This window comes from Alexandromys fortis, unplaced genomic scaffold, assembly GCF_014885135.2.
Source record: "Alexandromys fortis isolate MF-2015 unplaced genomic scaffold, M_Fortis_MF-2015_v1.1 scaffold_22, whole genome shotgun sequence".
Lineage (NCBI taxonomy): Eukaryota > Metazoa > Chordata > Mammalia > Rodentia > Cricetidae > Alexandromys > Alexandromys fortis.
The window spans coordinates 11,211,552-11,279,337 of NW_026067900.1; the positions used below are offsets into that span (position 1 = coordinate 11,211,552).

Consider the following 67,786-nt stretch of genomic DNA (forward strand, 5'->3'; position numbering starts at 1 on the left):
TGAACACACCATGGGATGTGCCTGGTAGAGTCCGAGGTGACAACGGAATATTCTAATGTAACTTTTACCAGGAAGTACATTTAACAAGCCCAGCCTTTGAATTGCCTGATATCATGATAGGGAAATTCATAGAAATGGGGATATCTCCCTCACTGGGTTATGGACGGTAAAGTCACACAGTTGGCCTGGGAATGACGTTTTCAGTCAAGGGAGGAGAACAGCGGGGAAGATCTGACCTGACCTTTGAGCAAAGAAGAGTTGCAGTGTTAAAGGAGGTCAAGAGCAATAAATACAGCCTGGCACTGGTGGCGCACGCCTTTAACCCCAGCACTTGGGAGACAAAGGCCGGCAGATCTCTATGAGTTTGAGGCCAGCCTGGTCTACAAGAGCTAGTTCCAGGACAGATTCCAAAGCTACACAGAAAAACACTGTCTCGTAAAACAAACAAACAAAAAATGAGAGAGAGAGAGGGAGAGAGGGAGAGAGGGAGAGGGAGAGAGAGAGAGAGAGAGAGAGAGAGAGAGAGAGAGAGAGAGAGAGAGAGAGAGAGAGAGAGAGAGAGAGAGAGAGAGAGATACTTCAAAGAGAAGGTACAAGACCATGTCAAATGTCAGGGGAAGTCAGAGAAGTCGGAAAGCAGGGTCTAGACGTGAAGGGGTTTTGTTGGCTTTCTTTTCTTGAAACAAGGCTCGCTGTGTAGCCCAGGCTAGCCTTAAGTTTACATTCTTACTGCCTCTGCCTCCTGAGCATCAGATTATGTATGTGGTAATAGGTTCTTGAAAGGACAAATCCCTTCCCCATATGTCATCAGCTGTCACACTAGTAGCAGCTCCTTTCGTTCTTGGAGGGTCCCTGTTGGGCTGAGTCGTGTGATTTAAAGAGAAGTCCAACTTGATTGGTTATTTGGCAGTCTGCTGAGTAAATAAAATAGAATGGAGGGATCCCGGGCTACTTTTATTCTGCCCTTTGTAATACTGAGGATTGAAGCCAGGCCTTCACACGCCTTAGATGAGTTCGCTACCACTGAGTTACAACTGCAGATCTCCTCGGACTTTTTGAGACGAGGTCTCACTAAGTTATTAGGATGACCTTGAGCTTGCAATCCCCCTGCCTCAGCATCCTGAGTAGTTGGTACTGTGCCACAGACCTGGGTAACTTTGGAAAGGCATATTTACTCTTTGGTTTATATATTTGGCTTTGTTTCAGAAAGGGTAAAGATCAAATCAAAGATGCCATCTGTCCTACTAACCTGCTACTAATAAAGGTGATACTGTCCTGTGACACTCTTGGGTACTGGGCAAAATCCCACACATCCCACCCATGGGTGATTCAGCTGCTACTACCTCCCTTCCCCCCCCCATTCTTTTCCTCTCCCTTCACCTATTCCTCTTCCTCCTCTTGCTGCAAGCCAGTGTTTCAGAGAACAGTTAGCCATTGGGAAGCGAAGGTCGACCTGAAGCAATTAGAGTGCATGTCAGGAGCTTTCTGTCTTAATTCTATTACTTAATAGATTATGCAATTTTTGTTGTTCTTGGGTATGATTATGACATTTTTATGTAATGTGTAGATAAACGGAGGCCTTACACGGTAGCCTCCTAATACTATTAATGTTTTATATATATGAAGTATAAGTTCTAATTTTTTTAAATGCCATTTAGGCAATTAACATAAATCCTTAGGAGTTTAGATTTATGTATTATATAATTTAGTTATTTAGTCCTTGCCTGGGCCTGCACGCGTGTGTTAAATGGCTCAGCATCTTATTTGGGTGGGAAGCCAAATGACAGTTGTAAATCATGGTTTATGTGCTAATATGAACCTTTTCTTTCTCTAAGGAAAGGCATAAACACCAAGGCGCGAAACAGAAGGAACTGTTTCTGAAGGAGAAGGTTTTGAAGGTTGAAGGAACTAGAAAAGGTGTCATTTTAAGGGTGGAGATTATTTTAGTAATGGCAGCTGCTTCATGTATTTGAGACGTTAAACACACTTTGGGAAAATCAGACAAAGCATCCAAGTGATTATCTGGCTAGAACAGACAGGAGGGGCTTCATTGAGCTCTGCGTTAAGCTGCTGCTTTCCTGAGGAGAAATCACTTCCTGATTCGTTTCCTCAGAGAAGTGGAAAGAAACAGGGCTGGAGGCTCCTTCTGACATTGGGCTTCTCAAGGGCAGGCCACTGTGTACCTCAGACCTGGCGACGATCCTGCTGGTGAAGAGGCAAGCACTGGTAACTGACGGAGGTGGCTAGAGATAAGGATTAATGCAATCCTCTTGGAGACTTTGCCAAACAGCTGTGTTGCTTTTGCAACCACCCCTCCAGCACCCAGATATTTCGAATGGATTGGCATGCTTCCTTATCTTGGCCTGTTGAAACATATACCCATTGCCACACTTAGCTACCAAAAATACAAGGTAGACAGTTAAATGTCTATTTTAAATAAACAATAAATAGATGTCTAGTGTAATTATATCCTGTACAATATTGGGAGCATAGTTATACTATAAATTTTGTTGTTTATCTGAAATGTGTATCTCTGTATTTTATCTAAGAACTCTAAGCTTTCTCTAAAATAGGGGAAATTCATTTAGTTCAACTGAAAATTTTGCCTCCATTGGTCATCAGGGTAACAGAAGCTGTTCAAAGATGATGCCATACAGCTCTGGCCTGAGGGAACTCATAGCCTGAAGTCTAGATAAGTCTAGAAAAGTAGGTATCAAAGTGTCTTGATGACCTTCTGGGAGAAAGTTCTGTAGAAAACAGACTATTTTTTTCAAGTTAGAGACTCAAGAGACATCCTATGAGCTGTGTTTGGTGGGTGTCCTGGTTGGTTTCTTGTCAATTTGAAACAAGTTAGAGTTATCTGGGAAGAGGATCCTCAGTTGATGATCACCTCCATAGATGGCCTGTAGGCAAGTCTGTAGGTCTGTAGGGCATGTTCTTGATTAATGATATGGGAGGGCCCATCCCACCATGGGCAATGTCACCAATGGGTTGTACAAGAAAGAGAGCTAAGCAAGCCATGGGAAGCAAGCCAGTAAGCAGCACTCCTCCATAGCGTTGGCTTCCGTTCTTGCCTCCAGGTTCCTGCCCTGTATAAGTTTCTGCCTTGGCTTCAATACTCTCAGGAATGGACTGTGAAGATATGCAAGTCAAATAAACCCCTTCCATCCCCCAAGCTGTTTTTCCTCCTGGTTTTTATCACATCAGTAGAAAGCAAGCTAAGATAGTGGGTCACGGTCAGCCATGCATGGGGAAAGAGAGTTGGAAGAGCCAACGAAGGAGCAGGCTGGCTTCTTGGGAAAGGCAACTTTCAGAGAGTTATGGACTTGCAAAGCGGTGAAACCAGACTCTGGACAGAAGAAACCAAGAGAACTGAAGTGCACGGGGTGAGGAGGAGACAGAAAGACAAGCGGGAGCAGGCAGGAGCAGGAAACTGTAGGGTACTGCTAAAGAGAAGGAAATGGAAATGTTCCGGTAAGGCTACATTGGATTCGGTCTTAAATGAGGCTCCAACAAGCTTTTCCTTTCTTATCTTTTTTTTTTTAAATATAATTTTTTATTGAAAAAAAAAAAGATTTCCGCCTCCTCCCCGCCTCCCATTTCCCTCCCCGTCTCCCTTTTCCCCCCTCCTCCCTCTCCTCTCCCCCTCCCCCCCAGTCCTCTCCCCCTCCCTCTCCAGTCTGAGGGGCAGTCAGGGTTCCCTGCCCTGTGGAAAGTCCAAAGTCCTCCCCGCTCCATCTTGGTCTAGGAAGGTGGACATCCAAACTGGCTAGGCTCCCACAAAGCCAGAACATGAAGTAGGATCAAAACCCAGTGGCATTGTCCTTGGCTTCTCAGCAGCCCTCATTGTCCGCCATATTCAGAGAGTCCGGTTTTATCCCATGGTTTTTCAGTCGTAGTCCAGCTGGCCTTGGTGAGCTCACAATAGATCAGCCCCACTGTCTCCGTGGGTGGGTGCACCCCTCGTGGTCCTGACTTCTTTGCTCATATTTTCCCTCCTTCTGCTCCTCCTTGGGACATTGGGAGCTCAGTCCAGTGCTCCAGTGTGGGTCTCTGTCTCTATCTCCATCCATCTCCAGATGAAGGTTCTATGGTGATATGCAAGATATTAATCAGTATGGCTATAGGATAGGGTCATTTCAGGTTCTCTGTCCTCAGCTGCCCCAGGAACTAACTGGGGACATCGCCCTGGGCACCTGGGAGCACCAAATCTCTTGCCAACCCTAAGATGGCTCCCTTAATTAAGATGTGTGCTTCCCTGCTCCCCTATCCGACCTTCCTTTATCCCAAACATCCCGTTTCCCAAGTTCCCCCCAACCTCCCCTTCTCACTTTTCTCTCCCCATCTCCCCTTACTTCCCTCCCCCCCTCCCCCAAGATCCCATTTTTTGCCCGGCAATCTTGTCTACTTCCCATAATCAGGAGGATAGCTATATGTTTTTCTTTGGGATCACCTTCTTATTTAGCTTCTTTAGGAGATCAAATTATAGACTCACTGACCTTTATTTATCTCTAGAAACCAATTATGAGTGAGTACATCCCAAGTTCATCTTTTTGGGTCTGGGTTACCTCACTCAGGATAGTGTGTTCTATTTCCATCCATTTGCATGCAAAATTCGAGAAGTCATTGTTTTTTACCGCTGAGTAGTATTCTAATGTGTATATTTTCCACACTTTCTTCATCCATTCTTCCATTGAAGGACATCTAGGTTGTTTCACCTACTCAGAGTAAAGGGATGGAAGAGTCATTGCCAAATTCCTTTCTTATCTTTGAGGCCAACATCAGGGGCTTCTTAAGTATTTGCTTCTGTGCTCCTTCCCAGTTTCCTCCAGGCAGACAACTAGGAGCCAGAGTGCGCTGGTCCGAGGTGACATCAAGAGGCGACATGCACTTGGCAGGCTATGCCACAGTTCACTGGTCTCCACCGAAGGCTCACCTCACTGATACCATAGGCAGTGAGGAGGATCGAGCTGAGCCCGTAGGAGATTAAAGGAGCCTGCAGGGCGCTCCTGCCAGCTTCTTTCTTGGTGTCGCCTCCATTCATCCTTCCTTTAGGATGCCCTGGGATTTCTCCTGGTGATGTTGTTCTCCACAGGGGTCAGGAGCTAGCTAGAAAGAAGATTTGAACCCACATCTAACTCAGAGCGAGGAGGATTGATGAGAGAAGGAATGGGGTTCTGAGAGAGGCTAAGCATGAAGATGAGATGAAGGAAAAGCAAAGACTAAGTCACTGAAGCCCCAGCAGCCCTAGCGCTGCCACAAGACACTCCGCGGGAAGCACAAAGGTTGACCTGATAGAAGACTAGGTGGCCTACCATTTGAAGACGGGCAGACCACTATGGAGGTTTTCATGAGAAATGCCGCTCACAGACTCAGGTGTTCGAACATTTGGTTCTGGTTGGTGGCACTGTTTGGGGAGGTTTGGAAACTTCAGAAAGTGGAGTCTTGCCGGAGGAAGCACAGCACTGGGTGTCTACTTGGAGAGTCTGTAGCCTTGGATCACATCCGGTCTGCTCTCTCTGCCTCCTGTCATAAAACTTGGGCTTGGGAAAAGTTACTGCAGCATTTAAAAAGTCGCTCCATCCCACGCTTCTCATATGACTGAGAAACATTAAAAGCTTGGCCAGGTTTCCTGTCATGTTTAACTATAGTTTCTCAGAATGAACCAGAGCGGCTCATCATTAGCAATCACAAGCCTGTTGCCATTCCTCATCACAATCAGGAAGCCACTTCCTCTGTCCCCTAGATGATGCTGAGGGAGATAGCTCCCTTGGCCCCTGCACAGATTGTCTTTGTGGAAGACAGATATTTTGCAGATCTTACTGAGCGAGCATTTGCTCACCGGGTGCTGCATTTAAGTCTGTGCCCAGGAGGACTATTTAGTTCCAGATAGTAGTGGGGAGACATTGAGCACAAATACTGCTTTCAAGCTTTAACCTTTCAAATAGAATGTTGGCTGGACACACTCAAGGCTCTCTTTGCTTCTCATAAGGCTGTGTTTATGGAGAGCATCACCCTGAATTGCAAAGGTGGGGGGATGTGATGGGATTTGTCATCAAGGAGAAGCCCACATTTGGGAGACTATATAAGGGATGAACTGGAATATAATTTGGGAACACTTTGTAGACACGAGAAAAGTGATTATGGAAATAATTTCAGATAGCCGTAGTTCTGAGGTTACTGTGGTGCCAATAAATGGTGTGATAACGGAGATGCTCAGGGTCTGCTATGCTGATGTCTGTAGGAACTATAGAACTGTAGAACTGGCCTGAGGACTCCTGCAGACAGCAGTGCACTGTGGGACCGAGTGCAGAGTGGATAGTGGGTGCAGAACTAGAAAGACTGGTGAAGAGATGATTGCCGCCTGGGAACCTGCCATATAGTCACAAGAAATTAACATCTATATTTTTAAAAAAAAAATAATTTGTGAACATGGAAATCCTCGGTCTAGATTAATGTAACTAAGTACAGTGTAGGAATTAGGTTTTCAGTATTTCTTGGCTGTGTTCATGGTCAATACCAAACTTAGTCAGGATATACTACATAAGTGGCATATGATATATAAAGTAATTCTCATCCACTGATGAGCTAAACTAGGGTTTGAGATAGATAGCAATTTGAATTAGACCATACTTCACAAGTTCAGATATTTGAATATTTGGTCCCAGCTTGTGGTGCTGTCGGAAGAAGTTTAGTAGGTACACCATTGCTGGAGAAAGCACATCACTGGATGCGGGCTTTGAGAGTTCAAGGCCTAATGCCATCTTCAGTTAGCACGTTCTCTCTCTCTCTCTCTCTCTCTCTCTCTCTCTCTCTCTCTCTCTCCTTCATTGTATTTGTAGGTGTGAATTTTCAGTTTCCTGCTCCATTTGACATGCCTTCCAATTGCTGTCATTCCTCCCTGCCGTGATGGACTCTTATCCCCTGGAACCATTAGCCAAAACCAACCAGTTTGTCCATACATTGCTTTTGGTTTTGGTGTTTGATCACATCAACAGATGAAAAGCTAATAAAGAAGTTGGTCCCAGAGATAAAGCTGTTGTGAGAATGCTGATTGTTGTAAGCCACACTTTGGGGTGAGATTTGTTGTAGCCCAACCACGACGGGTTTGTACATTCCAGGGTAGAGGCGTGTGGATTAGAAATATTAGACAGAGATACAAAACAAATACAGAGACACAGGATAGTACCGGGAGGGCAACTCAGTGAATACTGAATTCGCCGGCATTTAGTTTCCAGTGTGTATATACCCCAATCCAAGAGAGGAGAGGGGGAGAAGGCAAAGATTGCTTTAACACGACACAAAGGACAACCAGAACAGTTACTTCCTTCAATACTTGAGACACCAAGCCATTATTTCCTGAGTTAAACATTCTGATGTTTTAGACAGGATACACAGTGAACATACCATAGGCCAAGTATCCTGTTGGCAACCACTTCCTATGTCAAACCTCCTATTTTTAAATGAAGGAGCAGGAAACGGCTTGAATTCTCTGAACTTTGGTCAGGGTGGAGTGGATCCACCTCTATGGGCCATCTTAATGTTCAAAACACCAAGTAACCATACCCTACGTCAGGATACCTTGTTTGTAGCCACACCTGTTGTAAACAACTTTAAAAGATTAAAAATAAGGTCAAACTCTCTGACCTTTAGTCAAGGTGGAACAGGACTCACATCTGTGGACCCCCACAGACTGATCCTGTCAGGGTTTTCTGGAGGAGTGGGGAAGACATTGGCACTTTGGCCTAGAAAAGGGGTTGAATGCTGTCAGGAGAGTTTAGAGAGTTCTATAAGACTTTAGTGCTGAGAAAAGTGCAGATGGTGGATTCAGAGAGAAGCAAAGACTTTAAGAAAGATTGGATTAGAGACCAATGTTGTGATATTTTGGCAAAGAATTGGTTGCTTTCTGCCCACGACCTAAGAACTTGCCCAAGGTTAAACTAGCAAGTAGTAGGCTAATTTCTTTGACAAGAGAAATTCAAGGCAGCACAATATCAAAACTTTAGAATAGTTATTACTAATCATTCTTATTCAGGTCTACAATTTAAAAAAGAACAAATAGAAAGGAAAGAAATGCAAATTTTCAGATTGGGGAAAAAATAGCAAGAGCAAGTTTTGTTGAAATAGGTGCGGCGACGGGGCTGCGTCCCCAACACCCCGGCCGCTTGGCTAGCTCATGCCCGAAATAACAACACACAAACTGTATTCATTTAAAGAACTGCTTGGCCCATACTCTCGAACCCTTACAGGCTAATTCTCGCCCCTGGACTAGCCCATTTCTAATAATGCGTGTAAGCACCCCGAGGTGCGCTTACCGGAAAGATTCTAGCCTAAGTCCATCGTGGGTTGCAGCTGCCTGGGAGAGCTGAGCATGGCATCTCTGCTCCAGCAGAGCTGTCGGGTCTCTCCGGGAGCAGAGCAGAGTCTGACCTCACTTCCTCTTCCGCCCAGAATTCTATTCTGTTTCCTCCTCCCATCTATGCTCTAAGCTAAGGGCCAGCCAAGCAGTTTCTTTTATTGCTCAGCCAATGAAATCAACAGATTGATATATGACACTCCCACATCAAAGTTTAATGTTAAAGCTAAAGCAGGCACTAGAAGAGAGGCTGCCATTGCCCAGATTAGTGTCAAGGAAAAGCCTGTTCTGCACTGGAATAAAGGGAGGGTGTCCTCAGGGTGGGAACACACCCAGCTAAGCTTTCAACTTGTGAAAGAGAGCCTAAGGTGGTTTCTGATCCTAGAAAGTGTCTGGAAACAAGTGTGGGTGCTCATGGTTTAAGGGGACCAGGCCCCATGCCCCGCTGGCAGCCAAACTTGACAGTGTTATCTATGTGGATCTGATGTAAGAGTGAAGTGGTCATGGGCTCATCCTCCACTGTTGCAGAGATCCTCGAAGGCCAAGGACTGTGTGGTAGGGAATCCCTGCACAAAGTCCCTGAGAGGCCATTGCAAGAAGCTGTGAAAGTGAAGCCTGGGTTGCCACAGAGACCCCTAAGATTCTAGAGATGCCAGAGCTATGAGATACCTGCCAAGGAGAGCTGTATACAGGGAGTGGAACCAGTCCAAGAAAGAGGTACGTTGTAGACAGTAACGCTGAGGGTATGTTATCACAGCAACAGAAAGGTCACTAATACAGGGTAAGAATGAAATTAAGGGGCTGCAGAACTGGCTCAGTTGGTAAGATACTGGCTGCTCTTCCAGAGGACCTAGACTTGATTCCCAGCATGCACAGGGTGGCTCACAATCACAGGGTAGTCCCAGGGGATCTAGTGCTCTCTTCTGGACTCCAAGGGTACCAAGAAGGCCTGTGGTACACAGACATACACTCATACATGTAAAATAAAAATTAATAATTTTTTAAAAAAAGAATGGAATGAAGAAGAAGTTGGGATGAAGTTATCTGGTTTCAATTTTTGGAAAGGACTTGAAGAAGGGAAAACAAGAAGTCTTTTGCCATCATAGATGAGAGCAGAGGTAGTGTTCCCATCAACCAAAAGGCTAAACCAACCTAACCATTCATCAATGGATGAATGAAGGAAATGTGGTATTCATAGGCTCCATTGTATAATGGTTACCATGCTAGATTGGAAATGTGGTCGGTCCATATAATGGAATGCTATTCAGCTATAACAGGAATGAAATACATGCTCCAACACCAGTGAACCTTGAAAACATTGTTCCAAATTAAAGAGTCCAATCACAAAAGGCTACATAACACATGATCCATTGATAGGAAACATAGAAGAAGGAAGTGGAAAGATGATCCTCAGTGGCTGGAGGAGGAGGGAACAGAGAGTTGTTTGCAGCATGAGCAGTTTGCCGGGCCTAATTTGGAGGGGCAAAATAGTTTTGGAATTTTATAGAACTGGCTGCACAAAACTCTGAATAAACTAAAGCCACTGAATTGCTCACTTAAGGTATGAACATTATGACTATCCTCAGACAAAAGGTATGTGCTAGGAAAATTGTAAGTGTGATATATCCCAGTTCTTACTTATTGAAAGGCCAGTGTTTCCTCAAACTGCATCAACTTGGCAATGTAGACCGAGTGATGACTTATGCTAAGGCAACAAATGAATGAAGTCTAATAAAGCACTTTTGATAACTTGTAAATTTTTTATGAGACGTGAAAGCATGGTTGTATTTATTTGTAGATTGAAATTGGTTTGATTGCAAATGAAAAAGGACTTGAAATCAGAATTATTAAGTTCTGGGTTGTATGTTCTCAGGGAGATGTTCATAGCCCTCATGGTTCCCTATCCTAAAAGGTTTCTGCTTCCCTCACTCTGGTTGTTTAAATGAGAACGGCTCCCATAGGCTTATATATTTGAATGTTTAGACCCTAGGTGTTGAACCTGTTTGGGGATTGGGAGGTGTGGCCTTGTGAAAGGAGGTGTGCCACTGGCAGGGGGCTTTGAGGTTTCAAAAGTCCATGGCAGGCCCAGCCGCTCACATTCTCACTCTCAGTTACTGCTCCAGTGCCATGCCTGACAGCCTGCTGCCACATTTCCCATCAGGATATTCATGGACCAACTCTGAAACCATAAACAAGCCTCCAGTTAAATGATTTCTCTCATAAGCTGCCTTGGTCATGGTATCTGTTCACAGCAATAGAACAGTAACTAAGACACTCAGCATGCTGACCCTCTCTAAATGTCCTGTAGGTCTGTTGCAATATGGGAGTCAGAGGTGGAGAAGCCAGCTTCATCTTGCTCAGCACCCACCAGTTTTCCCTTTCTTTTAATTTATTCAACTCCTGCTTAAGATACATATGTATATGTATGTGTACATGCTTGTGGTGTGGGAGGTCCTTCTGTCTATGTGTTACTTTTATTGGTTAATGAATAAAGAAACTGTCTTGGCCTGTGATAGGGCAAAAGTACAGAGCTAGGTGAGGAAAACTAAAGTGAATGCTGGGAGAAAGGAGGCAAGGTCAGAGAGAAGCCATGTAGTCCCACTGGAGCCAGAAGGAACTTTACCCACTAAGCCACTCCCACAAGTTCCTACTCCACAGAAACGCTATCGGATCTTCTGGGCCTAGCAGCTGAAGGCTGATGTTGTCCTGAGACCTCTGCCCTCAATGATCAGGGAGGACCCCGAGGTAGCTAGCTGTCTAGGTAACCAGGAAGTAAGTGTTTGCCATTTTTAACAGCTGACTCAGGTAACATGTATCCTTCTCGGAACTCTGATGGAACTCTGACGCTCTTTGACAACTAGGCTATTGATAGCTTTCTCAGTTTCACAGCAGGAACCAAGGCTTCAGCTGCCTTCTCAGTTCTCTGTGTAGAAATCAGATCCCAGGACTCTAGAGCTAATACTAAGTCTAGACCCAATTTACCTCCTTATCAGACTCAAAAAAAGAGAAACTTTCAAAGCAGACTTCAGTGTAACTTCTACCATTCCTTTATTTAAAGGAACTAGCTTTGCAGTGACCGCTCTCAGTGGTCAGCCCCCTGCGGCCTCCTGGAAAATCACAGACAGCCGGTGCTTTAAGGCTGGCTTATGTGAAGCTGGGAAAACTTGAGTGGGACGAGGAGAGAGTGATCTGAGATGTATAAAAGGATGAGACATGGGGCTGGAGAGATGGCTCAGAGGTTAAGAGCATTGCCTGCTCTTCCAAAGGTCCTGAGTTCAATTCCCAGCAACCACATGGTGGCTCACAACCATCTGTAATGAGGTCTGGTGCCCTCTTCTGGCCTGCACCACAGACAGAATATTGTATACAAAATAAATAAATAAATAAATAAATATTAAAAAAAAAAAAAGGATGAGACATGTTCCGAATTCCTCTCTCTCGCCATGTTACTGCCCATAACTTTAACATAACAGATAGGATTCTGATAAGCTATTGATCTAGCTCTAGCAGAGTACTGAACACAATACTCCACCATTATATTATCATAGCCGCAAGCTCAGGATTTTCAACTCCTTTGAGTTGCTTCTTAATGTGTCTAAAATTTATATCTTTTTATAAACTCAAAAACCTCTTGTGAGCGCCAGAGAGCTGACTTGGAGCCTGAACAGGATATATGCTCCAGATAAGTACTGACGATCAACAGCCAAAGCCTCCCCCACCTTTCCCTGGTCTTGGAACTCCCCTCCCTCAAGTACCAGGACCTAAGGGAAAAAAATTCTCCTAAACTTAACTTTATCTTCTACTCTGCTGACATCTTGCCAGGTCCAAGTGGCACCGGATGGTCTCACAGAGCCTGGACAGCAAACTGAAACAGTCAGCTACTCCTGGACTTGGCTAGCACCCCAGCTTTCTCAAATCCCCCAAAGATTCTGACGCTCCAAGGTCAGCAGGAAGCAGTTTTGAGAACACAATGCCCACATTCCTACCTCACCTGCTATCTCCTTTTAACTTCTCACCTTTTTATGCTCAAGGAAAGGGAGGAATGTTAGCATTCAGGCTGGCCTGCCCCTTGGGGACCTGATAGGATGTGTCATCCCTGTGCAAATGCGCTGGTCAGTCCTCAGACAGTTACACTGGCCTGCTCAGAGTCCCAACAATGTCATCTGCTATGTTTAAGTAGAGTCCCTGGACACATGTGCTAAGTCCCTTCATAAAAGGTCAGCTTGGCCTCCTGCCTCCCCTCTCTCTTCTCTCCTCAACTCTTGTCTCCAGAGGCCACACTCTGCGTCTCTACCTCCCTCTCCCCCAATAAACTCTCCACGTGAGCTCTATAGCCTGGCATGGGTCTCTCTCTCTCCCGCCATTTTTAAATTATAACACTGACTGCCTTATTAATAGAGTTAAGCTATAGTAGCCAAGTTCCCATGAAGGAGACTAACACTCTGAGGGGCAGTCTGTAACCAAAGTGGAATGTGTGTGGAAGGCTGAGCTTGGAGAAGGAGGAAGTCTCCGGGATAACATCCAAGCCAGAACAACGAATTACTTTCCTGATTTGTGAATTTATTTACATGAAATAATTCGAAAGGCATGAGTTGCTCCCCACTTACTTGAGATTACGGTTGTCACAGAAACACTCTTCTGTTAGATCACTAGGCTGTTAACATCTGAGCATTTTTCTTTTGAATGTATTTCTCTAGGAGGGGAAGGAGGTTTCAGCTTAACACATGGATTCTGCTGTAGACAGAGAAAAAAGTATTTGACATTCTGCCCCTGATTAAGCATCTTGCTTTTGTTTCAAGCCGCAAACACAGGAATAAAAAAGAACACTTAGCCAGAAACCGAGTCCTGCTGGGCTAGTGGGAGTATGAGCACACAGTGTCAAGCTACTGACTCTCTACCCAGTCTCCTCCCTTCCCACAGCATTCCTTTGTAGGGAGACGCGGGGTTCAGTGGAAACCAAAGCACAGTCTGCCCTTGGTCTACTTAGGGGGCAGCATTGTTGACACACACTCCCACTGTGTGAGTCAGCGGAGGGAGGGGCGGGAGCCTGAGGGAGCAGCAGGTCAGTGTTTGTGAGAACTCAGAATAGCTGAGCACCGCTCAGTATTTTTAGATGGGTGTAGTTAATACCAAGAGTACAAGTTCCTCAAAAAAAAAAAAAAAAAAACTAAAACAGAAACAAACAAACAAACAAAAAAAGAGTACAAATTCAGGTACTTCTTCTGTCGAGAAGGAGACAGATGGGGACAACAGAAGGTAGAGACCTAAGTCAAAGTAGGTGACAGACTTAAAAGGAAGACATGAAATTTCTGAAGCCGCTAAATAGATAAATCTATTTTATCCAAATGACTTGTTTTGCGGCACTGCAGGTGGTAGTGTGTGTGTGTGTGTGTGTGTGTGTGTGTGTGTGTTGTGCGTGCGCCACAGCACACGTGTAGACGTCAGAGAACAACTTTTGGAAGTTGTTTCTCACCTTCCAGGTCTGCTTCTGCTGCTGTGTGTATTCCCAGCTAGTGTCCCTGGCTCCCAGCTCTCTGTAGGAGTGCTGGAACGGCAGGCATTTGCCACTGAGTTGCTTTTGTTGCTATTATTAATTTAATGTGTGTCTGTGTATGTCTGTTTGTCCTCACCCACATGTGAATGTCAGAGACAACTTACAGAAATCAGTTTGGTTCTCTCCTTCCTTCTACCACGTGGGATCCTGGGATCAAACTCAAGTTGGCATGCTTGCCTGGAAAGGGAGCCATCCTGCCAGCCCCATAAACTAGATTCGGGATCTTAGAAGCTCTACTAGGCTCTCACACGTGTACACACACACAGGCTTTCACGTGCATGTGTATAGATACACATATACACACTAAATAATATTTGTTAAATTCTCCCCCCCCAATACAGTGTTCTATAGGACAGGTAGAAGACAAGGGTCAATACATAAAATGCTTGCCCAGAGTGAGGGCTGGAGTTTGGGAGCCCAGCAGCCACACAGGAACCAGGCTGGCATGACAGCCACCAGTGGTCCCAGAGTTCAGGAGGCAGAGACAGAGGGTGATCTGGGCCAGCTAGCCAAACAGGTAGCTCTTGGTTCACTAGGAAACCCTGACTCTACAAAGGTAGGTGGAGAACAATTAAGGAAGGCATCCACCTCTGGTCTTCATGCATATACCTTCACATATGCACACGGACACGCCCGCCCCATACCCCACACATACCATGCACAAATGCACACACTAGAAAAGAAAGTCTTCCACAAGCAATGCTGAAGGAGTAGGGGCAGAGCACACTGGCGAAATGGGTTCCTGATCAAGTGAACTAAAACATCACACGAACTGTTGCAACTCAATGTGTAAGAAACCAACTCAATTAAAAGTGGGCAAAGGATTAAGCAGACCCCTCAGCAAAGCTTTACTGGTGGAAAATGAGAGGATGGAAAGGGTGTTTTGAATCTTAGTTATTAGAGAACTGCACAGTAGAAGAATGAGAAGACACCTCTCTCTCTCTCTCTCTCTCTCTCTCTCTCTCTCTCTCTCTCTCTCTCTCTCTCTCTCTCTCTCTCTCTCTCTCTCTCTTTCTCTCTCTCTGCAGTTTAGAGCCAAAACATGGACAACAAGCACCACTGGCAAGAATGGAGAGCGAGAACTCTGACTCACTGTCTTGGGAAGGCAAAAATGATACAGGCCCTTTGGAAGGCATCTCGACTGTTTCTTACAAAGCTAAAGATAACCTGGCCATATGATTCCACAACTACATTTCTTGGTATTTATTCAAATGGATCGAAAACTTATTTCTACTCCCCCCCGCCCCCACACGCACACACACATTGTCCAAAGGTATTTCAGCAGTTTTGCTGACAAAACTTGGCAGCAAAGGAAATGTCCTTCAGCCTGTGAGAGAACAGACAATGCTACATCCAGATGCTAAAAAGAAACAAGTTATCAAGCCATGAGAAGATGAGAAGGGGACTTGGATCTGCATGTAGAGGAAGGGAATCTGACAACCCCGGGCTGGCAAGGATGTGGAAAAAAAGGAAACGTATTTGGTGCTGGAGGGAGTAAGAACCAGGGCAACCACTGTGCAAATCAGTGTGAAGGTTCCTCAGAAAACTAAAAATAGAAATATCACCTGGCCCAGCCATACTGCTCTTGAACACACCGTATTAGAACATTATTACACAAACTTTTACAACTCAGAATACTTACAAAACTGTCACATGACCAGCTTTACCAGTGACTCCTTGAATCATCATGGCACAGAAATGCTTGCTCATCCATTTTTACAGCTGCGCTGCTCACAGGAGATGAAAATGAAACCAGCCTGGAGATCCAGCCACAGAAGAATAGAGAATGTGACCCACATACACAGTGATGCTTCCTGCAGCCACAAAGAAACCAAAATAATGACATTTGCAGGACAAAGGGTTGCAACTGGAAATAACTTTGTTAAACGAACTAAACCAGACTCAAGAGACACAAATGCGGCATGTTTCCTGTCACATGACGAACCTAGTTTTACAACCGTGCCCGAGCTCGTGTATATGGGACACATAGAGCTAGAATGAGATTGTGAGGCGGAAGGGAGCCATCCTAAAGGCATAGAAAGTGCCATGGAACACTTGTGACAAAGTAGAATGTAGACTCCGAAGGAAGGGAACTAGCCAGAGTGAAGATGGGGTTGAAGAGAGGACAGTGAAGGAGGAGAAAGAGTGAGGGAAACAAGCGGAATGTCAGGTGTATATGAGGACACTGTGATGAAAGGCATTGCTTCGTTTTCAAACCCAAAAAGTTAATAAGAAAGAAAATGGAGTGGGGGGGGGCAATCTGAAAGGTTCAAAAATGGTTGTAAGACCGGTGGCTGCCAAGAGTTCAAAGGGATGGGAGGGAGAAGCAGGAAGAAGACATATATTAACGACGTTATCTGTATTTTGAAGTATGTGTAAGAGCTAGCAAGCAGTACGCTTAAGTGATTGGCCAAGCAGTGCTTTACTTAGTAAAGTTTTGTGTAATTATTTTGGGTCTCAGCAGCCAGGAACAAACAATCAGCCTCCACTAACAGGGTAGTGAGGTGCTAATGTCCACGCCCAAGGCCACTGAAGAACTCCACTCAGAACAATCACTAGACTCTGGGCCTCCCTTGCTCTCCCCTGAAAGACTTTCTCTTTAGAGCCCACTGATGCTCTTAACTAAGAGTACTGACCAATTTCAGCAAAGAAACATGTCAGAGAACTTATAGTAGTTTGTAGTTTGTTTGCCTTTATGCTGTTGGGGAAAAAAAAGATCCAGCCCCTCAATTCTTTCAATGTTTTCAGCTTTTTAGTTAGATGCTTACTTTACCGATATCCCTGGTACTGCTCTGAGCTTATGCTCTTTCATAATTTTTTTTTCTGTGATTTTAGTGGGGCCTCAAGAAAGGCAATGAATGTTTGTGCTTAATTCAAAACTAATATGAAATCATTTCCATGTGTTTACTCCAAAGAATTGTATTTTAACAATGTACTTAAACAGGGTTATCTATAAATGATAGATAAATAGAGTTAGAGGTGACTTCCCTTCTGTGGAGAAATGTATCTCAGTTTTTTTTTTAATTGTTTTTGCTTTGTTTTTAGATGTGTCTCACTTTGTAGATAATGCCAGCCTAGAATTCATAGCAACACTCCTGACCCAGCTACCTCATTATCTTCAGGTAGTTCATCTGATGTTTATATGGCAATGTTTTAGGGAATGTTAGCATGAACTATATCTTTTCAGAAACAGTGATCTCAAGAGTTCAGTTCCAGAAGACGGACAGAACCTTGGGCTGCACCAGGAATCACCCAGCTGGCAATCGGCATTTCCTGGAGGGTTGAGAGTGACAACTACCGAAGGTGGCCAGGCAATGGTGTCGCATACCTTTAATCCTAACATTTGGGAGGCAGAGGCAGGTGGATCTCTGTGAGTTTGAAGCCAGCCTAATTTACAGAGTGAGTTCCAAGACAGCCAGAGAAACCCTGTCTCACAAAAAAAAAAAAAAAAAAAAAAAAGTGAGAAAACCGATCGAGGCATTACCAGCAATGGCATACTAAACCGATTACAGATCCCGAAAGGAATTTATAAACAGGTCAAGGGCATTGTTCTACCAAGGACAGTCCCAGACAAACAGGAAGAGGAAATAGAGGAAGTTCATTGGATAGGTTGGGAGTAACATGAGAAAAGACATGTCAACAGTGTGGAATTCACTCTGAAGGAAGCAACCGTTCACAGGGAAGGCTATTAGTCTTCTTTTCTATTGTTTTTCAATATTTGTTGGGTTTTTGGTTTTGTTTTCCTTATTGAAGAACATTAGTACATACTCCTTGTCAATTAATTTAGCAACAGAGATTGTTATAAGAAGCAAAATTATTGCTTCCTCAGTGATTCTTTGAGCATTTGGGAAAGTGGACGTTCTTGAGATCATCAGTGCCTTCTGCCTAGGGAAAGATGCCCAGTGTCTGGTTGCACCTGGAAGTGCGGCCTGGCAGGGAGGCAGTTTCTTCCCAGCTCCAATTCCGAGTCTGCTGCTGTGGGCAAGTTCATAGTACAACACCTTGATGGCTCCCGTGTCTTTGTAACAGTAGAGTTCCTTTGTGTCCTCCAGGAGCAAGAGGAGTAATTAAGGGGCCAAAATCCTTCTTCTCTTACCCCAAAGTGAAACAGTTAGGTGTTGAGCACTTAGGGATCCCAAGCTGCCCTCGTGTGGTGAGATCAAGTCCACCTAGAGGATTGCTCGTGAGCTTGTGGCTGAATAGACTAAGACCTTAGCTCAGATAAAACCAATCACCACTGTTTCCAGTAACTGTTTGCATACGGTAAGACGTGGGGTATTTTTCTTCCACCTTTTAGCCACCGCATATTCACTGCTGCACTTTCATAAGCAAGTATCATAATTATAAATATAATACTGTTACTTGCCTTTTTAAAATTGGCATATCAAGTAATGGGTATAATTACTATACTTTCATATATACTTTGTTTTTGCTACTTCTTCCCCATCTCCACTCCCAGCCTCGTCTTCTCTTCCCAGGTGCCACCATCACCACCCATCTCCTGTTTGCTTTTAACATAATAGTTTTTAAGAGCATAAATCATTTTGCGTTGCAATATTTCTAATTTTTCAGCATTCTGTGATTTAGTCTAGTCAGGAAATATCAATACACAGTATGTTATTGATGCTTTGTCAACATGTAGGTCATCATTATGTGTGAAAATAAATCCATTAATATATATGCCATTTTTGAGTGGAACTTTTATCAAATAAATTAACTTTGTCTTGGGCATTGACAAACTGCTTTCCTCAGATTTCAGCTTCTGAAGCACCACGCAATAATCGCCTATTCACAAAGAACACCAGTCCTTTTCTTTAAGATAGGCTTTTGCTCACAGCCTCGAGGGCAGAGCACTATTTATAGCTGTCCATGCAAACTGGTCATGAAAGAATGGTATTGTCGGTTAGTTTAATCGGTTCCCTGCAGAATTCAGTCATGAACTTACACCTGAACTTTGAAATATTACTTTATCATTTATGTGGAATGGTATTTTTTTTCCACCATTTGGTGGAATATCTGTGGATTCTAATGTAGACTTTGTTCAAGAGTAAAACCTAAATGAAAAACACAGAGCCGAAACAAAACACTCCGATAAAGTTTCTACCAAGTGTTGGATCCAGAGGAATTAAGAAATAGACCTGTTATCACTCATGATGGACTGATGAAGAAGTCATATGGAAAAGATCAATCATAACAATAGCTTCATTAAACCCTGAAAGGCCACTTTTGGTGGGGACAAGGAGATGCTTAGCCATTGGTATCCATAACTAAGTCAAAAGACATCATCTGTTAACACAGGTTTCCACACTCGATGTCATAATGAAGAAAAACGCAGATAGCTTGTAAAGCCCAGGATGAAAAGAATAGTGGGGAGTGACGTTGTCCACGTGAAGTCACGAGTGCACTTCGCCCTCCGCCTGGATCCTGAAGTTTCTTTCACATTCTTCTTGAGGACCCAAAATACTCTGAAGCCCAATACCTCATGCAGCCTGTTCCCTCCTGCTGCCCAATGGGGAAAAGACTAAGAAAATGCCCTCCATCCTCCATGCCTTCCCTCAGGCCTCACTTCTGCGGACCAGAGACAAAATTCTGGATAACTTCCTGGGAGAGTCCTCCTCTTGTCTTCAGCACTGTCCGTGTGGTCCCGTTGAAGATTTTCTACCATCTCTTTGAGAAAAGGAAGACAAACTCCACACGACCATTTCAACACTCCAGGCGAAACTTGGTTCTGTCTTGCCTGCATGCGTTTGCATCTGCTCTGCCGTCCTCACCACTCTGGCGTGCTCTGTCTCACATCTCTCCGTGGACAGACCCGACATGTTTCAGTAGTCATGGGATCCAGTCACTGTGCCGACTTCTTGAACGCTAAGGAACTCTAGAAAGCAACCCCGGTAAGGTTTTCTGGAACTTCCAGCCGTAAGAGTGGGGAGATACATTTAAAAAAGAAAAAGAAAATCACCCAGTGCTAAATTTTACACTGTGGTAAACACTGTGTCCAAAATGTTGAAAACCAAATGTATAATAAAGATACTCATTAATCTCTGCCCAAACAGGGACTGTGTTCCAGGGAAGTCAAAACCTATAGGCAAGAGGAAGAAAAAGGAACGTTCTAGATAAAAGGAAGTGCATGCATTGGTTCCATGACAACACACTCAGTGAATGACCTAGAAGCCCGGGCACAGCAGCCCAGCACTATGCCTGACTCCCAGGTGATGCACTCAGGCCTGGAGCCAACAGCCATGACATGTTCCAGTTTTCTCTCTTCCAAGAAGCCTGGGAGCCTTTACCACACAGAAACTTCAGGCCGCAGCCAGTCAGGATTGGGGGAACACACTGTACCTTGTACTGACCCAACATGTCCTTCATACAGCTCCAGGGACTCAAGTGTGGCATCAGCAAGGGTCCTGGATGTACATTGTGGTGCAGTATCCCAGGCAGACTGGGGGGGGGGGTCGATTTTTACTCATAAGCAAAAGAAGAGAGAATAACAAACACTGTTTCTAGAGCTGCAATGGATTAACTCTCTGAAGGTGATACAGGACAAGACCTTTCATAAAGAAGAGTATCTGACCTGTTGCGACTCCTTAGGGAACAATAGTCCATTGTCTTGTGTACCACACTTACATTGTCCATTCATCAGCTCATGGGCAGTGTCTGTTTCCTGGTTTACTGTGAACAGGGTGGCAATGAGCATGGATGAGCGAGTAGAAAGAGAGAGCCCTTTTGATATATCCTTAAGTGTGGTTCGCTGGATCTTAGGTTTATTTTCAGCTTTTTGAGGAACCTCCACACTGGACAGGGTGGGTAATGGGGGAGGGAGAGACTGGTTCTAGAGCTCTCTCTCTAACCAGGGTTCTCCCTCGATAGGTCTTTCTACCAGCTTAGCAACTATTGCTTCAGTAGCCAGTTACCTCTTCTCCAAACCAAAGATAAAATCATCTTTGATGCAGTTAGGATGCATTCATTAAATAATCACGTCAGAAATATCCTTCATAGCAGCTCATGCACAATACCACAGCCTTAAAAGGAACAAGTGGCTATTATTTTAAGTTCACATATAAAATGAGGCTTAAATGGTTTAAATACCTTGATAAATGTACAAGCAAATATGCTGGTAAGGAACATCAGTAATGGCTCAGTGGCTCATTCCTCATGTTAAAACCTGGGATAAACAAATCATGTTGGCAAGAATTCTGGCCTACCTGGTCATGGAGAACCCCAGGACCCTCGCCATCTCATAGCATACTGCCCTCATTTGCAGGGTCAAAATTGACTTTTGTGGAAGAGAAAGAGCAGAAAGAGCCTGGAGAAAGCAGGCTTACCACTGTTGGAAGGTTTTAGCACGACGGGAATATCTAACTTCTCTGATTCCACATTCCTGTTACGAAGGGATTCTGCAAAATGGAGCACCTGTATGTGAACCCATTACTATGGAAAAGGCAGAGAAAAGACTGGACAGTTTGATACAAGTAATATTAGAACGCTGTCCCTATGGTCTAAGATACCAGCAGCTCTCATCTGAGCTATTCACCTAACCCTGTGGGTCTCCAAGCAAATCTCAGTAGAGCATCCCTAGTGTAACATTCAAAGTAAGTCTGTATAATGAGAGCCCAGCTGTTTATGCTTTGGTTCCAATCCCTGCCACGGCCTCTCTCCTCATCCAGACCCAAGCTGAAATCTTGCCATTGCTGAAGAGCCCCGCCTGGTCCTGTTTTAATGGCTTCCAAGACCCCATTTTTCTCGTCCCCCTACTGCCCACCCTTCCCCAGCCACACTGAGCATTCTGCTCTTTCTTTGGGAGGCTAAGCAAGTCTCCCACCTGCAGCTTTTGTATTTGATTTGACATAAAGAAAGCAGCTAAAAGAACCTCCAAAAAGTACTGCAGGCAGAGCAACAGCTTACCTCCGGCCCACACACATTTCAACCCCGGGTGTTTGCAGATGACAACATCAGATCCCAATGTGAGAAGGTTGAACATTCATGGCTTAGCATGAAAGGGAGGAGAACAAGTAAATGACCAAAAGATACTGGTGAGGGGCAGAATAAGGGGAGCACAGTGAGGGAGGCAGTGGGTGATGAGGATTTAGAGATAAGCAGGGACCATTCTTTTACTACAAGGCGTTGTAAGACAATGCAAGGACCCTGGATTGCAGAGTTCAATGCCCAGAAGCCACTGGAACTTTTCAGAGTTTTGTCTTATTTCAATTGTAAAGGTTATATAGACAGTGAACTATAGACCACTAGCCCAGAGGCAAGAAAATAAATTAAGATGTCTTGCTCTATCCCACTCAAACATCCCCACTTGCTCCAATGCCTTTCACTTGTCTTCTCGTTGTTCTCAGATGTCACCTAGTCCACGAATAAATTCTTCAGTGAATGCAGTATGTTTTATCATATTTTAATATGTCCAGCAAGCATTTAGTGAACACTCGAAGCAGTATTTTCAAGGTACTAGGCTATATTTGACACAAATGTTACTGAGGCATTTTCCCTATATTGAAGAAGTGTTAGTAGTTTATTGAAGATGTTCCACCTATAAAGAAGACCCAACAAAGAAGTGCTAAGCTCCGTGAGTTACCATAAAATTCTGTGAGAAGTTCAAAGGAATGAATAACTCCCACATGTAAAAAATCAAGTATGTATATTTTGTGATGATCTGTCTTGATTGTTAACTTGATTAGGTCTAGGTCGGGGGCCAAGTATGAGACATGCCTCTGGATGGGTTTATGAGGACATTTCTAGGAAAAACCTCCCTAGAATGGCTGGCACCTTCTCTCAAAAGCCCAGCTATAAGGAGATCTGATAATGACTGCCAGCCCTTTAGAAATGCTGAGAACCATAACTGGCCATTCCTAACACAAGGCTCAATGCCTCTACAGTCTCATTCTGATACAAGGGTGCTGTCGTGATGTTTTACTCTTCTGGCTTTTGGGGGTGCCCACCACCAGCTCCCAAATAAATCACACACGGAGGCTTATTCTTAGTTATGAACGCCCAGCCTTAGCTTGGCTTGTTTTTTTGCCAGGTTCTCTTAACTTAGATTATTCTTAATGACCTTTTGCCTCTGGGCTTTTTCCTCTTCTGTAAATGTTCCTTTCACTCTTCCTCTGTGGCTGGCTGTGTAGCTGCATGGCTGGCCCCTGACACCCTCCTTCCCTCATTCTCTTGTTGTGCCTTCTCATCCTTGTTCCTCCTTCTATTTATACTCTCTGCCTGCCAGCCCCTCCTATCCTTGCTCCTACCTCACTATTGGCTGTTCAGTTCTTTATTAGGACCATTAGGTGTTTTAGACAGGCAAAGAATCGCGGCTTCATAGAGTTAAACAAATGCAACATAAACAAAAGTCACACACCTTAAAATAATATTCCCCAACACAAGGGCCTGGAGGATTCTTGGAGAGCCTTCAGTGTTCAGAAGTCTTCCCAAAAAGTCCTTTACACCCCTATTGCTTTATAACTCTCAATAATAATACTAAGCACCTTCTTGCTAGGGTCTGACCCAGCTCAGCGCCCTGAGATAGTGGAATGGAGCTTTAGCATCTCAAGAGTGAATTGCATATCTGAATCAGGGAGAACAGATGCCAGCACTGGGACTGAGACAGGTGGAAGAGCACCAGAGGGTTCTAGAATAGATAGCAGATAAAACTTTACCAGGTAATCCAAGCTGAGATAAAAGGCAGATAGGAGAGTAACAGACAATCCACTTTTTATTCCAAGTCTCCATTGTTCTATATTTTACTTCTAGGCTGATCACAGTCTAGAGCCATGTGCGGGATGATGTGACTCCTCCAATCTAGGGGTGTGTGCCGGGTTGGTATGACTCCACCAGTCCAGAGCTGTGGGCCAGGATAGTGTGAATCACTCTTCAGGGATTCAGTCTTACTATGAATTTACATTTAAGATTTAGATGCAAAGTGTGAAATTGAAATGAAACTTGTTCAGCCTTAAGAAAAGCTGTTTCATCCATGGAGATTTTGTATTAAGAGACTTCTAATAGTTTTTCTTTCTTCTCTAGCAATCTGTTTGTTTTTATCAATCTAATTTCCCTTCCTGACTATTTTTTGCATTGACGTCTGTGATAGTCAGCATCTTCTGGGAACAAAATGAATAGGAAGATAATATTGTAAAGGAGATTTATTAGATTGGCTTGCATGACTCAGTAAGTATGGGCATCCATCTTTCCTGATTCAGATATGCTGCAATTCACCTTATGATAGTGGATAGAGAGAAATATAATAAAGCCGATTCAACTTACCTCAGAAAACTGAGTCAGGTCAGTGGTGAATATATAATGTGGAACTTTGCTGTGGACATTTGTTTGTTTGTTTGTTCAAAAACAGGACTTCTCTGTGTAACTGCCCTGACTGGCTTTGGAACTCACTTTGTAGACCAGGCTGGCCTCAAACTCACATAGGTCCACCTGCCTCTGCCTCCCAAGTGCTTCTGAGTCGAGCTAAAGGATGAAATCATGTTCTCCAACCTTCATGGGACTGGCTCAGGATGAAGTTCTGGCTGATAACCTAGGACCGACTGTTGATGAGCCTTTATTGACTGTGCATCAGGCAGAATAGGGTTCACAGACCTTTCACAACACACAGTCTGTTATTAGCATCTTCTATCTCGCTCATCTACATTGTTTCATAATTAATAGGACTGATTTCTTTGGCTGCTCTCACAGATCTGAGCCCTCAGCAAATGAGCCGTTCACCAGGACAGCTACCAGAGCCCTAGCCAAGACCTGTGGGCTGATGAGTGACCTCTAGACAGGGCCACCTCAGGGCAGGTTAAAGGGTGATCTTGGTTCGAACAAATACCACTTTCATCTGGCATCTGGGACACTAAGTTCTGAGGGGAAAGAGGAACAATGACCTGTTTCACCTCTGGCAATTGGAGCCAAGTAAGCAAGGGCAAATAGAATTGTACTCCTCTCTCTGCCCCTTCTGCCAGTTTTGGGTTTGCGTCCGTTCTCTGCGTTCAACGTCCATCACACTTCCATTGCTGCTGCTGCTGTTCTTACCTTCCCTAGCGTTCTGCCTTTGGTGTTGACTTCTTAACTTCTACCAGAGCACTACATGCGTAGCAGCATGGGGAACAGAAATATATGCTTCACAGTTCTGGAAGCTGGAAGATCAAGATGAAGATGCAGAAACCTGCTGAGGGCTACTTCCATTCCAAGAGGGTGCTTTGGACTGCATCCTTCTGCAGTGGTCTCACTTGTCAGAAAGTGGAGGAGTAAGAGGACAACCCTTTCTCTGTCGGACTCTCACAATCCACAACCTTGAGCCCAGTAGCAAGAGGACAACCCTTTCTCTGTTGGACTCTCACAATCCACAACCTTGAGCCCAGAAGCCTTACTACCTTTCCCAAGGTTCCAGCTTCCAGCTTTGTTGCACTTGGAACTTGGTCTCTGCTCATGGATTTGAACACACTTTTTAGGTCACAGCAGACACCAACGACATCCTACCAGTTTGACACCAAATTCTAATTCAGAGTGTGGATGTAGATAGCAGCGTAATTTTGAGAAGGCAGATCTGAGTTTCAGTTTCAAGACTAAGATGAGAGGAAGTTCAGAACCTAAGTCACTGAGTTGTCATGAGACGGTAAAAGAAGGTTAGTGGTCATTATAGCGATTACTAAAGGAAGTGTGTGAAAGAGACCCCTGGGAAGGAAAGTTCCTGGAGTTCTATGTGTAGTAAAGAGGTGTGGGGTGGGTCTCTGTGAGCATGCTAAGGGAGTACAAAGTTTTGGGGGAGGGCAAGCAGGTCCACAGACATGTCCCACTAGACAAGAAAGAATCTTCACATAATCCAGTGAGTGTCCAGTTTCCACACAGCAGTTTCTGCTTTCAACTGGTTAGAACCAGTTAGCTAAAGCACGGCCTGGGCTTTCAGTGTTTCCTACACAGGTGCTGACTGAAGCAGGGAAGGATTCCTTTCAGAGGATGGAATTATTCATTCCTGACTGGCATCTAGAATATTGGTACCTGATATACCCCTAGAAAATATTAACTTTTAATATTTGTTAATAAATATTCCTCATCCTGTGCTCTCACACCATCTCAGAGATTTTGTTCTTAAATTCTTCTTCTTCTTCTCTCTCTCTCTCTCTCTCTCTCTCTCTCTCTCTCTCTCTTTCTCCTCTCTCCTCCCTCCCTCCTAGATAGTTCTTTTCAGAATTCTAGAACTTCCATATACAAAGGCTTGTCTTTGATTTAGTAAAGTCAAAGATGGAACATAGATGTATAATTATTTTTTTAAAAAAATCAGTCAGCTATCTAAAATATGACATTAAAGCTGTATCAACATCCCCTACCCACAAAAATCTCAAGGTGATAAAAATGTCAGTAAAAATAGTGCTTCTATGCTGTGGGACAATGGTCTTATACCCTGTAAAGATTTGTCACATGTGCTGGTTTAATAAAACGCTGATTAGTCAGTAGCCAGGCAGGAAATATAGGCAGGGAGATAAGAACAGGAGAATTCTGGGAAGAGGAAAGGCTCAGTCTGTAGTCGTCACCCAGACTCAGAGGACACAAGATGAGAATGCCTCATTGATAAAAGGGACCAAGCCACATGGCTAACACAGATAAGAATTATGGGCTAATGTAAGATGTAAGAATTAGTTATCTTTGGGACTGAATGGCTGTGGGACAGGGTGGTACAGAAACCTCTGTCAACACATCTACAGCCATGTTTCAATGGTTTGGGTGAGGCTTAGCTATGAGGACTGGAAATGTGGTCCTCAGGGTGGCCATGTGAGAGGTGGCAGAACCTTCTTAACAGGCAGGGCGGGTGTATGAGAGGTGGTCACACACTGAAGGTGTGACTCTCAGAGAACATCAATGCTGGTGTCACGTAATGAGTTCTCGTGAATGTGACTTATCATAAAAATACCCAGACAGGTCTTCTCCTATGTACTGACTTAAATGGCTTACTGTCTCATCGTGTCATCCTTCCCTCCCATATGACCTGCACGGCAATGCTGACACCATGTAATCTGGCTCATCAGCCCCACTAAAAGCCAAACAAGCATGGCTATCTGATCCTGGACTTGCAGGCTCTAAATCTGTGTACTAAAGAAAAGTCTTTTCTTCATAAAGTACCCAGATTTGCCCAACTTGTTATAGCAACAGGAAACAAACTTTTACATGCTCTGTAAGATATCATGAGAGAATTCCTTAAGAAATGCATCTTTTCTTACAGGTACTAAATAGAGATCTGTTGACAGAAGTTTCTGTCCCACCTGGTCCTGCAGTCATTCAGACCCAAGGAAATACAGAGGCCTACATTAATTATAACCTGATTGACCTATTAGCTCAGGCTTCTTATTAACTATTTTTTTAATTGATATTTATTGAGCTCTACATTTTTCTCTGCTTCCCTCCCTACCTCTCCCCTTCAACCCTCCCCCAAGGTACCCATGTTCCCAATTAACTCAGGAGATCTTGTCTTTTTCTACTTTCTACTTCCTCTGTAGATTAGATCTATGTAAGTCTCTCTTAGTGTCCTCATTGTTGTCTAAGTTCTCTGGGATTGTGGTTTGTAGGCTGGCTTTCTTTGCTTTATGTTTAAAAACCACCTATGAGTGAATACATGTGATAATTGCCTTTATGTGTCTGGGTTACCTCACTCAAAACAATGTTCTCTAGCTCCATCCATTTTCCTGCAAAATTCAAGCTGTTGTTATTTTTTCTGCTGTGTAGTATACTCCATTGTATAAATGTACCACATTTTTCTTATCCATTCTTCAGTCGAGAGACATTTAGGTTGTTTCCAGGTTCTGGCTATGACAAACAAAGCTGCTATGAAATAGTTGAGCACATGTCTTTGTGGCATGATTGAGAATCCTTTGGATATATACCCAAAAGTGGTATTACTGGGTCTTGAGGAAGGTTGTTTCCTAATTTTCTGAGAAATTGCCACACTGACATCCAAAGGGGTTGTACCAGCTTGCATTCCCACCAGCAATGCAAACGTGTTCCCTTTACCCCACAACCTCTCCAGCATAAGTTGTCATCAGTGTTTTTGATTTTTGCCATTCTTACAGGTGTAAGATGGACTCTCAGAGTTATTTTGATTTGCATTTCTCTGATGATTAAAGTTGTTGAACATTTCCTTAAGTGTCTTTCATCCATTTTAGATTCCTCTCTTGTGAGTTTGTAGTGATGAGGTGAGGAAGCCTGCTTTTTGTCCTGCCCAGCTTCCAGCTACCTGGCTAGCTTATGTCCCGAAATAATGACATGGAAACTGTATTCTTTTAAACACTGCTTGGCCCATTAGCTCTAGCCTCTTACTAGCTAACTCTCACATCTTGATTAACCCATTTCTATTAATGTGTGTAGCACCACAAGGTGGCTTACCCGGAAGATTCTAACCTGCTTCCATCTCAGAGAGGAGAGCTATGGCGTCTGCCTCACTACCTTCTACCCATTATCCTGTTCTGTTTTCCCTGCCTACCTAATTTTCTGTCCTATCAAAAAGCCAAGGCAGTTTCTTTATTAACCAATGAAAGTAACACATAGACAGATGATCCTCCTCCATCAAGAATTCTCTGTTCAGGTCTGTACTCCATTTTTTTAATTGGATTATGTGATCATTTGGTGTCCAATTTCTTGAGTTCTTTGTATATTTTGGAGATCAGACCTCTGATTGATGTGGGGTTAGTGAAAAATCTTTTCCCATTCTATAGGCTGTCGTTTTGTCTTGTTGACTGTGTCCTTTGCTTTACAGAAGCTTTTCAGATTCAGGAGGTCCCATTTATTAATTGTTTCTCTCAGTGTCTGTGCTGCTGGGGTTATATTTAGGAAGTGGTTCCCTGTGCCAATGTGTTCAAGTGTACTTCCCACTTTCTCTTTTATAAGGTTCAGTGTGGCTGACTTTATGTTGAGGTCTTTGGTCCATTTGGACTTGAGTTTTGTGCATGGTGATAGATATGGGTCTATTTTCATTTTTCTACATGTTGATATCCAGTTATGCCAGTACCATTTGTTAAATATGCTTTCTTTTTCCATTTGATATTTTTTGCTTCTTTATCAAAGATCAGGTGTTCGAAGATGTGTCAATTGATATCCAGGTCTTCTATTTGGTTCCATTGGTCCTCCTCTCTGTTCTTATGCAATACCAGGTTGTTTTCTGTACTGTAGCTCTGTAGTATAGTTTGAAGTCAGGGATTGTGATGCCTCCAGAAGTTCTTTTATTGTACAGGATTGTTTTGGCTATCCTGGGTTTTTTGCTTTTGCAAATGAAGTTGAGTACCATTCTTTTGAGGTCTTTGAAGAATTTTGCTGGGATTTTGATGGGCATTGCACTGAATCTGTAGATTGCTTCAGTAAGATTGTCATTTTTCCTATATTAATTCTGCCTACCCAAGAGCATGGGATGTCTTTCCACTTTCTGGTGTCTTTTTCAATTTCTTTCTTCAAAGATTTAAAGTTTTTGTCATACAAGTCTTCCACATGTTTGGTTAGAATTATTCCTAGATATTTTATGCTATTTGTGGCTATTGTGAAGGGTGTTGTTTCTCTGATTTCTTCCCCAGCCTTTTTTATCATCTGTGTACAGGAGAGCTACTGATTTTTTTTTAGTTAATCTTGTATCCTGCTATATTGCTGAAAGTGTTTATGAGCTGTAGAAATTTCTTTGTAGAATTTTTGGGATCATTTACATAAACTATCATATCATCAGCAAACAGTGAGAGTTTGACTTCTTCTTTTCCAATTTGTATCCCTCCTTTTTGTTGTCTTATTGCTCTAGCTAGGACTTCAAGAACTATATTGAATAGATATGGAGAGAGTAGACAACCTTGTCTCATTTCTGATTTCAGTGTAATTGCTGGGAGTTTCTCTCCATTTAGTTTGATGTTGGCTGTTGGCTTGCTGTATATTGCCTTAATTATGTTTAGGTATGTTCTTTGTATCCCTGTTATCTCCAAGACCTTAATCATGAAGGAATGTTGTATTTTGTCAAGGCCTTTTCAGTATCTAATGAGATGATCATGTGGTTTTTATTTTTCAGCTTGTTTATATGGTGAATTACATTAAAGGATTTTCATATATTGAACCATCACTGCACCTCTGAGTTAAAACCAACTTGATCATGGTGGATGACGGTTCTGATGTGTTCTTGGATTAGATTTGCCAGTATTTAATTTAATATTTTTGTATTAATGTTCACGAGTGAGATTGGTCTGCAATTCTCTTTCTTAGTATTGTCTTTCTGTGGTTTGGGTATCAGGGTAGTTGTAGCCTCATTAATAGTGTTTGGCAATGTTCCTCTGTTTCTATTGTGTGGAATAATTTGAAGAGTATTGGTATTAGTTCTTCTTTGAAAGTCTTGTAGAATTCTGAGCTGAAACCATCTGGTCCTGGGCTTTTTTTGGTTGGGAGACTTTTGATGACTGTTTCTATTTCTTTGGCAGTTATAGGTCTGTTTAATTTGCTTATCTGGTCTTGATTTAATTTTGGTAAGTGATATTTATCCAGAAAATTGTCCGTTTCCTTTAAGTTTTTCAATTTTGTGGAGTACAGGTTTTCGAAATATGACCTGATGATTCTCCCTATTTCCTCCATGTCTGATGTTATGTCCCCCTTTTCATTTCAGGTTTTGTTAATTTGAATATTTTCTCTCTGCCTTTTGGTTAGTTTGGATAAAGGTTTGTCTATTTTGTTGATTTTCTCAAAGAGCCAGCTCTTTGTCTCATTGATTCTTTGTATTGTTTTCTTTGATCCTATTTTGTTGAGTTCAGCTTTCACTTTGATTATTTCCTGCTGTCTAGTTCTTTTAGGTGAGTTTGCTTCTTTTTGTTCTAAGATTTTCAAATGTTCTGTTAATTCACCAGTATGGGATTTCCCCAGCTTCTTTATGTAGGCATTTAATGCTATGAACTTTCCTCTTAACACTGCTTTCATTATGTTCCATAAATTTGGGTATGCTGTGTGGTCATTTTTATTGCATTTTAGGAAGTCTTTAATTTCTCCCTTTATTTTTTCCTTGACCCATTGATGATTCAAGTGAGCATTGTTTAATTTCCATGTGTTTGTGGGTTTTCTGGAATTAGTATTGCTGTTGACTTCTAGTTTTAAACCATGGTGATCTGATAAGATACATTGTGTTGTTGTAATTTTTTTGTATTTGTTGAGGTTTGTTTTGTTACCGAGTATGTGGTCAATTTTTGAGATGGTTCCATGAGGTGCTGGGAAGAAGGTATATTCTTTTCTGTATGGGTGGAATATTCTATAGATGTCTGTTAAGTTCATTTGAGTCATAACATCTGTTAGTTCTCTTATGTCTCTGTTCATTTTTTTGTCTGATTGACCAGTCCGGTGGTGAGAGGGGAGTGTGGAAGTCTCACACTATTAGAGTGTGGGTTTTAATGTATGATTTAAGCTTTAGAAGTGTTTCTTTTACATATGAGGGTGCCCTTGTATTTGGGGCATAGATATTCAGTATTGATATTTCCTCTTGATGGATTTTTCCTGTGACTAATATGAAATGACCTTTTTGTATCTTTTGACTGATTTTAGCTTGAAGTCTATTGTTAGATATTAGGATAGTTACACCACTTATTTCTTAGGTCCATTTGATTGGTATATTTTTTCCTAATCCTTTACTCTGAGATGATGTCTGTCTTTAAAGTTGAGATGTGTTTCTTGTATGCAGAAGAAAGGAGGATTCTGTTTTCGTATCCTAACTTGTGCCTTTTTATAGGTGAGTCGAGTCCATTTACATTAAGGGATATTAATAACCAGCAATTGCTATCTCCTGTTATTTTAGTTTTCATCATTGGTGATGTTAATTTGTGCATTTTTTTTCTTCTTTGGGATTTGCTGTTATGAGTTCATCAATTATCCGTGTTTTTGTTGGTGTAGCCATCTTCCTTGGGTTGGAGTTTTCCTTCTAGTATTTTGTGTAGGGCTGGGTTTGTGCTAGGTATTGGTGAAATCTAGATTTGTCATGGAATATCTTGTTTTGTCCTTCTGTGGTGATTGACAGTTTTGCTGGGTATAGTAGTCTAGGTTGGCATCTGTGATCTCTTAATGTCTGCATAATGCTTGACCAGAACCTTCTGGCTTTCATTGTCTTCAATGAGAAGTCAAGTGTAATTCTGATAGGTCTACCTTTATATGTTACTTGGCCTTTTTCCTTTGCAGCTCTTAATATTCTTTCTTTACTCTGTATGTTTAGTGTTTTGATTATTATGTGATGAGAGGACTTTTTTATCCAGTCTATTTGGTGTTATGTAAGCTTCTTGTATCATCATAGGCATATCTTTCCTTATGTAGGGAATGTTTTCTTCTATGATTTTGTTTAATAAATTTTCTGTGCCTTTGAGTTAAACTTCTTATACTTCTTCTATACCTATTATTCTAAGATGTGGCCTTTTCATGGTGTCCCATATTTCCTGGATATTTGGGGTTATGCTTTTGTTAGATTTAATGATCTTTAACTGATGAGTTTATTTCCTCTATTGTATCTTCAGTGCTTGAGATTCTCTCTTCCATCTCTTGTATCCTGCTGTTCATGTTTGCATTTATGGTTCCTGATCTTTTTCTCATAATTTCTGTTTCTATAATTCCTTTGGCTTGTGTTTTCTTTATTGTTTCTATTTCAGTATTCAAGTACTGAATAGTTTTTTTTTATATGCTTGATTTCTTTTTCTTGGTTTTCTTTAAGTGACTTGCTGATATCTTTCAATTTTTGTTTGTCTTTTCATCAGTTTCTTTAAGGGAATTTCTCATTTCATCTTTAAGAATTTCAAACATTCTCTTCAAGTTATTTTTTAGGTCATTTTCTTCTGGTTCATCCATATTTGGTTGTTCAGGTCTTGTTGTTGTAGAGTCTTTAGGTTTTACTGGTTTTGTGTTGCTCTTTGTGGTGTAGCATGTGATCTTACCTTTTCTACTCACCTTCTCCTCTAATAGATGTGGTTGGGGCTGTCTGAGATTCTGTTGAATAATCTTCTAGGTAGGTGCCAGTGAATCCAAAGTTCAGGTGGTTGTTCTTCTTGGTACAGTCAGTGTCACAGTTCTAGTTACCCCATTGGTTACTTGGTGTTCCTGGAGATAGCTCAGTGCTCCTGTGCTTTGCTCTGCTCCCTTGAAGTTCACTGTCTCAGGCCTACTTTGGCTTAGGTTGCTGGCTTTGCTCTGTTTCTATAAATCTTGGTCTGGATCCCCTCCTGCAGAAGTCCCTAGCTTGTAGTTGTTTTTGTTGTGGTGGAGATCACTGACTCTGGATCTGGTCACTGGCTCAATCTTGGTCTGCCAGTTTTCTGGGACTGGGTTGGCTTCCAGGACTCCTTATTAACTCTTATAACTTATATTAGCCCATAATTCTTGTCAGTGTTAGCAACGTGGCTTGGTACCTTTTTCAGCGAGGCAGTCACATCTTGCTTGCTCTATATCTGGGTGATGACTGCAGACTGAATTTTTTCTCTTCCCAGAATCTCCTGTTCTCATTGCCCCGCCTCTACTTCTTGCCTGGTTGCCCTGCCTATATTTCCTACATGGCTAGTGGCCAAGCAACATTTTGTAAAACAAGTACAATAAACAAATCTTTACAGGGTAAAACCATTGTCCCACAGCAGAGAACAGCCTCTCCAACTATATTACAAAATTCAGGACTCACAGACAAAAAGATTACTAAGTTTGATTATACAAAAGTCAAATATTTCTGCAAATAATAAGTCTTAGGATCCTGCGTCGATGAGGTATTTCCATATTGTTAACAAGAATGTAATAGATATGGACTTGGTGGGGAGTTATTACCAAAATCTTAGCTGCCCTCACCCTCTCAGCCAGCAAAATCTTCTTCTAGAAACTTATTCTGAATAGTACATAGATACAACTCCAAAATGATACAGATATAAGATCATGCATTTGCTGATAAATAAAACAAACAATAGGCATAAATGTGACCTCCATCAATAGGAGTTAAATCAATGTAGCACATCTATGATTCCTGTGTTTTTTCCAGTGTCTTTTGGCCGTTCTCCAATGATTTCATGTTTTTTTCATCATTACTGTACCTGTTACAGTGTTTGGAGCATTACAAACTGTCTGTATTAGATACCAGCTCAGTTGATAAATGTGGTTCTGATGTGTCCACCCACAAGCCATTCCTCTCATCTTGTGTGTGGGGGCGGGTGGGGTGGGTGGGTGAGCCTGCCTAGCCCTTGAGACACCAAAAAGTACTAAAATTAGATGGTGCTGGTTAGTTTTTTTGCCACGTTGACATGAACTAAAGACACCAGGGAAAAAGAGAACCTCAGTCGAGGAGTTGCTTCTCTCAGACTGGCCTGTGGGTGTGTCTGAGGTGCATTTCCTTGATTGCTAGTTGTTGGAGGAAGGTCTAGCTTACGGTAGGCAGTGGCACCCTTGGACAGATGGCCCCAGGTTATATAAGAAATCAAGCTGACCATGACCCAGGAATAAGCCAATCAGCAGCGTTCCTCTGCGGTCAGCTTCAGTTTCTGATCCCAGATACATGGCATTAGTACTTGTCCTGGTTTCCCTTGATGATGGACCATGACGTGGAAGTGGAAGTCAAATATACCCTTTGGTCCCCAGGTTGCTCTGGGTCATGATGTTTATCACAGCAACAGAAAGCCAACTAGGGCACAGGACAATCAATAAGCCTTCAGCAGCCTGTGTGGGTTCAAATGAAAGACAGAGCTATATGTATTCCTCTGTAAAAGAAAAGGCTAGACATGATCACGGTGAATGAAGCAAGGGCGTCAAAAGCTGAAGGAACCTGAAAGCGAGATGCTCCCACCAGTTAGCCAAGGAGTGAATGTACAATGAGACTATCAAAGGAAGTTAAAACTTCTCTTGCAGTGGACACATAAACGGAAAAGGACAAATAGCTTCTGTATGTGGAGGAAGTTGCAGTACTCAAACCAGCCATGAGAATCCTGAAAGCCAATGTCCAGGCCAGAGTAAGCCCTTAACTGTTGTTATCTCTATGAAGCCGGCAGAGCAGAGGCTGCTACAGAAGCGAGGTTACATCAGAAGGCTGAAGAATGAAGTTGTCTCTGTAACATGAAGGCTACAATGGGTGAAACAGCACCTATTTGTGTGGGAGCTGCAGTAAGCTGCCTGAGGTGACTGCATGACATCAGCGGTCTTTTGTGAAGACGAAACAGTGTCATGTTGGAAGATGATGCCTTCTGGAACTTTCTTAGCTGCTGAGAAACCCATGCTTAACTTCAAAGATTGTTGAAAGATAGGTTGGCTTCTTCATCAATGGCTGGTGCTGTCAGGGACTTTAAGTTGATACCAAGGCTCATTCAGAAAATCCTAAGGCTGTGGGAATTACTCTAAATCTACTTGGCCAATGCCCTGCTAGCAGAACAACAAAGTCTGGAGGCAGCTCATCTGTTCACAACATGGCTCACTGGGTATTTTAAGCCTCCTGCTGAGTTATATTCAGAGAAAAAGATTGTCGCTGTCATTGATAGTACACTTGCTCGGCCGTGATCTGGGGTATATGTACCTTGAGGTCAGTGCTGTTTTCACGATTGCTCACCACCATCCATTCTGCAGCATGTAGAGCAGGGAATGATCTGACTATTTACTAGCTCCTTAAGACTACTCCTGCCGTAGATGTTGATACACAAAGCAGCCCTGGAGAAAGGAAACGGAAAAGCTATAGGAAAGGGCTCCCAATTCTGGATGCCAGCAAGAATATGAGTTAGGACAGGAGTCAACATTAATTACCATATTCATGAAAAACTGAGAGAAGATGATTTCAGCCTCTGAGTGGTTGAAGGTGTCAGTGGAGGAGAAAACAGCAGAAATAGTATGAGAATGGGAATTAGAGATGAAGCATGACCACATGGCTGAACGGAGGTCACCTGTGTGGAAGTCACCTGAACAGAGGTCACCTGGACAGAGGTCACCTGAGTGGAAGGTCACGTGAATGGAGGTCACCTGAACAACAGGTCACCTAAACACAGGTCACCTGAACGAAGGTCACCTGAGCAGAGGTCACCTGAACGGAGGTCACCTGAGTGGAGGTCACCTGAATGGAGGTCACCTGAGTGGAGGTCACCTGAGTGGAGGTCACCTGAGTGGAGGTCACCTGAGTGGAAGTCACATGAAAGGAGGTCATCAGATACTAAAATTTTAGGAAGGGTGATAACGCTTCTTGCAGAGGAACAAATTCTAGATAGAAAGTTCCACTCATCAAGGTGATGCAGGCTTGAAACAATGTTGAAATGGCCGTATCAACTTACAGCACCATATCATTTTAGTGGACAAAGCAATGGTGGGAAACAGGGTACTGTTAAATAATATTTTAAATGAGTCTTTTATGAAGGAAGAGACCAGTTAGTGCCACACACTTGGCTGTTACAGAAACTTGCCACACAGCCCTTACAACCTGCAGCCACCACACTGCTCAGGCAGCAGCCACAGGTAGAGAGGCAAGACCCTTCACCAGCACAGACAGAAAAACTAGCTGAGAACGAAGATGCTCACAGACATTTTTTAGGAGTATTTTAAATAAAATATGAACTTTTAGACATATTATAGCATATTTAATATGCAACAGTAGTCTATAAAAATGACTGAGGAACCAAAAACGTCTCCCTCACTTTATTGGGAAGTTTGCAATTATTGTTGCTATGGTCTGGAATTGAGCTTACATTATCTCTGACGTATGCTGTGCTTCTAAAATCAGGTTCCCGGCTTCTGAGCAATTGTATTATAAGACATGGCTGAAGAGAAAAGATTACTCAGAATACCCATGAGCAAATGTTCACTTACCCAAGGTAAGATTTTTTAAATAGTCTCTATAAATGAAGACATGCAGCCTGTCCAGGATTAAACACTTAAAATATAAATAATTTCTTTTGAAAATGTCTATCTGAGGAAACAAGGCTCCCATGTTCTTTTGCACTCTGATACACTATTTAGAATGAGCAAACTCTGATGTTGGCCAGTGAGATGGCTCAGTGGGTCAAGATGCCTGTCCTGGAGCCTCAAAACTTGAATTCAGTCCATGGAGGAAAGAAATGGACTCCCACAAGACATGGGCCACCAGGTGCCCTCTGCAGGAGCGCTGCGGTGTGCAATTGTGAGCACATTCACATGCAAGGAAATAAATGTAAGTAGTATCTTTAAAAGGAAGAGGGAAAGAGACTGGAGAGATGGCCCAGTTGTTAAAAGCAATTGCTGCCCTTCCAGAGGACCTGGGTTCAATTCCTAGCAGCAACATTTGACTGCTCAAAACCTCCTGTAACTTCAGTTCCGGGGTATCCAACACCCTCTCCTGGATCCCATGGATACACACCCAAATAAATCTCCTTTTTAGAAAAGAAGTATTGATTTAGCACACTGGGAAGGACATGGTCCAAAGGAGAGTCACCATGATGACCAGATGTCGGTAAGGAAAGTGACTTCCTGTCCCGATGTCGGTTCTCCAGCTCAGCCATGATGAGATCACCTCCCTTTTTGTGGGACAGTCTCAGTTTGCTCTACTTTCTCCTAAGCCAACTTGTACCTCCCAAATTATGTATGAATTTGGGATTGAAGATTATAGATCTCTTGATCCTCGGTTGTTCTCTTGATCTGCAGCAATAGTTCTCAACCTTCCTAGTGCTGCGATACATACCTTTAATACATACAGCTCCTCATGCTGTGGTGACCCCCAACCAGAAAATTATTTAGCTTTTACTTCATAACTGTAATTTTGCTGTTTGCTATGAACCATGATAGAAATATCTGTTGTGCAGAATATCTGCTATGTGACCCCCCCTCCAAGGTGTCATGGCCCACAGGTTGAGAACTACTGCTCTAGCATTTATTTTTTGCTATAAAGACCATAAATTATAAATTTTTATATTTATACATATAAATATAAATATATACATACCATCTTAAAGCTGCTCACTGAGGCCCCCTTCTAGCATCAGCATCTTACTATGGCAGGTGCTAAGGCAAGTTCTTATAGAGCTTTTCCATGGTGGAGGAGTCTCAGGAAGCAGGTGTGACAGGAAAGATCAATGAATGACAGACAGCTGCAAGAGTCGATTTTGTGGGGGAGAACTGTGAGATTCTGCGGAGGAAGAGGATTGAGTGGGAGGGAGGAAGAGTCGTCTTTAGTTTTATCAGGCCAGAGAGAGGAGAAAATGAGTGCAAAGCCAAGGAGATTCACGGTGTTTGCCGTAGAGAAAAGCACAAAATGGGCTTCAGCAATCAGATTGCCTTAAAAAAAAAAAAAAAAAAAGTCATGTACCCAAGCAAACACCAGTGCAGGGTGAGCATAAAGCTCTGAATCCAGGGTGAGGTATCTGACAACGCCAGTCACTCAGGCACACCTGTTGCACAAGCCACAGCCGCTGCACAAACACCGCACTAAGGATGTACACTTACACACTCTGTGAACCCTTCTAGAAGGGACCAGACTACTGGAGCTTTGTGAAGTCACCAATACCCTGAATCATCTTGAAGGTGACTTTTTACCTATGAGGTCTACTTGCAGTATTTGTTTTGCATGCAAGATTCTTACTTTTAATGACTGCACACACACAAAGCCCTTCTGAAGCAACAGTAAGTTGCATAAACTTAGGACATCCTTTCCTGAAGGAGCTTCCCCTACCACCTACTAAATGTGCGTTTGCAAACGCGGTTCAGTAGATTGCTTTAGAACATGGCATCATTAGCAGTTGCTTCATGCCTGCCTCCGAGCCTCCAGGAAAATCCCAAGAGCAGCTTTGAAAGCAGTAAGTCACTGAGACGGTGAGTGATCAGAAACTGGGACAATGCCTGTTTTTATTGTCCCCAGTCTTACCCCCAAGGCATACTTGGTAGGACTCTAAACATTTCTGTGAAAAGAAAATATTTCTCACTCTCCTCAGATACTTCAATATTCTTCTGCTCCATGAAAAACAAAATATTTCCATTGCTTATATACTATATTTTGATTGGCTAGGCATATTTTCATACTAGGGTATTGATGGTTTTGCTTCGTTTTTCCCTCATTGGCTTACTGAACTCAGCTTCACATAATCTTCCGCACAAGGGCCTCCAAATTGCGGTGCTGGGTTTGACCTATGTCTACAATCCAAGTCTTCCTCCCAACTTTGAGTGAACATCTCTTTTTGCTGTTCTCATTCACTGGGTTTCTTTCTGGGGTCCATGAAGCAAGATAACATCAAAGCCTTTCCACAGATCATTGTCTAGCTTTTCTTTTGTTTTGTTTTTGAGACAGGGTTTCTCTGTGCAACACTGGCTGCCCTGGAACTTGCTCTGTAGACCCGGATGGCCGTGAACTTACAGAGATCCGCCAGCCTCTGCCTCCCAAGTGCTGGGATTAAAGGTGTGCGCCACCACTACCTGGCTCCATCCTACAGTTTCTAAGACTCTGGAAAGGACCCTGAGTTTTTACTCTTTTCTTCAACTGAGCTCTTATTACATTCTTGTATTCGAGGAACTGGGCACTTAGAGGAATGTTGAAGAGACGATGAACTCAGGCACTGAAGGGTTAATGAGCATACCCTGTTTGCCTGCTAACAAATGAGCCCGCCTTGCACACTGACAGACTAAGAGCCTGGGTGCAGAGACAAAGTCTTTGTTAATGAGAAGATAAATAGAAACGTCAGTCTGAGCAATGACTGTCGACACGGGGTGACACGATGAACCAGAGGTTACCTGGGCAGACACCATAGAGAAGATTCCAAGATTAGCAAAGACTGGCTCACATGGCGGGGGGGCTGCTAGGGCTTTCCCATCCTTCCCTCCAAGGGGAGATTCCTCCAGAGAGAGAAGAGGGTCATATCCTGGGAAGGGAGCTCTTTCTAAGCGCCATTATCTCTGGCTTTCATAGCCATTAGCTCTCCAAATATCCTTGACCAAAGCATCTGAAAACTGTAGGAAGGCTGCGGAGAACTGCTTCTACCGGCCATTACTAGGGACACAAAGCAGCTGCCTCCTGAAGCAATTGCCAGAAATAAACCCCAGGAACCAAAGTCCTCCCTCCTAGCCCAGGCTATTTCTAGATACGCTGAATACCTGTGAGGCCTCTTTCGTCCCACTGTCTTAGGGAGCCATTAAGTTCCCAAGCCTGGTGGGCCAGAAATGGCCTGGTAAAGAGGAAGAAACCTGTGGAAAGACAGAATCAAGAGGTCGGAGTTAGATGTGCATTGTCAAGCAGTGATGGAGAGTGGTTTAGAACCCCTGGGACTGGCCCGAGTGACTCCATGCTTTCTTAGAGAGTATACATAGTGTTGGGCACAAGCAGGGAGGAAGCCCGTCAAGGTGCATCTCAGCTCCTTTCCCCAGAGTCTGGAAATTGCTCAGAGTCCTTAGATTCAGCCACGGGAATGGGTTTACTGTGTACTGATCCTGAATTATTCAGGCTATCCAACTGATCCTGAATCATCCAAATTTTCACAGTCTCGTTCTGGATTCTGCAGGCAGACTGCTCCCAAAGAAGTGACAATTCCCATGACTGTTCCCAGGTAAGACACTTTGCTGGTGAATTTCCCCTTTCCGGTGGGAAAGGATGGGCTTGACATGAGAAAGGCTTTAATTCACAACCGGGGTGCAGACCAAAGGCTTGAAAGCACTGATGGGGTTAGAGCCTTGAAACTGGCGATCAGCAACAAATCACCAAATGTTCCGAAAACTCTAAACCGTCTTGTCTGGAAAGGGAGCATTACCTCTCTCTGCAGCTCGGGGTCTCCCCTCATGTCCACAGCTAGGCAGACAAACAGCCAAGACGGCCTCCTCAGACTTCCATTTGCAGAGGAAAAGGACTCTTCCAACTCTTTGTAGTATTTTGGGAACATTAAGCTGAGTGAAACTGGGGGTCATCCAAGAGGTTAATATCCAAATTCTTAAGCGAACTGCACTAATCCATTCTACAAGAGCAGTGACTGTCATCTAATGTCTGAAAATGAGGACACTAGGAAAGAGCTGTTGAGACGAGAACCCCTCACTCGGAAGCCGAGGCTCTGGCTGCTTATGGGGAGGAAAGTGGAGAAGAGCCTTTACACATCTGGCACTCAAATTCGTGACACATGTACACACATGGTAGGATCGTTCCTCTACTTTTAGAATGCAGTCTTCTGTAGATTAAGTTTTAAGTTCTAGGCTATTATCTACCTTTCTCTCAGCTAAAGTGGGCTCTCTGCATTCGCTAACTTGCCTCTGCAGACTGTGTTAATGGCTTCAGTTGGGCCCATCTGCTTCCTGAAAGTCCATTCATAATCCTGGCAAGTCCATCCTTAACTCTTTAAGACTCATTCCTTAGACATGACATCATTCACATTCAGAGTTTCCCATGGGTGGGAATCTTTCACTTGAGAAAAAACTTTTTGAGTAAACAATCTCCAAGACAGGCTTTGGTGACCATCTCAGGCAGAGCTCCCATAGACAGCTCAACCTGAAGCAATTAAAAAAAAAAAACCCACAAATGAGACGTCATTGCATTCCGGAAAATAAGTTTCCACCAATAGAAGCTGTGTTCAGGCATCACTGAGTATCATAAATAAAGGAAATCCTGTCTCATAAACACGGTAGATTCAGGCCTCCTGAGGTTGTGTAGAGACCTGAACGTCGAGAGAAAATGTCCCTGAAAAAAAAACAGCTAGTTTTAGCCCTGCTGTGTGGGAGGCAGAATACTGAAATGACATTCTAATGGCCATGGCTCTTGAGCGATCCTTTGACCTTGGAGTGCATATAAAACCCAAGAACTTTGTAAGATACTAATAATTCAATTAGGTTACCTTAATGACACAGCTGAGTATGTTTTGTAACTGTGGTTGAAAATAATATGAAATTATCTGAACCATGTTATAGCCCAGTATTGTGCAATGCAGCGTTGCAACTTTGGTACCTATAGACTGCGGTGCAATGCAGTATTGCAACTTGGGTACCTATAGATGCTCATGCAATGCAGTGTTATGACTTGGGTATCTATAGATAGATGTGAAATTCAGTGTTGCAACTTGGGTACCTATAGATGACTGTGCAATGCAGTGTTACAGCTCTCTCATCTTGCAGCTCCAGTCTAACTGAATGATTCCCCTTCCCCCTCTGCAGCAGGTAGCAACCATCATTTTGCTTTCCATCTTTACGGATCTGGGAATTCTGGATAACCTGTGAAAGAGGAAGCAGTAAGCATGACTTATTGGTGTTAATTTAACCTGATAAGTTTGCAATACTTGTTACACACAGGCAAGGAACTAACACACCCATTATACTACTGTGTTTGGGCCAGGTCATAGGTCATTCTAATTGTTAGCGCTAGTCTACTGGGCTCCATGGCTCCTTTGTTCTCACCACACTCAAGACTAACTGTAACATTTTCTTTCTTTTGCTTACTTATTTTTGGAGGGCAAACTCTTACTTTATATTTATAAGTAGGTAATATGAATACACAAGTCACAATTGTAGGCCCATATTTCTATATGATATGGCAGCCAAGTTATCCAGCCATAGGCTCCACCTGAGGTGGTCACGTAATCTTTCAGGCAGGCTGTCACTACCTAACAAAAGGTCAGGATGTCGTTTTGCTCCTTTCTTTGTAATTTGGAGGATGCCTGATAGAGATGCTGATTCAAACCTACGTGACAGCTAGCGTACAGAGCAGACAGGTAGGTGACTAAAAGCCATTCACCGGTTACCTAGGAAACAGAATGCTAATGTATTTCCCCTCAGTTAAGTTTTGATATAAAGGCTGCTTGGGGGATAAACGAGAGGAATTCTTCAGGATGTGAACTCGGGACTTCATGAAGGATCACTGAGAATCTCTCGCCCAATAAATCCATGTGAGTTGTGTCTTTATTCCTGTGCATCCACGCCAATCCAGAGAGAGACAGTTTATGTTGGGGTCTGGTAGAGAGAAATAATTTATGATCCAGGCTAGCACCAGACGCCAACGCACAATAAAATATACAGCAAGATATATAGTCAACGTCCTCCTACCAGTGGTGTTTTCCTCTGTCCTTGTTCTTGTCTCTCTTCCCTGCCACCGCTCAACCTCTGCTGCCAGCATCTCCACACTCTTCCCAGAGCCTTTAAAATGCAGTACATGAAGAAGACGGCTAATGACCCTCACTACCCATTGTTCTCTTCTTAAATCATTTCAGAATGCTTATTTGGGGGAACTGGGTGCTAGGAATTAAAACTATATTCCCCTGGCTCCTTTAGGCTGTGTGCAAGTAGGTACAATATACATAGGTGTGTGTGTGTGTGCGTGTGCGTGTGCGTGTGTGATGCTGGAGTCAAATCTGGGAACCACCGAATCACACCCCAAGCTCATCATATGGGCTATAAATAAGGGTATGTGGTAACTCCCAGGAACTTCCTTTGATACTTGCCCTTTGACCCTTCTTCTCATTCTGCACCATACTGACTGGGCTGTAGATGCTTCATCATATTCTCAAGGACAGTGCTGTGCTCAAACTGGATGGCCAATGACCTAAAGGACAGGGAGGAGAATGCACACCAGAAACGGGAATGTTTATAAAGATTTGGGCAGGATTTGGAGAAACTGATGGAAGATTGTAATGAGCTCCAGGGCTAGCAATGAAGGAAGCCACCCACAGCCTCAGAACCAATCACATAAACAGATGGACTGACCACCAGCACCCAGCGGTGCACAGAGCAGCAGGATCACTGTACAATAAAACACAGAGCCGCTTCTTCCTTCCCACCCTCTGGTCTTCTGATGATGCCCCATCCTGGCTGACTCTAGTCAGGAGCCAGACAGTGAGGAATCTTGTGTGCTGAGATCCACAATGTTGACCTCTTGGAACTCAGTGCAAGATGGGGGAAAGTGAAGAATGTGTCTGAAGTGATAAACAGACACCATCTTCTACACCAACACCACTGTTGCCCTTAGTCAGAATGAGAACTCATGTCCCTAGTATAGACAGCGTACAAAGCCTCGCAGGTTACCTCTGTACCATGATGACATTCCATCTTATTCCAAAGCATTCATTATAGCACTGTTCATTTAACATAAAAGGGAGACCCAAGAATGTGCTGAACTCATATCAAAATTCCAACTGCCTTTTTGGGGGGTAATGAACAATTGAATTCTTAAATTCATATATAAATACAAAAGACTCCAAGTAGCACCCCTCTGAAAATCAAAAGTTCTGAGAAAAAGAGCAAAAATGAGCACTCAGATTTCCCAGTTTTAAAATGCTCTTCAAAACAATAGTAATCAAGACCCCTGTGGTCCTGGTATAGAGTAAGTATATAATACAATAGAAGAAAGAGGGCAGAAATCAACTTCAGTCATGTTCATTTGATTTTTGATAAGGGTTCATTTGATTTTGATAAGACCACTGAATGAGAGAATTGTTCTTCAGCATATGGTTTTCTGAATAAAAAAGAAAGAAAGAAAAGAATCAATATCTTTACTCGCACCATATGCAAAAATTAATTCAGAAAGGATCAAAAGCCCGAATAAAGAACAAAAGCTATGAAATCCATAGGAGGGAACAGAGTTGTGGGGCTTCTTTGTGTCTTTCTGTCAAGCAAAAGTTTTTTACCTATAACACAAAAATGCCCAATGACCAAACGACAGTACTGTCCACACCAGAGAGCAATCCTGGCAAGTCCTATCTCTAATAAGGACGCAGCATCAGAATATATAATGAGTTCTCACAACGTAACAATAAAAAGACCAACTGCAAGGTGGGAAAAGGATTTGAGCAGCCATGTCTCCAAAGAAGATAAGCAAATGGTCAAAAGCAAATGAAAAGATGGCTCTGTAGCCACCAGGCAATGCAAAGCAGGACACCAGATACCTGATGTTTAGTGACTTTTAGAATAGTTCTAATAAACGTAACAGTCAGTGCTGGTGAAGAGGTGAGGAAATCAGAGCCATCCTACAATTGCCCAACCTGTAGCTGCTAGAAATGCGAACTCTATCCTCCTGTAGGAGAGGCTAGGAGCATCCTCAAGACCCTGAACACAGAATACTATATTAAGCCAGCGGCCTTATCTCTAGTTTTTAAAAGAAAGCAAATATTCACTCAAAAACATGTACATGGGTATTCATAGCCAAATTATTCGTAGCAGTCAGAAGGAAAAATAATCCCAATGAAAAACCTTAATCAATTAACCAACAAAACATGTTTTATTTGAAACAATATTAGTTAACAAAAAAAGAGATGGACTATGGACACCTGCTTGCATCGTGGATGAACCTTGAAAACATTATTCTACATAAGATGTATAAGACAACTCTTTGCATGATTCAATCTATATTAAATGTCTAGAAAGAGAAAATAGTGATGGCAAGTGAAAGGAAGAGTAACTGGAAACAGTTGCCAACAGAAACTTCTTTGTGAGGTGATGAAAATATTCGGAAGTTAGATAGTGGAGGTAATCGCGTAGCATGTGGTAAGTGTAGACAATGCACCGAGTTGTGCAACGTAAAATACTGAGTTTTGTATTGCGTGAGCGTGGTGCTTTAGATGAGGATATGAACCTCCACAGGCTCTTATTTTTGAATACTCAGTGACAAAAGAGTAAGATTATTTGAAGATTAGAGGGATCAGGAAGCGTATACCCTTGTTGGAGGAAGTGTGTCGTTGGGGGAGGGTAGCCCCTGCCCTGTTCTCCCCAGATTCAAATGAAAAAGCTGTCAGCTACTTCTCAGCACCATGTCAGCCTGCCTGCCTGCCTGCCTGCCACCACACTTCCCACCATGATAATGGGCTAGCCTTCTGAAACTGCAAGTAAGGCCCCAATTTATTTTATGAGTTACCTTGGTCAAGGTCTCTTTTCACAGCAGTAGAACAGCAGCTAAGACGGTGAGTTATATTTTATCAAAATCTCTTGAAAAATGATCAGAGAAGGAAGTGGGGAGACCCTCAGATTACCTGCTGCATCTCTCAGTTCCACCCTGTCTCCGTGTCTCTCAGTTCTAACATGGCTCTGCATCTCTCCTTTCTCTAAACCTAACTTTAGATCACTCTTCTCTCTGCCACTGCCCGTTCCACATTCCCCTGACCTGACTAGTTCCTCAGATGGCTACCTTCTTCCCCTGAGAAGGTGGCTCAAACTTTACTCGAGTGGTAGATCAGCCCTTGAGTGTATTGATTGGTCATCATAGTGGATCACCCAGGCCTTACAAGTCGTCTGTGTTGTACAGTAGAACTGACTTTCTCAATACTAATAAATACAAATTCCGATCATAGAATCACTTTCCATTCTTGGTGCTCTGTCTGTCAGGACCGACTTTCTCGACACTGGCATCGTTGCTCCTCTGCAGTCACTCCTTAACCCTCCGCCAGTTTCAGCAGGCATGAGAAGTAAAATTGACCAGGGAAGAGGTTTAACTTTCAAATTAACAAGATGGTCAGACTATACTAAATGGAAAGTCATTCCTCTCTCGTGCCCCTGAGCCTCCAAACCCAAAGGCATAAATCTATGGGTATGGGGGTAGAAAGGGAAAATTCTGGAAATGAGTATAAGGAATAACAATGATGAGAGGTGAAATCCCAACTTCTGTCTTCGGTTCTTGGACCCTCAGGTGGCATAAAAACAGACACTGCTGAAGGGTGTCCCTGTCACAGTGCACACACTGTATGTAGGGGAGTGTGAGTGTTTCTTCTCTGGAGATGCAAAGATAACCTGACTTATCGGCAAGTTGGGCTATACTTAGAGCTGCAATAGGACAGCTCTGGAGGGGTAGAGCCAGGATAGGACAGCTCTGGAGGCTGGAGCCACAATAGGACAGCTCAACCCTGGAGGAAAAGGTTTCCTAAATTGTCAGGAAGCCAGGCTACCTAGAATTGCAATAGGACAGACCTGGAGGCTGGAGCCACAAGAGGACGGCTCAGCCCTGAAGGAAAGATGTCCGGACTGATCAGGAATCTAGGTTACCTAGAGCTAGAACAGGACAGCTCTGGAGGTTGGAGCCACAATAGGACAACTCAGCCCTGGAGAAAAAGGTGTCCTGAATTGACAGGAAATTAGGCTTCCTGAAGCTGGAGTGGAGTGGGGGAAAGGTCTCCCCACAGGATATAGCAATCCTTCTTCTCTCCTAGAGAGCAGCTGAGCTCTGCCCTGTTCTCCTAAGCCAATGTCCTAGCAAAGCAATCAGCTTCTCCAGCCTAAGATGCTACTTGTTTTGCTAACACTAGGCTAAAGGAGAGAAGCTGGCTGCAGAAATGTAGCAGTTTCTTCAGGCTCGTTGAAAAGTTTCTACTTTTTCTGTTTAGCCTGTGAATGAAGATCATCACTCAAGACCTTTGAGAAACAGATTTATTTTGAAGGAGGAGTGGAGTCCAGGAGAGTGGCAGAGGCAGCCTCCAACTGTACAGGCAGAGGCTTATATAAGACTTCTTAGGGGAGGAGCTTTCCCAGGGAGAAGAGGGATTGGTTAGTTTTCCCTGCTCAGGCATTGGTTAGTTTAGTTGGTCAGGGGTAGAGATGGCTCTAATTTCAGGGTCAAACTGTGTTTCTTTCACTGGTCCTTTTGTCTCTAATCTTAGGACCAGGGCATATTTCTTTCACTGGCTCTGATTCTAGGGACAAAGTGTGTTTCCTTGACACTGGTTTCAGAGTCAGGATATGTTTCTTTAGTCCTGGATTCAGGGATAAAGATGTTTCTTTCCCTGCCTCTGGGTTCGGAGTCAGAGTGCTCAGTGATTGGCTGGTTTCCTGCTCCAGGTGGCCCTTTAACCTACCTTGTGTCCTCTGGAGCAGTACCCCCTCTTGCTGCAGGTCTTCACATGCCTTTTCATGTGGCTTCTGGGTGATGGGGCACCTGCCAAGACATGAAAATTATCCGGGTGCAAGCCACTGTTACAGATCTTTGCGGCCAAATGCACTCAATCTGCACAAAGGCAGAGTGGAACACTATAAAAAAAAAAAGGCTCACCATCCAGGAAAGGCCTGCTCTGCACTGAGACAAAGGGAAGGGGCCCTCTGCAAGGCATCATCCAGCTTCCAATCTGTGAAAGGAAATAGCCTCAAGAGTTTTCCTCCTAGAAAACAACAAACAAAACCGCTACTAATGAAGTTCAGGGAGGCTGACTCCATCCCAAGCTGGCAGCCAGCGCTGGCAGTGACAGCCACATGGTGCTTCAGAGCCATGGTTCTTAACCTGTGGGTCGTGACCCCTTTGGGATTGAATGGCCCTTTCAGAGTGGTCGCCTAAGACCTTGGGAAAACCCATTACTATCCGTAACAGTAGTAAATTTCCAGTTACAGAGTAGCAATAAGTAATTTTATGGCTGGGGTCACCACAGCATGAGGAAGTATAAGAAAGGGTCACAGCCCAGGAACATTGAGAACCACTGCTCATGAGGCATGAAGGATGTACGAAGGAAAGGACTGTGAAAAGCTCCTCTGCAGTTTTAGGGAGCCACTGAAGCTAGGCTTCATGTGTGCCACGGGAATCCCCACAAGAAGACCCTAAGAGGACAAGAGGTTATGAAAGACTGTTTTATGAAACTATGAAGGTAGGGCCTGAGTTGCAGTGGAGACCCCATTATTTGAAGATGTCAGACCCCTAAGACATCTGCCAAGGAGAGTTACATACAAGGAATGGAACTAGCCTAAAAAAGACATGTATGTTATAGGCAGCAAGGCTGGAGGGACAGAGCCATTTAAGCCTTTTGTTATTGGAATCAGAGCTATGGGATTTGGTGTGTTTGCTTTGCTGGGTTTTGATGTTATTTTGGCCACGTATTTCCTCACCCTGGCCCCATTTCTTCCTTCCGAATGGTAATGCATATTCTGTGCCATGTTGTGTCTGATGTATGTAATTTGCCTTTTGATTTAACAGAGGATTACATCTAAGAGGTTATTTTTTAAGACCCAAAAGGGACTTGGGACTTGGGATCTCTAAATAATGTTGAAAGACTCAGAAAGACTAGAGACTTTTGAAGTTATTGTAAATTCATTTTATATTGTGATACAACCATAAACCTATAGGAGTCAGAAGTGAAATGTGGTTTGAATGAGGCATGCCCCTCATAAGCTCACTTGGTCCCAGTTGGTGGCACTATTGAAGAGGTTTAGTGAGGAAGTATGTCATTGGTGTAGGACAAGGGAGCTTTGAGAATATATATCAGTCTCTACTTTCAGTTTGCTTCATCAGTTTTATGCTTGCGTTTGAAGATGTGGGCCCTCAACTTTCTGCTCCTTCCTCCACACCTTCCCGCCATGACAGACTCTTGCTCCTCTGAAACTGTGAGCCCAAATAAACTCTTCCTTGGCTAAGTTGTCTTGGTGATGGTGTTTTATCACAGCAACACAACAATAACTATCACACCCTCTCCCTCTCTCTTCCGCTGAGCCCACCATGAGATAGTCTTCCTTGCTCTACCACAATCCCCCTGCCCTAATTTTCTGCCTCTTACTGGCTCAGAAATAATGGATCCAAGGAATCATGGACTGAAAGCATTAGTCAAAATAATTCTAGCACACTTGTAAAAATGTGAGCTCCAGAGCCTGGTTGGAATATAACCCGTTACAGAGGGATTCTGGCTTTGTTTTCTTATTGTTGCTTTTGGATCCAGGATAAATTTGAATTCATGATGGAGGCAGTTCTAAAGGTCTTTCTTGGGTCCCTGACTTTCTTCTTGAAATCTTGTCAACAACAGGCCAGTGATCGCTCAGGAGCTACCGCTGGGATCCGTCTTTCAAAAGGCCAACGTCTCTAGAGACTTTTGCTACTGCCATAAACCTTGATTGCAGTTTCTCACTCAAGGAACACAAGGCCTAAGTACTTGATATTGGCATTGGCGTAGGCCTTCAGGAGAGGAAAGAGAGAACTGGGAGCAGCGTTTGTCACCCACTGGCTTTATGGTTGGCACTACCAATCTGGTTGGAGGGTGTTATCATCTTTCCTCTCCCAGCTTGGTACCCTTTTCAGAGTTGTGATTTATGTGCTTTGTGAGAAAGGGTGTTGGCTAAGATGCAGCAACAGGGTAACTACATCTTTACAGCAGATAATATGAGTGGAGCCGTACTTTCTTATCTCCTGCTGCCAAGCCTGCTTGATAAAAGGAATCCCTTGTGGGGTTTCCCAGACTCTGGTTTGCTGCAGCGAGTCACAAAAAGTGCATGACCTGCTTTGTATGTTTACTTGGTGAGTGCAGAGCCAGGGCTCTGTGCCTCCCAAACTCTTGCTTACACCACTAAGGAACAATGTGCGTTTGAGCAAACCGCTAAGAAAGGGTAACTGCCATCTGCAAAGGGATTCGCAATGTAAAGGACAGTTTCACACGCAGTTCTCACTCTTACAGCACGACAGACCCAATGCAAGTCCCCCACTTCACAGAGGCTCAGAAAAGTAAAGTGGTTTGCCCACGACAGTGTCTACATGTTCGAATACCTATGAGTGACAGGCAGTTCCATCCATCCTTTTAAATCCTTGATTAATTTGTTCATCTACTTACAATTGAGCAGTCACTTGTATGGTAGTTAGAATGAAAATGGCCCCCCACGGGCTCATAAAAGAATTAGGACATGTGGCGTTATTGGAGTATGTGTGGCCCTGTTGGAAACAGTGTGTGTGTCACGGTGGGGGAGGAGGCTTTAAGGTTTCAGAAGCTCAAATCAGGCCCAGTGGCTCACTCTTTCTTCCTGCTGCCTGTGGATCCAGATGTAGAACCCTCAGCTACTCTCCAGCACCATGTCTCTCTGCATGCTGCCATGCTTTCTGCCATGATAATAGTGGACTAAACCTCTGAATCTTAAGCCAATTCCAATTAAATGCTTTCCTTTAGAAAAGTTGCTATGGTCATGTTGTCTCTTCAGGGCAATAGAAAATCTAAGACAACTGTCTGAAAAGTATATTGTATACAGAGGCCTCCTTGAGCCATATTAGCAGGAAGCTTTGTTTGCCATTGCTTTCTAGGAGAAACTTTCTGGGCCATTTCCTTTCACTGTCTGGAAGCTTAACTGAGTGGGGTGTCCCTGAGGGTGCCCTTCCCTTTGTTGTCATGCAGATCAGACCTCTTCTTGATGGTTACTAACCCCCTTGACAATTACAACTTCTCAGAGCTGAAGAGACGGTTCCACAGTTCTGAGCACTGACTGTTCTTCTAGAGGACCCATGTTCAATTCCTAGCACCCACATGGCAGGCCACAACTATCTATAACTCAAGTTCCAGGGGATCTGACACCCTGGAACATAGACATACATGCAGACACACATGCAGGCAAAACATCAATCAATATGCATTAAATAAAAATAAACGTTAAGTTGGGAGCATAGACCCCAGCCCCTTGCATCTATCCCAGCCTCCAGGCCTGAGAGTTTATATTAGTCTGGACTCCTTATCCCAGCAGGCCAGGTTCTGACCCCTTTCTGGAGAGGAGGTCAGGACCACTCCCAAGAATATTTAAGTGAACTCCTAAAAGAGGAACGCATGGTCTCCTTTTCTTTCTTCCAGTGGTCAGCAGTCGCTTTCGCAGCGGACGGGTTTCCCCTGAGGTCACCCGAGAGTGCAGAACTCCCATTAAACCTGGATATCTCTTGATTTGGCTTGTTTTGTTTTGGCTTGATTGGGATTTTGCATCGGTGGAGAGCTCACATTAGGAAAATATTCCTAACAATAAACAAATCATTAAAAAAAATACAACTTCTTAGCCGGGCAGTAGTGGCACGCACCTTTAATCTCAACCCTCAGGAGGCAGAGACATATGGATCTCTATGAGTTCAAGGTCAGCCTGGTCTACAGAGCGAGTTCCAGGACAGGCTCCAAAGCTACAGAGAAACCCTATCTCAAAAAACAAAACAAAACAAAAAATACAACTTTTCTTTCTGCATGTGACTTTACTATAACATTAAGTTTTTAGAGTTCTTTTTTTTTCTCCCTAACCCAGACACTTTGTATTTCTTTCTGTCCTACTTGCTATTTTTCACTGTAGACATGCATAAGTCTTATCAGTAACAACCATCCTCAATGTTATGCTGTCTTGAAATTTCCTCTGCCAAAGAAATTAATATACTACTTTTTAATTCATCCTCAGGAACGTTCTCAGGACATGGACACAAAGCAGCTACAGTCTTTGCTAAAATATGTCATTAATTTTGTCATTAATGCCCAATAGTCCAGTTGCTAAACTTGGTTCCCCCTGAAGCCCCTTCAGCTGGGCCTCCACCATCTGCATTTCTCTCAGACTGCTGTCTTCCAGCCTCCTACCATAATGGCCCACAAAGCTTTGTTTATAGCATCCAACTACTTCTCTAGTCAAAAGTTTAAAAGTCTTCTACATTCCTCCAAAATCAATAGTTAAGTTAACACCCCACTCCTGGTACCAACTTCTGAATGTGTTGCTTTCTGTTGCTGTAATGAAACACACCATCACCAGGACAACTTACAGAAAAGTTTGTTTTGGCTTACCGTTCCAGAGGAATGAGAGGCAGTCATGGCGAGGAAGCCTAACAGCAAGCAACACGCATAAGGTCCAGAGCATGAAGCTGAGAGCTCACGTCTTCCAAAGGAGACACAGAGAAGAGCTAACTACAAGTGGTACAAGGTTTTTAATTTAAAAACATAACCCAAGTGCTAAGCTTCTTCTCACAGGTCTATACCACCTAAATGTCCCCAAAGAGTGTCACCAACTAGGAATCAAGCATGCCGATTAGTTGTATTGTCACCTTGATATAAGCTCTAGTTATCTGGGAAGAAAAAGACCTCAACTGAGGGATTGCTTCTTGCTCATTTAGCCTGTGGGATATTTTCCTGATTAATGTTTGATAAGGAAGAGGTCAGCCCACTAGGAGCAGCACCACCCCGGGTGGTCTTGGATGATATAAGAATGTCAGCTGAGCAAGTCATGGGAGTAAAGTCAGTAAGTGTTTCCTATTGGTCTCTGCTTTAGTTATTCCAGGATCCTGTCCATCTGGGATTTCTGCCTTGGCTTCCCTCAGTGACTGACTGTTTAAAGATATATAAACCAAATCAATCTTTTTTTCAAGTTGCTCTTGGCTGTGGTCCTTAGCAGAACAATAGAAAGTAAACTATGGGGCTGGAGAGATGGCTCAGAGGTTAAGAGCATTGCCTGCTCTTCCAAAGGTCCTGAGTTCAATTCCCAGCAACCACATGGTGGCTCACAACCATCTGTAATGGGGTCTGGTGCCCTCTTCTGGCCAGCAGGTAAACACACAGACAGAATATTGTATGCATAATAAATAAATAAATAAATATTTTAAAAAAAGAAAGTAAACTATGACACCAAGTGTTTAAACGCTGGAACCTCTTGGGTACATTTCTCATTTAAACCATCACAATTCTTAACGAGAAATACTGTATCAATATTCATCACTGCACTATTTCCAGCAGCATAAACCCACCACCGTCCTAGATATCCTGGGATGGAAGAATAATTTTCCCAACACTGACATCCTCTGGGCTATTCCTCCAGAGAAGGAGTGGGCCCTCTGTGTGGCTGCCTAGGAAATAATATAGCCTTGTGCTTAACACAGCATTAAGAGAAGTTAGAGTGCAACTTTCCTGGTGCTGAGCGCTGACACAGGAAACTCTGCCACTAGATGCCACCTCCCAGCTCTAAACTACAGGCTTGGATCTCAGCCGACTAATCACACAATGAGAGGGGCTGGCCATACTCCCAACCTGGAAACTGATCTGACAAGAGAGTGTGAGAGATTAGGAGATACCACACATCAACACTGGGCTATCCAGCCCCCTCCAATTAAAAGGACAGGCTGCTACCTCCTCCATTTAGCTTAAATGTTCTTGCCACATGTGGAGGAGGGAGTAGGATATTTAGTGTCACCTCGGATGAACAATGAGAGGCTAATCCTAACTTGTGGGTTTTCTAACAAATTTCACGCCAGCAGGCTGGATTCCCCCACTCTCTCTCGTTTACACCTGACTAGTGCAATTGGGTGTGCATCTGGACAGACAGACATCATATCTCTCCAGAAGGTAATCAGCACATCAAAGGTTACCATTAAAAACAGGACAAATGGCATCTGTCAGGACAGCTCATCACTAATTGTTCCTGGGAACCACAAGACAGCATCAGCGAGCTCAGCAAGCACTCTACCAGTGAGCTACAGCCCTGGCCTAGGGTAGCACATTTGAACTTTATAGGGCTCCTGAAGATTAAGCAAATGTGACCTCCAAATGAAGACGGATTTGAACAAAGACTACGCAGCTCGCCTGAGAGTTGCCTGCACAGACTTTCTTAAATTTCTCTATTCCAAGGGAAAGTTCGCGTCCTAGATCCACTCCATTCCTCTTCCAGGCAGGCTGGAGAAATGGCAATCACCAAATCTGCAGGCGAGAGTCAGCATCAGAAACAGGTTGGCCATGTAAAATGAGATCTTAAAATTATCAGCCCATTGTCGACTTAAAAAAAAATGAAGAAGAACTCTTTCAAAAGATTTGCTTACTCATAGCCAGGCATAGTGGCACCTGCTGGTAATCCCAACACTTAGGTGACAGAGACAGGTGGATCTCTGGGAATTTGAAGCCAGGCTGGTCTACATAATGAGTTCTAGGACATCTAGAGCTACATAGTGAGACATTGTTTCAAAAATGAGCAAACAAACAAAAAGATTTTATTTATTTTTATTTCATGTGTGTGGGTGTCTTAGGGTTTCTATTGCTGTAGAGAGGCACCATCACCATGGCCACCCTTATAAAAGGTGGTTAGTGGTCGAAAGCATGGTGGCATGCAGGCCACTCTAGACAAGGGCTCCATCACTGCTAGTTTTCCTTCATTTCTCCATTTAAAATTGTTTTATTTGCAAGTAAATTGTGTGTGTGCATATATGGTGTGTATTGTTTGGCATGTGTGCATATATGGTGTGTATTGTTTGGCATGTGTGCATATATGGTGTGTATTGTTTGGTATGTGTGCATATATGGTGTGTATTGTTTGGTATGTGTGCATATATGTGTGTATTGTTTGGTATGTGTGTATATGGTGTGTATTGTTTGGTATGGTTATGTGTACATGTGGGGTAAATGAATGTTCATGGGTGAATGCTTGCCTGTCGAGACCACAGGTTGACACTGGGTGGCTTTCTTCAATTATTCTCCATCTTTTTTTTTTTTTTAACTTTTTGAGACAGGGTCTCTCTCGAAACCTGAGGTTCTTCTCTTCAGCAGAACTGGACAGCCCAAGATCTTCAGGGTTGCACCCCTCTCCACCGCTCACCCCCAGCGCTGTAGTCACAGGTAGGTATCACCCCCGCACCCACTGCTTTTGGTGTGCATTCTAGGGTTGAGAGCACAGGTCTTCGTACTTGCGCAGTAGGCACCTCACCAGCTAAGCTGTCTCCCCACGCGTGAGCTCCAAGTGAGCATAACTCAGAGCTACGTGGGCATCAGTGTTTATCCCAGCACCAATCACAGTGGCTGGGACCAACCTAAGTGTCCAAGAACAGAGGGCTGGATAAAGAAAATGGGCTGGATTCACAGTGGAGAATTGTTCCGTCACAAAGAATAAAGTTATGTCATGAATGCAACCAGGGATTACTCATAGGAAGCAAACTGAGTCAATCAGTCTTAGAAGCCCAAATATCTTTCTTTCACATGTAGTTTTCAATGAAATATTATGTAAATACATAAAACCATGAAAGTACCAGTGAAATGAAAGTAGAATAAAAACTGTCTAAGGGACCAAAAGAGACTAAGGGCAGAGGTAACAAAGGGAAGGCAGGGGTGGGCGTGGGCAGAATATGTCCAATTTATAGGCTTGTATGAAAGCGTCCTTATGCAAAACAGTACCATGAACCATGGTACGCAGTGAAAAAGATTTTAAAGAAATAATTGTTCCTCTCTCTGTTTTGCTCTTCTTTTAAAAGCACATCTTTAATTATTTATATGCATAATCTTGAACAGTTTTCCATTCCTCACTCACTATCATAAAACAAGAAAAACATGTAATCACTTTTATGAAGGGCTGTGCGAGACGCTAAAGTACTAGGTTTGAATAGAGTAGTCTCTGTCCCCAACCTGGCCCAGACACAATAAAAACTTATGAGGTGTGATTTAAATTCCAGGAGATAATGTAGGGAAGAAATAGAGGTTTGTCTCTGTTTACTCGGAACCCATTGCTTGTCCAGCCCTTGCCACAGCCTGGTCATCCAGTCATGGCTAGCTCCGTCACAAAGTGCATAGTTAAGTGGGGGGGGGGGAGCAATGTGGTATGGAGGACGGAAACTGCAGGGATGAGAAGCCAAGCAGTAGAAGGAACACAATTCATGGTGGCAGACATCAGGAAGAGGAGTGGAGAGCAAGGAAGAACCACAATGCGGCTGGAAGCTAGAAAGTAACCGTGGTATCAACAGCAGTAGGACAGGCCTGCAGAATCTCGAACTTCAAGTGGACTTCTGGATGTTCATGTGTCCACTGTGGAGGACATAGGGAGCCTAAACTAATCAGAGAGGTCTGGACAAGACATTTGCACTCCACAAAGATCTGTTTATCTAGAAATAACTTTTCCTCTTTTCTGTTTTTTTTTTCCTTGTTATTTCCCAATCCATGTTTCGAAGATTACTCTTGTTTCAAGGTTCACCTTTACAGTTTAGTTTTAAAATATTTATCTACCTATATTTTGTAGACTATCTGCAGAGACTCAACATTATCCATATTCAAAATTGTTGCAAATTGAACCTTGAAACAGAATCCAAATTACTCTTTAAAAATCTCTGCTAGAGGCAGAGGAGAGATAGCTCAACAGTCAAGACCACTGGTTGCTCTCCTAGAAGTCCTGAGTCAAGATCCCTGCACCTCCATAGTGGCACACAGCTGTCTGGAACTCCATCTTCTGAACTCTATGGGTACTCCATGCATGGGGCACACAGATGTGCACGGTCAAAACACTCACACACATAAAAACTTTAATTAAAATAAAATAATAAAAGAACAAAATTTCTGCTGAGTCCTCAAGGAACTTAAGCAAATCAACATGGCTTAGATCTTAATCATTTTAACATGAAATATTCAATGTGTGAAGCAGGTGATTCACAAAATGGCCAATGGTGCTTCCGTTTTAGCAAATAAAATTGTGATCGTAAGTATGAAAAATTATTGTTAAAGAGAATCCTTGAGATAAGAGAAACAATCGTCCTAAATTATTATTATCCTTGTGTGACCAAGGAGTATTCTGAAGGTATACAATTTGTGTCAAGGGAGTGATAGCAAATTGAGAGGGAGAGAGAAAGAGAGAGAGATTATTGGCCTCTTTTTCTTTGATTATTATTGTTCCATATATACAAACACATAAATATATGAACACAACCTGCTGAGACCATTTGGTGTTGCTTGTAGGTGTATGTTTTCAGGGCTGACCACACAACCGATCAGGGGGCTCATCCCTAGGGCAGACTCTCTCCCTTCTCAGCAGTCATGAATTACCTCTATCTCTTGAGCTAGGCGTGGGGATCAGTGAGGTATCTGTCTTCCATGCTAACATGTCTGTTGGTATTATCACTGTTCCAGTATTGTTTAGGCAGAATTATTGTTTAGATTTTGTGGGTGTAGCTTCCATGCCATTTCTAGAAAACACAATCTCAACAGACTTTGTAGCTCTAGGTCTTAGAACTTCTGTCCCCCTCTTACGCAGTGCCCCCAGGACCAGGGTGTGTTGTAGATAGAGCAAGTGAGTCTGGGCAACCCATAACCAGTTGTTTTCTGCATTTTGATCTCTTATAGCTCTCTGTAATGGTTTCTGTCTGCTTCAAAGAGACACTTCTTTGAAGAGGGGAGAGAGCTACACTTATCTGTGGGTATAATGATACATATTTAGAATGCCATTGGAAAGTGTACTGGTTTAGCAAAGTAGCAGTTATCAGCTTCTCCTCTAAGATCCATGACCTCACTAGCCATGTGTAGCCATGTGTAGTTGGCTATGTTTTCAGTACCAGGAATGATTTTCCTCCAGTTGAGTGGACCGAAATCCAATCTGACAGCGGTTGGTTACTGCCTAGCTGTAAATGCCACTATTACAAACTTAGGGGTATCTTTCCATGCTGGTCATTGTTGTGGTTTATGGGTGTCACCGCTCGGTAGGATGCTGGTTGCTTTCCTCCCTTGACAGCTCACACAACATCTTCCACATTGTGAAAGCCAATTCTCAGGGAAGAGACTCTCTCAGGTCAGATCCAGCTCAGTCCTTCTAATTTTTATGTCCAGTGTATGTGGTGTCTTCAACAGTAAGGATTTAAGTTCAACATCTGGGAGGCAACCAAGAGCAATAGCAATAGCTTATATTGTTCTAAGAGCAACAGTGATAGCCTATACTGTTTTGGGAGTCTCTTGGGCTCATCTGAACAACAACTAGAAAGGAGGTTTCTTATACTTGGAACTGAGGTTTTTATGAGATGGTTTATGTACCTTGAAGGAAGCATTATCACCTCAACTGGCATAGCTTCACTTAAACTACATATGTATGGATACACCTACATTTACATATATATTATATATAATTTTAGGTAAATATAAAATGATTCCTCGTGGATTTTACAAACATCCGTAGTGTCATTTGTTCCCTTCCCCCACCCTCTCCTCTGCAGTGACCGCACTTGCCAATTCTCAGTTAAAAACTCTCCCTTGGTTTTCCCCATTTCTCCCTTCACATCACCTCTACCCTTCTGTTCCTTCCCTAGTGCCCCTTCAACGGCAACCTTCTATGTTCCTGGCTTCTTTGGTTACTTCAAGCTGTACACTCACATCCGAAGATCTGGAGCTAGGAATCACGAACAGAGAGAACATGCATTTGTCTTTCTGGGTCTGGATTATCTCCCTCAGTATAGTATTTTCTCGTTCCACCCATTTACCTGCAAATTTTATGGTTTTGCTTTTCATAGCTGAGTAGTATCCCATTGTGCATATTCCTGTTAATCTGCTGAAGGACACTTAGCTAGCTAGCTATTGTGAATATAGAAGCAATACACATCACTAAGACCTATTTTTGATGTAGGATGTCAAGTCCTTTGGAGGTGGCGTAGCTGGATCATATGGTAGGTCTATTTTTGACATTTTGAGAGTTTTGCTCACTGATTTCCAGAATGGCTGCTCCAGCACTCCCCACCCCCACCCCCAGCAGTGAGTGACAGTTCTCTTTCCCCACATCCTTGCCACTGTTTGTTATCATGGTTGCTTTGACCGACACCTCCTGAGTTGCTAGGGATGAATGGTTTTGAGTTATTTCTTAGTCATTTTTATTTCTTTTTTGGAGAACTTCCTGTTCGGATCCATAGCTCATTTTTTAAATTAGATCATTGTTTTATTCTTTTTTTTTTGAGTTCTCTATATATTGTGGCTGCTAATCTTCTGTCAGATGTATATCTGGCAAAGATTCTCTACCACCCTGATTGTTTCCTTAGTTGTACAGAAGCTCTTTAGTTTTATGAGGCCCTATTTATCAATTTTTAAAAATAGGATGTGAACAGAAACTTCAGAAAAAGTACATTAATGTCCAAGAAAAAAAAGCCCAAGATCTCTGGCTGTTAGAGAAATGCAAATTAAAACTACAATAATATACTACTGGAAACTCATTCATATGGGTAGAGATAAATAACTGATACTCACCCAACGTTAGCAAAAATATAAAGGAGACACAACTTAGATCCGTGCTGGTAAGAATGGAAAATTTGGCAACCTAGCAGTTTCTTAAGTTTCTTAAAGAGTTAAGCACACATCTGTCGTATGACTCAGTAATACCAATTCTAGTGTTTATACAAAATAAAGGAAAACACTCGCCCACAAAAAGCCTTGTGTAAGGAAGCTTATAGCAGCTTTATTCATAATAGCCCCAAACTGGAAACAACCCAGGTGCCCATCAATAGAGCAGAAAAATAAACTGCGATGTCCTCAGCCAGTGGAATGCAATGAAATAATAAAGAGAAGCAAACTGCTTGTGCAAGCAGAAACATGAATGAACCCCCAAAGTCTACACTCAGGGAAGAAAGTCAGTTGCAAGAGTGTAGACTCTGTGGTTCTGTGGATATGAAGTTCTGCAGGGAAGAAAAAAATGTGATTAAAATCAGAACAATGATTGCTTCTAGAAGAGACCAAGGCTGAGGAACTTTTCTGGTTGATGAAAAATATTTAAAATAATGTGTGTTATCTTAGTTAAGGGAGCCACCTTAGAGTTGGCAAGAGACTTGAACCTAGAGTGGCTCCCAGGAGCCCAAGGCGATGTCCCCAGTTAGTCCCTTGGGAAGCGGAGGATAGGGAACCTGAAATGACACTATCCCATAGCAATACTGACGAATATCTTTCATATCACCATAGAACCTTCATCTGGTGATGGATGGAGATAGAGACAGAGACCCACACTGGAGCACTGGACTGAGCTCCCAAGGTCCCAATGAGGAGCAGATGGAGGGAGAACATGAGCAAGGATGTCAGGACCACGGGGGGTGCACCCACCCACTGAGACAGTGGGGGCTGATCTCTTGGGAGCTCACCAAAGCCAGCTGGACTGTGACTGAAAAAGCATGGGATAAAACCGGACTCTCTGATCATGGCGAACAATGAGGACAGATGAGAAGCCAAGGTCAATGGCAAGGGGTTCTGATCCTACTTCATGTTCCGGTTTGGTGGGAGCCTAGCCAATTTGGATGTTCGCCTTCCTAGACATGGACGGAGCGGGAGGACCTTGGACTTTCCACAGGGCAGGGAACCTTGACTGCTCTTTGGATTAGAGAGGGAGGGGGAGAGGAGTGGCAGGAGGGGGAGAAGAATGGGGGGAGGGGGAGGGAAATGGGAGGCTGGGAGGAGGCGGAAACTTTTTTTTTCTTATTCTCAATAAAAAAAAAAAGAAAAAAATGTGTGTTAATAGTGGTCTTATTGGCACAATAGGGAAAACAGACACCAAAGTCATGTTCTTGCACGCTGGGCCACTCCGAACAGCTTAGTGAGCACGTGGGATCTACCGTGTGGCTAAAAAAGGATGCTACAAATACTATTCTGTTGCCCTCAGTTAAAAATTTAGTTTTAAAGAAAAGTCCAAATGCTGTCATTGCCTGGAAATGTGTAATGGTTCTGTTTATCGTGTATAGCTGCAGAGCTGATGGAGAATGCTCACGGACACTCTGACTTGGGTGAGCACTTACATCCTTAAAGTCACACACAAGCCAAAATGGAAACACGGCCGATATTCGCTTCTGTCTCTCTTTTCTCCTAGCAATCACATATTTCAGCACCTTTGGTCCTGTGGGAGGAAATGCTATCTAGTGTTCACAAACACCACCAACTGGAACGGTTTTCAGAACAAACTTTTCCTGCCATGGTGATTCTCCAGCGTGCCCTCCATGAACTAGGATTTCTGGAATGATGTCTTGTCCTAATCATTTCGCATTTGGTATGAGTAGTGCAAGGTCAGTGCCTTCAGAGAGGCAGGCCGGCCGACCAGGCATCGCCCATGGCCGAGGGTCCGAGGAAACGCTGAAGGAAAACCCCAGACTCAAATAGTATGTAAGAACAGAGAGGGTTTATTATACCACTTGCATGTGGGGTCGCTCACCTGTACAAAACGGCGACAACCCCGAGAGGAGCGTGCAGATTCCTTTTAAGCATAGCTAAGGGGAGCTTTAGGGACAGTGAGGTCATCTCAAACATAGTTGGTTAAACAAGCAGTGGCTACATTAATGTATTTTTAATTGGTTGAGGTTGAGTCTTCTCATGTTTGGACACATTGGCACAAGCTTGTGCAGAAGGTAGCTGCTGGGTTTGTCCTTGGGACGTTGTTAATTCTTTGGCATTAAATGTTAATTTGATTTTTAGTGTTTTAAGGAAACTACACTATTTTCCATGACTGTGCTATAATTTTATGCTCCCAACAATACTATTGTATTTCATAACTGTCCCCATTTCTCCACAATTTTGCTAGTGTTTCTTATCTTTCGTTTGTGATAACAGCCACCACGAGAGGTTTAAGGCACCCACTTGGAGAGGCATCTACATTTCCCATGATCAGTGACGCAGCCTGTTCACGCTGCCCTCAGCCACTTTCTGTCTTTTTTTTTTTTTTTTTTTTTGGAGAATGTCACACAGCAGTAGTGCCTGTGGTCTCTGGTCAGAGAGTCATTGGTGAAACTTCTCTTCCTCACAGTTTTTTGGGAAAAAGAGAGAATTTGCTATAGAATATGGAGTAAAGTGTTTCAGCATGACACTTTATACACCTCTGTCATACACTCTGGTCTCGCTGGTTCCCCCCCTTCACAGTCCCCTTTCCTCATCTAATCACTTTCTTTTCTTCCACCCAGTTACCCCCTTTCTGTTTTTCCCTTATATATTTCCCATTGTTTTTCCTTACTTCTCATGATCCCCCTTCTACTCATGACCCATACCCCCCCCCACACACACACACTTTTAAATTTAGGTCCCACCTACATGAGAATACATGAGTGAGTACGTGTCTTTCGGAGCCTGGCTTATCTCACTTACTATAATGGCTTCTAGTCATGTGCATTCTCCTATACATGCCATGATTTCTCTTTTCTTTATGGCTGCATAAAATTCCATGCAGCATAGGTATTGCTTCCTTTGGATCGTTCACTGTAGCCGGGCGTATAGACTGTCTCTATGTCCCGATCACGGCCAAAGCAAACACACGAAAGTAGGCTCTGCAAAATGCAGTGCTCGGTGTGTCTCATCGATTTATCAACTGAAGTTATTGCTGGTGAACAGTTTTTGACTGTGACTCTCTCTAAGAATCTAAAGTTAAGATATAGAAAAGTCACAGTTAGAGGCTGCGGCTGCTAAGCATGCATGGCTTAGTTGGGTCTTCCCATGTCAGAAGTGAAGCTTTTCTTTTGGTTTTGGTTTTGGCTCTAGCCAATTACTCATGATTTAAACAAGCTACTAAAAAGGTTTAAAGCCGTTGGTCTCAACCTGTGGGTCCCAAACCTCTCCTCTATCTCCAAAAATATTCACAATCCATAACAGTAGCAAATTACAGTTATGAAGTAGCAATGAAAAGAATGTTATGGTTGGAGGTCTCCACAACATGAGGAACATGTATTAAAGGGTCGCAACTCTACAAAAGCCAGAACCACTAATTCAAACCCTTCCTACTTAAAATAACACTTAAACACCTCATACCTACAACTGGCAGCCCACTGGATAGGAGACGTGTATGACACCAATGGAGAGCTGTAAGAATTCCTCTCCACCAGCCAGCCTGCTCTTTTAGGGCTGAGACAAAATGGAATCCTCTGAGTTCTTGGGTCATTTGCCTTCATGATTGGCATACCTGAGTAAACCCTGCCTTCGTCAGTGTAGCTCGGGAGTTACATCTGTCTCTCTCTGGCTGACTCTGACAAACATCTATCTAGTGCTTCCTTAATAACTCTAGAAACAAAGATGACAAAATTGATATGGCCAGAGCCGGGAATCTATATTACTTTCATAAGGTTTAAAAACAAGACAGTTCTTAGAACAAACAAAAACTGTCAATGGAAATAGGTTATCTTAGGATTTCTATTGCTGTGAAGAGACACCATGATCATGGCAACTCGTATAAAGGAAAAACATTTTATTGGGGCAGCTTATGTTTTCGGAGGCTTAGTCCATTATCATCATGGCATGACATGGTGGTGTGCGGGCAGACGTGATGCTGGAGAAGTAGCCAAGTAGTCCTATATCTTGACTTGCAGGCAATAGGAAGTGAACTGTCTCAGCGGATGTGATTTGAGCGCGGATGTGATTTGAGCATATGAGATCTCAAAGCCCGCCTCAGCAGTGACACACTTCCTCCAACAAGACCACACCCACTCCAACAAGGCCACACCTCCTAATAGAGTCACTCCCTTTGGGACAATTTTCTTTCAAATCACCTCATAGGTCAACACTAACTCCTTGCTGATGGAAGTGTGATTGTAATTGTCACACTTGTCTCCTGACAGCCTCTCTGGGGCAGAGGTGGGGGGGAGTTCCCCTCTAAAATAAGCTGAAAACAATCAGCTTCAACTGGTGGTTCCAGCAACCCCAAGTCCTTTTTTTAAATATAATTTTTAATGATTCTTTGGGAATTTCACATCATACACCCCATTTCCACTCACCTCCCAGTCCCCCCACATTTCCCTCACTTCTGCAGTCTCTCCCCAAAAGAAAATTTAAAAAGAAATCAAAACGAAGCAAACAAACAAAAACAAGAACATAACAAACAACTTTTAGCTTCTCCTCTACCACCTTTCCAACACCTCTTCTTTGTTCTGGTGGTATTGGGGGCAGTGTGTGACCTGTTACGCCCAAATCTGCAAAGTCCCCACAAAAGTCAACAAGGAGATTGAGTATGTAAAAGCAAAAGAGCCTTTATTTTATGCAAGTTTGCAAACTCGGCCTCTCCGCATGTCCAACGTATTGGAATAAATGGAGAGTCCCAAGCTCAGTTAGAGTTGGGTTTTTATAGTGGTAAAAGTTAGGGTGAGCCCCTGATTGGCTGACACTTGTCTAGGTGTGTCCTGGTGAGTGTGTTCTAGCAGATGGTCCTATCTGCAGTGGCTGGAATGTCAGGCATTTCCTTTAGATGGTCTGCTTTTGGGTGGTGCTCAAGCAATCTCAGCTTGCCGTTCTTCCTGCTGTCAGGTATTGCTTCAGGGTAAACTACTGAGACCCAGGCCTCCATTTAAATTTCTCGATGGCTGGGTCCTACTCTGGCAAGTGATGATGGTTGGAAGTAAAGAACTTCCTTTGGGTGATCTGTCCATATTTAGCTTATTGTAGCTTCTCCTTCATCACCTAGGTTACCTTTTATCCAATCAGCTCTACCAGCAAATGTACATCACAACGAGTCAATGGTCTGGTTGAAGGCCTCTGGTTTCTGGTATCATCATCCCTGGATCCTCATCAGAATTCCTCTGGGATATCCCACGGCCTCCTAAGTCATGGAGATCCTGTGAGTACTGGTCTAACTGGACCAGCCTCTTCGCCGGCCTCAGCTGGTCCTAGGTGGGGTAGATGTTAGAGTGGGACAAGACCCAGCTGTGGACTGGGTAGGAGCTGAGCTAGTTAGTCCAGGCCGCTGGCCAGCCCACTTCAGGAGAGGGGGTGGAACCAGCTCTCCTATACCCACACCAGCAGGGTCAGTTCTCCCTCACCTGAGGTGAGGAATAAATGTTTTCTTTCTCTTTTGTTTTGTTCTGTTTCTCGGAGGTCCTGGCTATCGGGGAACTCACATTATTCCAGGCTGGCCACCAACACAAAGATCCTCTTACCTGTCTCCTGAGCACTAGGACTAAAGGCCTGCACCATCACTACCCAGCACAACCTAAGCTCCTAAGTAAAAGTTCTTTGATGGTCAGACGACATTTGGATAAGAAGCAATTACTTACTTGTCAGTTCAATTAAGAGAGTACAGGCAGGAGCTGGAGAGATGGCTCAGAGGTTGAGGAAGCTTGTTCTTGAAGAAGACCCCGTGATGATGGCTCATAACCATTGGTAACTCCAGTTCTTGGGGATCCCAATCCTTCTGACCTCTGAAGACACCAGGGCCATAGGTGGTGCATATACATACATGAAGGCAGAACCCTCATTCTCATAAAAATATTTAAACCTTAATTTAAAAAACCAAAAAGAGAGAACCAGACAGCACCTTTGTCCACCATTTATAGCAGCTCATGAGCTATAAGGTACTGATGTTACAGTAGCACAGAATATTCTATAATAAAGAAGAGTCAGGTCATGGGAAATATATTTCCAAGTTAGAGCAGCAGAGAAGTGAATAAAAGGTTGCCCAACTAGAAGACAGCAACAAACTTGACATTTGGAAAGATAAAATGCAGGAACAAGCAGACAAAAATAAATAAGATAGATAGATAGATAGATAGATAGATAGATAGATGTTGGATAGATAGATGATGGATGGATAGATGATAGATAGATAGATAGATAGATAGATAGATAGATAGATAGATAGATAGATAGATAGATAGATAGATAGATATAGAAGATGGATGGATAGATAGATAAGATGGAGGGGAACAGGATGAGAAGGCTGCTGGGTGGAAACCCGCCTTCAGGAAGAATGGAAGCAGGTTGTGACACAACATTTAGGCTGGAGTGTTTTCCTTTTTGAGTCAATGGCTGATGTTTTCAACACAAAATTAAAATTACACTGTGTTGAACTGATCCAGGCACAAAGTACCAGAGATGCCTATGCCAGTTTGAGGCCACAACCTGGCTGTCACATGTCACATACTGGAAGAACTTACTAATGATGGTTTTAAAAAAATCTTTATATGTTCTTATGAAGTAAACTCAGGAAAGTAGAAGAGAAAAACCAGATGAGGTTTGTTGGAGTGTAAGCCTGCTCCAGCGTTCAGAGAAGCCCCTTTCATTGGCCATGTTTTCCAGCGCTAACCCGTCCATTCATTCGGTCTAAGCTGTGGGAGTTCAAAGTGTTCAAAGTGTCCAGGAATAGAATCAAGAGACTGCCAGCATGTGATCGGCTCGCGTCTGTAATTAGAGTCTACAATCTGTTCTGACGGACCACATCTTTGCCGGTCTCTAACTTCACTGTTTATGGGTGTGAACTTTTACCTACACACCTTGTGTCATCCACTTTCTTTGAAGAATTCCCTGAGATTTTCACAGCACTGCTGTATGGTGGGGCGGGGGCACATCGGGTCAACTTCCGGCAGATGTGTCTAAATTTGATTATTAAAATGGATAGAAGTCTAAAGAGGAAAAAAAAATCATCGTTTTCCAGCTTGGTAGTTTTGTTTCCTATCACAGGTGTGTCCAGTTTCTGCAGCTTCTACCCACAGCCTGCCTCTAAAGCACTAGGAAGCTCTCCTCCTCCAGATCCTGTTCTGCTCTCAAGCAAGGCGCAGTTTGCTTTCTGTTACTGTTTCTGCTTGCACCGACTTCCTTCATCATGCTGAGATGCAGGGCTGGTCTGATTCATCTTTGTACGATCTCGTGGCAATGTGGGAATAATAAAAGTCCGTATTTGGCTGAACACAATTGTTTAATTAGCAAGAATTATGATCTTGCCGATAGCTGGGACACTGGGACACAGGCTGCTGATGAGCGCTCCGTGTCACTGCCCTCATCAATCCCAAGTGTCTTTGTTGCCTGCACTTTAAATGAGTCACGGCACCAGCAAGCTCCCATGCACTTCTTTATCCCTAACAGGACTCTGCTGGTCTGTCCTTACCAAGGTCTGTGTGTTCTCCTCCACAGCCGTCCTTCCTTCTCACTGCTGGCTCGCTCTACAGTCTCATTGTTTCGTTACAGGCCGTGTGTAAGATGACTCTAAATGACCTTGCCTCATCTACTGAACCCTTCTTCTCATATCTTCCAAAGCATAAATCATTTAAAAAAAAAAACCCTGAAAACTCTCTCAGTTATCAAAGCCTTAAACGACTTCTCCCGGGCCCTCTGCTCTGTATTCGAGTCCCTTCCAGTACCTTTTCAGCTGAAGGGTCTACAAGCACCGCACTCAGTCAAGGGAACCCTCCAACACCTGCCCTTTGCACACTTTTGTCACTCTAGGCCGGTGCTAGCATTAACAGAAGAAGGAAGGGGAGAGAGCTGACATTTCATTGGTTACTGGAAGTCAGACCATCCCTGTGAAATATGCCACACAGCTACCAAGCTTCTGGAAAGCCAAATGGTGACTTGACATTTTGACTCTGGAATTGTCAAGAGTTTTATCTCTTTTGTCCCTTCATCTGAGTGGCTGTCACACACCCTGTTGTGTGATGAAAACTGCCAAGGCATTTTTCCCTTGAAAGAAGTTGAGCTCAAAATGCCTTTAACTGATGTGGGAGTGTCATATATCAATCTGTTGATTTCATTGGTTAAGTTATAATAAACCAGCTGCTTGGCCTCATGGCTTGGAACATAGATGGGAGGAGTAAACAGAATAGAATTCTGGGCGGAAGAGGAAGTGAGGTCAGACTCTGCTCTGCTCCCGGAGAGACCCGACAGCTCTGCTGGAGCAGAGACGCCATGCTC

General features: G+C 43.3%; 1 protein-coding gene and 1 long non-coding RNA gene across 5 annotated transcripts; one reads left to right on the top strand and one right to left on the bottom strand.

The window, feature by feature from the left end:
• Positions 1 to 12,476: 12,476 nt before the first annotated feature.
• LOC126490088 (uncharacterized) lies at positions 12,477 to 24,556 on the bottom strand. 2 transcript variants are annotated; one of them, XR_007589106.1, is made up of 3 exons: positions 24,165 to 24,556; positions 15,553 to 15,724; positions 12,477 to 13,087 (listed from the first exon to the last, which is right to left on the bottom strand). It is a non-coding gene; the product is annotated as an uncharacterized lncRNA (long non-coding RNA). The 2 variants fall into 2 exon arrangements; XR_007589105.1 differs by having other exon boundaries at positions 12,477 to 13,090.
• A 294-nt stretch (positions 24,557 to 24,850) lies between these two features.
• LOC126490033 (uncharacterized) lies at positions 24,851 to 60,511 on the top strand. 3 transcript variants are annotated; one of them, XM_050124720.1, is made up of 7 exons: positions 24,851 to 25,519; positions 36,589 to 36,679; positions 36,825 to 37,014; positions 40,305 to 40,369; positions 52,249 to 52,369; positions 54,943 to 55,048; positions 58,797 to 60,511. In XM_050124720.1, the coding sequence occupies exons 3-7, from the start codon at positions 36,840 to 36,842 to the stop codon at positions 58,822 to 58,824; spliced, it is 495 nt and encodes a 164-aa protein (XP_049980677.1). In that variant the 5' UTR covers positions 24,851 to 25,519; positions 36,589 to 36,679; positions 36,825 to 36,839; the 3' UTR covers positions 58,825 to 60,511. The 3 variants fall into 3 exon arrangements, with proteins under 3 accessions (XP_049980677.1, XP_049980657.1, XP_049980667.1); XM_050124700.1 differs by lacking the exon at positions 58,797 to 60,511 and adding an exon at positions 58,483 to 58,751; XM_050124710.1 differs by lacking the exons at positions 52,249 to 52,369; positions 58,797 to 60,511 and adding an exon at positions 58,483 to 58,751.
• The last annotated feature ends 7,275 nt before the right edge of the window (positions 60,512 to 67,786 follow it).

Coding starts and splice junctions, on each gene's coding strand:
- LOC126490033 (XM_050124700.1), top strand. CDS start 36,840: ATGTTGGCCAGTGAGATGGCTCAGTGGGTCAAGATGCCTGTCCTGGAG. Junction 37,015..40,304: donor TCACATGCAAGGAAATAAAT/GTAAGTAGTATC, acceptor AAATTTTCACAG/TCTCGTTCTGGATTCTGCAG. Junction 52,370..54,942: donor AGAAGAGCTAACTACAAGTG/GTACAAGGTTTT, acceptor TTTTTGAGACAG/GGTCTCTCTCGAAACCTGAG.